This window comes from Urocitellus parryii, chromosome 10, assembly GCF_045843805.1.
Source record: "Urocitellus parryii isolate mUroPar1 chromosome 10, mUroPar1.hap1, whole genome shotgun sequence".
In the NCBI taxonomy this organism is placed as follows: domain Eukaryota; kingdom Metazoa; phylum Chordata; class Mammalia; order Rodentia; family Sciuridae; genus Urocitellus; species Urocitellus parryii.
In genome coordinates, this window is record NC_135540.1 from 92,127,290 (window position 1) to 92,199,378 (window position 72,089).

General features: G+C 33.4%; 1 protein-coding gene and 1 pseudogene across 1 annotated transcript; both read left to right on the forward strand.

Moving 5' to 3' along the window:
* The first annotated feature begins 5,578 nt into the window (after window positions 1-5,578).
* Window positions 5,579-21,512, forward strand: LOC144257187 (UDP-glucuronosyltransferase 2B9-like; annotated as a pseudogene).
* Window positions 21,513-26,858: 5,346 nt separating this feature from the next.
* LOC144257212 (UDP-glucuronosyltransferase 2B17-like) lies at window positions 26,859-46,724 on the forward strand. The gene is made up of 6 exons (XM_077803199.1): window positions 26,859-27,603; window positions 28,915-29,063; window positions 38,573-38,704; window positions 40,542-40,629; window positions 41,534-41,753; window positions 46,413-46,724. Exons 1-6 carry the CDS (start codon window positions 26,880-26,882, stop codon window positions 46,690-46,692), a joined length of 1,593 nt encoding a protein of 530 aa, XP_077659325.1. The 5' UTR covers window positions 26,859-26,879; the 3' UTR covers window positions 46,693-46,724.
* Window positions 46,725-72,089: the final 25,365 nt, after the last annotated feature.

The window sequence follows — 72,089 nt, forward strand, 5'->3', positions numbered from 1 at the left end:
TCCCTTTAGTTCAATTAGATTTCTCACTTAGAAATCATCTTGTCATTTTGCCTAATGAATTCCTTCTCAGTTGTGTGACAGTGTTTCCTTTACATATCAGGAAGCTCTTAATTGTGATTTCTAGCACGTCCACAGTCCTTTTGCTACAGGTTTACAATACATTCCCTGGAATGCAAATTATTAGTCTCGTGTTTAAAACTATCCATCAATTTAAAAAAATGATTAAAAAAGAATTCAATTTCATATTTCAAACTACTTCCAGTTTTTTTTGAAATTATTTACTTTTTTTACTTATTGATTTTTTAAAAAATAAATGACAGTGGAATGCATTACAATTCTTATTACACTTATACAGCACAATTTTTCTTATCTCTAGTTATATACAAAGTATGCTAACACTAATTTGTGTCTTCATACATGTACTTTGGATAATGATCTCTATCAAATTTCACCATCCTTGCTAATCCCCTGCCCCCTCCCTTTCCTTCCCACCCCTCTACCCTATTTAGAACTCATCTATTCCTTCCATGCTCCCCCTCCTTATCCCACTATGAGTCAGCCTCCTTATATCAGAGAAAACATTTGGCATTTGTCTTTTGGGGATTGACTAACTTCACTTAGGATTACTTTCCCCAATACCATGCATTTACCTGCAAATGCCATGATTTCATTCTCTTTTATTGCTGAGTAAATTTCCATTGTGTATATATGCCACACTATTTTTATCCATTCATCCATTGAAGGGCATCTAGGTTGGCTCCACAGTTTAGCTATTGTGAATTGTGCTGCTATAAATATCGATGTGCCTGTGTCCCTGTAGTATGCTGTTTTTAAGTTCTTTGGGTATAGTCCGAGGAGAGGGATACTTGGGTCAAATAGTGGTTCCCTTCCCAGATTTCCAAGGAATCTCCATACTGCTTTCCATACTGGCTGTACCAGTTTATAGTCCCACCAGCAATGTATGAGTGTGCCATTTTCCCCACATCCATGCCAATACTTATTGTTGGTTGTCTTCATAATAGCTGCCATTCTGACTGGAGTGAGACGATATCTTAGAGTAGTTTTGATTTGTATTTCTCTGATTGCTAGAGATGATGAGCTTTTTTTCATATATTTGTTGATTGATTGTAAATCCTCTTCTGAGAAGTGACTTTTCATGGTCTTGGCCCATTTGTTGATTGAGTTGTTCATTTTTTAGGTGGTTAGCTTTTTGAATTCTTTATATATCCTAGAGATTAGTGCTGTATCTGATATGTGAGGTGTAAAGATTTTCTCCCAAAATGTCTATTCACCTCACAGATTATTTCTTTTGTTGAGAAGAAATTCTTAGTTTGATTCCATCTCATTTATTGATTCTTGGTTTTAATTCTTGTGCTATAGGGGTCTCATTAAGGAAGATGGGGCCTAATTCTACATGATAAACTTTAGGGCCTACTTTTTCTTCTATTAGATGCAGGGTCTGTGTTGTAATTTCTAGGTCCTTGATCCTTTTTGAGTTGAGTTTTGTTAATGGTGAGAGATAGGATTTTAATTTCAGTTTGTTTAACATGGATTTCTATTTGTTGAAGAGGTTATCTTTTCTCCAATGCATGTTTTTGGCACTTTTTTTGAATATAAAATAATTGTAATTTTATGGGTTGGTCTTTGTGTCCTCTATTCTGTAATATTGGTCTACCAGTCTGTTTGGTGGAAATCCCATGCTCTTTTTGTTACTATTGCTCTGTAGGACAGTCTAAGATCTGGTATAGTGATGCCACCTGCTTCACTCTTCTTGCTAAGAACTGTTTTAGCTATTCTGAGTCTCTTATTTTTCCAGCTAAATTTCATGATTGCTTTTTCTATTTCTATGAGGAATGCTATGGGTTTTTTGATCAGCATTGCATTGAATCTGTGTAATTATTTTGGTAGTATGGTCATTTTTATAATATTAGTTATGCCTATCCAAGAGCAAGGTAGATCTTTTTAACTTCTAAGGTCTTATTTGATTTTTCTCTTGAGGATTCTGTAGTTTTTATTTTATAGAACTTTCACCTCTTTTGTTAATTTGATTCCCCAGTATTTTTTTTTTTGAGGTTATTGTGAATGGGGTAGTTTTCCTCATTTCCTTCTCAGAGGTTTTGTCACTGATATATAGAAATGCCCTTGAATTATGGGTATTGATTTTATATCTTGTCACTTTTCTGAATTCATTTACTAGTTCTAGAAATTTTCTGGTTGAGCTTTTTGGGTCTTCTATGTCTAGAATTATATCATCAGCAAATAGTTCTAATTTAAGTTCTTCTTTCCTATTCATATCCATTTAATTTCTTTGTCTGACTAATTGCTCTGGCCAGTGTTTCAAAAACCATGTTGAATAGAAGTGGTGAAAGAGGGTATTCCTTTCTTGTTCCAGTTTTAAGAGAGAATGCCTTTAATTTTTCTCCATTTAGAATGATATTGGCCTGAGGCTTAGCGTAGGTAGCGTTTACAATTTTGAGATATCTTCCTGTTATCCTTAGTTTTTCTAGGGTTTTGAACATGGAAAGGAGCTGTATATTGTCAAATGCTTTTTCTGCATCTACTGAGATGATCCATGATTCTTATCTTTGAGTCTTTTGATGTGATGAATTATATATTTTGATTTCCGAATGTTGAACCAACCTTGCATGTCTGAGATGAATCCCACATGATCATGGTGCATATCTTTTGATATGTTTTTGTATTTGATTTGTGAGATTTTTTATTGAGAATTTTTGCATCTATGTTTATTAGATATATTAGTCTGAAGGTTTCTTTCTTTAATGTATCTTTGCCTAGTTTGGGGATTAGGGTGATATTGGCAATAATAGAATGAGTTTGGAAGGATTACAGGACCCTAAATGTATAAAATTACAACAGATCCACAACAAAATGCATTACAATGAAAATGCTTAGCATACAGAATAAGCATTACATTTTAAAGGACACAAGAAAAAAGTGTCAGATTACATACAGGGGGAGACCAATTCGGATCTTACATGATTTCTCAACCCACATTCTCAAAGCTGGAAGGTGCTCAGTTAACATATATCAAGCTCTGAAAGAAAATAGATGCCAATCAAGAATTTTATATTCAGCAAAACTAAACTTTAGATTTGAAGATAAAATAAAAACCTTCTAAGATAAGCAATAATTAAAAGAATTCACAACTAGAAAGCCTTAACTACATTCTCAATAAAATGGGAAAGATATTTAAAAAGTGAAAACCAGCAAAAGTAGGAACTACACCAAAAGATAAGCCAATCAAAATTGAACCAAAGCTAAATTGAAACTAGAAATAATCCAAAATAAGTAAAAGTATAAATCATATCTCAATGATAACACTGAATGTTAATGGATTAGTTGATTTTTATAAGTTTGACAAAACAAACAAAGGGAAAGAATAGTCTTATTATGGAATAAATGTGGTTGCAAAAACTGATTATCCACATGTAAATAAAATGCAAATGATTGGGATGTGGCTATAGCTAAGTGGTGTAGCACTTGCCTCCTACATGTGAGGTATGGGCTTCAATCCTCAGCACTATATAAAAATAAATACAAAAATATTGTTTCCAGGGCTGGGATTGAGGCTCAGTGGTAGCTTACTCATCTGGCATGTGTGAGGCACTGGGTTTGAGCCTCAGCACCAAATCAAGATAAATTTTACAAAAAGGTATCGTGTCCATCTATATTTAAAAAATGTTTTTTAAAAGATATTTTTTCCATCTACAACTAAAAAATATTTTAAAATATATTTCCTTCTGCAACCTATGCCATGTAAAAATATTAAATAAGGTAGTTCAGAAATTTACATGAGAGAGGTTTTAGCATATAAGTGAATAACAAAAATATGTAAATATTTATGACCTTGAGGATGGTAACAGATTCTTAGTTAGGGTACAAATGCACGGAAAAATTATAATGGAATAAATGGACTTCATCAAACTTAAACATATCCTACATGAAAGACCCTATCAGTAAAATCAAGAGAAAAATTACTAATATTTACAAATCACATATAAATGTTAATGGAATTATAGAAGGACTATATAAAAAAGGTAGGAACTAACTAATAACAATAACACCAAATCAACAAAAGATCTTAAAAGACATAAAAGATCTTAATAGACATAATTCCAAGAAAAATATGCAAATGGCCAATGGACAACTGAAAAAATAATTTTACAAATACGGAAAGGAAATTCAGAACAAAACCATATTGAGGTATCTCACTATATCACCAATGATGTTGTTATAATAAAAATAATAATACAGTGCTAGCAATGCTTGAGATATTAAAATACTCAATCAATGCTTATTAGATTAGAAAATTGGTTCAGTAAATAGAGTTAAGAGTTATCCAGGTCCTCAATGTTAAATAGAGTTTTTGTAAGACCTAGAAATTTTATTTTAACTTATATGACAAACAGAAATAAAAATATCCAAATAAAACTAGTACATAAACATCAGTAATTAAGATTATTCATAGTTGCCAAAGTTGGGAAAAACTAGTGTGCAAAAAACTTAGGAATGAATTAAAAAATTTGACCAATTATATACCATGAATTGTGATCTGCCTTTGATAGGGAACACACAAATGTTAACAATGGGCACAAGAGGTTAAGGTTATAATTTTATAAAGTAGAACCACTTGTTATGGTACAGGCTATATGGACAATGACCAAATAGACTGCATTTTACCCTAAGACTCCATATCAAGTAAGAAATGATTCTCCCATGGTAAAGTCCTACTTCTCTACCTATTAATAGTTACCTAACATAATATACTTGGTAACACAAAATAGCAATATATAGTAAATACACAATGTAAAATTCTTCTTTTTGGTTTTCATTTTTCTTGGCAATGTACCTTGTCAGAGCTTGATTGCCTATACATTAGTAACAATTCTCTAATTTGTACTGAACTAGGGTCATTTTGATCCACTTCCCTTCTGCTTTCTTACTGCTATGCCAACCTGAAAATCTCATGGGAAATACTAATGCACCCATTGCACTGTCTCACTAACTGCTCAATTCAGCTTCTGTACATACTTGCTTGCAGGTATATCAACCCAGGTATTTTTTTTTGTGGTTTTTGTCTTTAAATATCCTAAAATTCTCAGGCTCGGCGCTGTTTCTTGCAGAGACAATTATGGGTCTTGTGGGAAGCAGTCACTAGCTAGATAGCTGAATAAAGACCCTTCAATTTGAACAAAACTGGGACTTGGTGTGTTTTTTGAGTGACCTGTAACCTGCCAAACAACACACTGAGCTGACTTACACATGATTTATTTTTTATATAAAAAATATTACTGTAGCCCTGTCTGATTTAAATCAAAAGATTATGTTACATTTCTTAGCAAAGAAGCTGTTATCTGCCATAGAAATGCAGACCCAAAATGCCAATAAAAATACAAGTTACCCTGAGGAGAAGGAGAGGTGGAATTTTATGACCCTTACAAAGATCTCTTACAAAACAGGGAGATAAGGATAAATAACCTTTCACTTTAAAATGTGTTTACCAATTAGAACAGGTCAGCATGGTACAAAGTGACCTAGAATTTCCCTGGAAGTTACCATGCACAGTGGGAATTTAAAGATTGGATGGTAGCCTGCTGTTTTTCAAAAGTCAAAGGAATACCTGTGAACACTGTCTGGAAAACTCCCTGGGTCCCCCAAAAAAAACTGGAGAGAAGGAAGGGCATGTCCTTCTCCTGAGAGAACCACTCATACTCTCCGGTCCCTTCAATAAACTTATGCCTGTTACTCTTAGCAATGTGTCTGAAATACCTAATCAGAGGAGAAACCAAGTCATGTTAAATACCAAAAGGGAATCCAAACCAAGTCTTAATAATAACCCTGAATGTTAATGACCTAAAATCACCAATCAAAAGACACGGACTAGCATATTAGATCAAAAAAGAGACCTAACAATATGTTGTCTCCAAGAGACTCTCTTATAATAAAAGACATCCACAGGCTGAAGGTGAAGGGTTGGGAAAAGTCATACCACTCACATGGACTTTGGAAGCAAGCAGGGGTTTTCATCCTCATATCAAATAAATAAGACTCCAAGGTCAAGTTAATAAAAAGGGATATAAAAGGACACTACATACATCAACAAGACTTAACAATTATAAATATATATGCCCCAAACAATGGAGCATCTATGTTCATCAAACAAATTCCTCTCAAGTTCAAGAGTCAAATAGACCACAACACAATAATTTTGGGTAACTTTAACACACCTCTTTCACCACTGGATAGAGCTTCCAAAAAAAAAAAAAAAAAAAAAAGCTGAACAAATAAACTCTATAATACAATCAATAACTTAGACTTAACTGACATATAAAGAATATTTCATCCTTCAACAAGTGAGTACACTTTGTTTTCAGCAGCACATGGGGCCTTCTCTAAAATTGGCCATATATTATGCCACAAAGCGACTCTTAGAAAATATAAAAAAAAAAAAAAAAACAGAGATACTACCCTGCATTCTATAAGATCAAAAATCAGGATGAGAAAGGATTTCCATGGCTGCCTTAGATCACTGACATAACTAATGACCTGTCATAGCATGAAAAGGAATGAAGGCCTGACACATACTACAACATTGATGAACTTTCAAGACATAATTGTAAGTATTGATATCAATCACAAAACCCGTAACAATTATTTAAAAGTGTTGAAATCAATCGTTAAATCCCATATATTATATAACAATTACTTGAAGTGTCTCCATAATAAACATATCTATAGAGAGATGAAATTGATTAGATATTACCTAGCAATGAGGCATATAGGATGATTAGAGATACTAGGAGAGTTTGGATTTAAAACCTTTCCACAATGAATATTAACTGAGGTTTCCAATTCTGAGATTCTTTTCTGAGATTGAACAACTGATATATACATTTAAAATGGTGGTTTGTATACTATATGAATTATATGCAAACAAGTACTTTACTGCAAAAATATTTTAAATGATACCTAAGAAATGTTGTTTCAACTGTATATTTAGTTTAGTTGCAGTCAAGAAATCTATAAGCAAAAGTCAACTCACTTGCCATTGTTCCTTCCATATTCTAAAAATCTGAACATAAGAGAGGTGATCACACATGCAGGATCATAAATTCCTAACTGTAGGAAAGCATCTATAATCATGAAAGAGTCATTAAAATACATAAGCATTAAAATACACCTAACCTTTGATTTTTCAACTTGGAATCCAGATATTCTAAACATTCACTTGTGCATTTACTTTGATGGGTAGGAGTTACCTTTTAACCAAATAATGATTTTTTTTCTCAGATAGCAACAAGAATAGAGGGAATTCAATGTGAAAGGAAGCCTTGCATTTCACCAGGATTTCTATGAAAATGACTGCAGTTCTGCTCCTGTTACTGCTGAGTAGTCACTTTGGTTCTGGAAGTTGTGGAAAGGTGCTGGTGTGGGCAATGGAACACAATCATTGGATCAATATAAAGACAATACTGGAGGAGCTTACACGGAGGGGGCATGAGGTGGCTGTTTTGAAACCTTCGGTTTCCATTTTTGTGGATGGTGACAAATCATCTGCAATTAAATTTGAGAGCTATCCTTCATCATTGTAAAGAGAAGATATAGAGACCTTTTCTTCTCAATCATTAAGAGCATTGATTTATGAGATGCATTAAAAAACATTTTGGAAATATTATTTAATATTTCATGAAATTTTGAGTCAATTTTCTGATTATGTGGAGAACGTATGTAGAGATGCAATTTTGAACAAGAAACTCTAGGCAAAATTACAAGAATCTAGGTTTGATGTCATTCTTTCAAATGCCATTTGTCCCTGTGGTGAGCTACTGGCTGAAATTCTTCAAAAACTATTTGTGTACACTCTCTGCTTCTCTCCTGGTTACATAGTGGAAAAGTGTATTGGGGGATTTCTCTTTTTTTCTTCCTATGTGCCTGTAATATTTTCAGGATTAAGTGATAAAATGACATTCAATGAAATGAAAAATATGCTATATGCATTATTTTGATTTTTGATTTGAATCATTTAATTTGAAGAGATGGAATCAGTTTTACAGTGAAATACTAGGTAAGTGACTTGTACTATAAGGTCCTAACTTTTCTGGACCTTTATAAAGGTGAATGTATAACAATAGAAAATCAGAAAATTTTTTAGTTGTTTCATGTAATAAAATAAAATCATCTATCAAACTCAGAGTTCTTCAGAAAAATATACATTGAAGTGTCAGAAACGTCTGGCCATCATTTGTATAAAACACACTAGAAAATCATATACCCACCATATAGAGCCCAGAGGACTTCTCTAGACAACTGCATACAGTGTATCATTGCACTACTCATTTTATTTATCTTTGAATACTAATTTTAAACTTTACTGTCTTGATGAACCTAGACACAGAGATTGAGGACTTACACTCATATTTCTATTACAAGGATCCATGTAGCACTAAGAAAATTTTTCCCTTTAGTTCAATTAGATTCTTCATTTAGAAACTCTTTTGTCAGTTTGCCTAATAAATTCCTTCTCCATTGTGTGACATTGTTTCCATCCCATACCAGGAGGCTCTTAATTGTGTTTTTTAGCACTTCCAAATTCCTTCACTAAGTGTTTGCATTCATTCTCTTTAAGGCCTACAATGTTCAAGCACAAAAATGTAAATTATTAGTCTTGTGTTTTAAACTATCTGTCAAAGAAAAAAAAAAAGATGGAAATTAAAACTAAACAAAAAAATTCTATTTTATACTGTTAGAATTTCCAGCACTTGTTTCAAAATAATTTTTGTATAATAAATATTTGCAAGCTCCTAACATGAACCCAAAGGAGGTAGTAGGCACAAAGAACAGAATCATATTTAAACTCCTTTCAGTTCATTTGCAGAACAAGGGTTAGAGTTTTCTCTAAATTATACAAACTAAATGAAAGAATGCTGAAATGTTCTTTTATTAGCATGGTATGAATAATGGGTTATATAAGTCTAATGTTTGCTTACATTTCTGTTAGTTACTTTTTTCACTTTAGGTAAAAAACTAAATATTTGTATCTATACTGGCTAGCTTATTTTGGTACAATTAACCTTGTAAATAATTAAGAGATTACAGATAATGTCGACTCCAAAAGCTCATATATATGTAATATATATGAAATATATATATATATATATATATATATATATATATATATAATTATAAGCATCATATATATAATAAATATAAACTATGTATGCATATTTTCCATGAACATAGTGGTTTTATTAAACTACACTTTTGAAAAACAAATTGTTCTAATGAGTTATACATGACAGTAGAATATATTTGGATGTATTGTACACAAATGGAGCACAACTTCTTCCTCTAGCCGAATATGATTCAGAGTCACACCAATACTATAATAATACATGTACACAGGGTAATAATATCTGTCTCATTCCATCAACTTTCCCATCCCCATAGCCACTGCTCTCCCTCATACCTCTCTGCAAAGTACAAAGTTCCTTCATTCTTCCCTTCCTACCATTGAGGATTAGCATTTGCTTATCAGAGAAAACTTTTGGCATTTGTTTTTTTGAGTTTGACTTATTTCCCTTAGCATCCACAATTTACCTGCAAATGCCATAATTTTATTCTTCCTTAAGACTGATTAATATTCCATGTATATACGTACATTATTTTCTTTATTCACTTATCTGCTGAAGGGCATCTAGGTTGGTTCCATAGTTTAGCTATTGTGAGTTGAGCGGCTATGAACATTGATGTGTCTGCGTTATTGTAGTATGCTGATTATAAGACTTTTGCGTATAAACTAAGGAGTGAAATAACTGAGTCAAATGGTGGTTCCATCCCAAAATTTCTGAGGAATCTTCACATTGCTTTCATAAAGTTTGCACCAATTTGTAGTTTCACCAGCAATAAATGGGTGTACATTTTCCCCCATATTCTCAACAACATTTATTGTTGCTTGTATTCTTGATAATCACCATTCTGACTGGGTTGAGATGAAATGTTAGAGTAGTCTTGATTTGCATCTCTAATTGCTAAAGATGATGAACATTTTTTCATATGTTTGTTGATCAATTGTATTTCTTCTTCTGTGAAGTGTCTGTTCAGTTCCTTAGCACATTTATTGATTTTGTTATTTGGGTGTTTTTGGTTTTCAGGTTTTTGAGTTCTTTATATATCCTGGAGATTAGTGCTTCATCTGAGGCACAAAACTACACAAACTTTTAAACATATATTTCTTCATTATTGAAAGTTCTTTCCAACAGAAGGCATGTTCCTGTCTGCACAACAACTTCCCGATGTTCTATAGTTTTAATCTTCTATTTCCTGTTCAGGACGACCCACTATATTGGCAGAGACAATGGCCAAAGCAGATATCTGGCTTATTCACTCCTACTGGGATTTGGAATTTTCTCACCCAACCCTACCAAATGTAGATATTGTTGGAGGACTCCATTGCAGACCTGCCAAACCTCTGCCTAAGGTAAACTTGTTTCAATTTAGTTGCTTCTGTCATCCTTTCATTTTCACCAGGAATAATTCTCTCTCTCTTGCTCATTCAGAATGCTTAATCACATTTACAGAATGACAGAAAATGGAGCAAAGAGACCTATATATTGAAATCTTTCACATCTATACCATCACAAATATGTGAATTTTATCTTTGTTTCACAAGAGGATCTTTCAAGGATAGGGTGATTTAAATGTAAAAATTCATTATTCAACACATAAAAAAAATACCAGTCATTCTCTGAAAGAATATTGACAAGGGACTTGCATGTACCACAGGAAAGTGCTGAATATGCGAAGAAACAAAGTAGCACACTCTCTGTCACAAACACCTTCCATTCCGCATTGAAGTGTAGACTGTGCACAAGAAAGAGAAATTGTGTGGGGATTGTTATGATAAGGAAAGACCAGAAGGGTTTCTTGTCTACCCCAAGTCTATAGGGGGCCTCAAGAATACTCCCTGAGAGATCATGGGTCTCCATAGCATAACTGCTGAACAAGAAGAATAGAAAAAATATATATTGCACATGTAACATGGAGTGCAAATTGTGGATTTTTAATGAGTACTTATTAATTTGTAAGACTTGAATTTGTAGGCTTCCCTGAGTTTATAATTATGAACAGATCTATAAGTTTATAGAATTATATATCTTAAAATGAAGCAAAAATTAATGTATTTTAATGAATATCACACCTTAATAACACAGTTGGAAAGCGAGCATTTTTTACTGCTTCATTATGTGATCATTTAAGAGACTTTTTGGCTAGATCTTTAGTAGCAGCATAAAATCTGATCTTACTCAAAGTTTAAAATTCAATATGGTCACCCCTCATTCCTCAAGCAGTGAAACAAATAGTCTGAACTGCCAAACACTTGGGTAAAATATTTCTCCATTTAGATAGAGGGATAATGACAGCATCAATAGAAAAGTTAAGATAACAGATAAAAGAGGACGAGAAAGAGGACATTTAGCAGACTAATCATAATATTTAAGAAAGGCTGTTGTGGTAATGAAGTTTCATAAATAAGATTCAAATCCACATCAGTGATTGTCAGACCTATATGAATTTTTATAGCTCCAATGTGCGTTCTCACCATACACCATTAGATTCTCAGAGATTTCTATATATTTGGAAGAATAATATATTTGGAAAATATAGCAAAAATCAGAAAAAATGCACATTTTCTAAATTTTTGTATGGTTTAAATAGCTAGAAGAAAGGGTTTGAAATGTTCCCAGGAGAAAAAAAAATAATAAATGCTTAGTGGCACAGATGCTAATTACTTTGATTTGATCATTTAGCTTTATATACATGTGTTGAATTATCACACAAATCTCCAAAACCTGTATGACTATTATGGGAAAGTAAAAATTTTACAAAGTATCACACAAAAATAAAAATGCCTAGCTCTATTTGCTTCACCACTTTGGAAATTATAGAGACAAAAATGTTATGCTGTAATCATATTTATAGCATTTATTTATAAAAACATTGGAAATCATTTAGATATACAACATGGAGGAATGATGTAAAATATATACTTTTTTCATGTTATACAATTACAGTCATTTTATCCAAGAATACTCACCTTCATTTTTAGCCATTATGCAAATATATTTGGAAAATGAGAGATATATATTAAATAAGATTGATATTTTCTTGGAGGATGAATAGGCATATATAATATGTGCCTAAATATCTATAAATATGTGTCATATTATGCACTTAGTTGTAAGAATAGAAAACAAAACACAACAAAAACATGAAAATTTATATGTATTTGTTATCTAAGTATGGAACCGAGGACCTCTTAATTACTAAGCCAATGCTGGAACACTGAAACTATCTCTAGCCCTTAAAACACATAAAAGTTAAATAAATTTAAATTTGAAACAACAAGTAGTTTATTGGTAAGAAAATATCTGTTTATTATATTATTCCAATTTTTATGATAAAATTTTAAAATTGAATTTTAAAGGCTGCTGTAGAATGAGGAGAACCAGTCTTCTCAGTGGTTAGTCTGTAATCTGAGGATATTTTAGTTAATCATATAAGTATGCACAAAATTAAAAAAAATGAATGAATAAATAAATAAATCAAAGACAATATGCATATTTCTCATAATAGGGATGAAGAAGTATTTAAGCAGAGCATCAGTGAGGATAAATAGCAAATAAAATTGGCTATATTATTAAAAGTCATCTGAACACAGGAACTATCTGGATGTATGTGTAAGTCACAGGAATAATGCATTCATCATGAAGAAGACATAATCAAGTTAAAATTATAATTTTAAACAATGTTGAAGACAATATGGGACCTGTAACAAAAATGAAGTTATTTCATATTGTTCCTTAAGATGTTTTTTTTTTCAAACAAAGCCTAACCAGTAATTAGAAAATGAAATATACCATGTGGTTTTTGAGAATGTGACTATCATTTCACAGATAAAAACAGATTTTCTTAGATTTTGATAAAATTCCTCTTTACCTGTAGACCCTAGGATAATTTAAGGTTCCTAGACCTGATAAGAAATACCTTATTTTTCAATGCAGATAGGAGGGAACCCTAATATTCATGATTATTTTGTCACCAAAATATACCTTGTGTTTATTAACAAAACCAAATACATATGTTAGAGCCCCATGTCAAAATTACAAAAATGCATGGTTCCTTTCTCTAATTAGTGTTTCAGTGGTTAATTTTAGTTTGAAATGGGCTAGTATGTAATTAATATATACCACATAACAGTATATATCAAGTTATCAAGACAAATATTTTCAAATACTCTTGTTGGGAAGATACAATGACACCAGCAAAATCAGGTATCATCTCAAGGTATTTCCTTGTTAACCCTATGTGACTGTTTAATACATACAGAAAGAAAATATAAGCTAATAAAATACTTAATGCTGGTTGTTCAGAAACACAGTTTTTTTCATTAAATGAATGTCAATGCAATCTTTTTTACCAAAGATTTATTCAAGTCATGTGAACATGAAGCCTGTTTGAGTTTCTTTACTTCTCTGTATTCTAAATATTTGGTAAATCTAGATTCTATACATGTTGATTTAACTCTAAGTCAATGTGAATAGAAATCTGTACAAGGATTTTATAAATTTAATAATGAATACCATCTTGTACTTAGGAAATATTATATAAACATAACACATCCTTACATAAATAAACAAACAGAATAACATATCTTTACAGACCCTATAAACTGCATTCTAAAATTTTGGCCATAAATCAGGTAATACTCTAATACAAAACTCAATGATTCAACTGTTTTTGATAAAAATACAACAATTTGAAATGACCTGCACAATACAAAGTTTTTTTTAACTAATGCTTATGAAGAAGGATTTTAACATTTTCTTTTCTCCTCACATAGAGAGTCTCTCTTATGGAGGCTGAATAGGCTGAGGAGACAGATATCTTGTGGTGCTCAGAATGTCTTCTAAGCATACCTGAGTGTACAATATAGTAATTTTAATCCTTTCTTCTATTTTAAAGTTTTTCTCATTAGTTAAATAAAAATAAAATTATTAAAATGCATTTTGACACATCATACATAAAAGGAGTGTAGCTTCTTATTATCACCTATCACATAATCACACATGTACACAGGGCAATAATATTTGATTCATTCTATTATTCTTCCTACCCACATACAGCCTCCTTTCCCATCAATTCTCTATTTCTAATCCAAAGAAACTCTATTTTTCTCTACAATCCACCCTGTAATGTGAATTAGCAACCACATATCAGAGAAAACATCCACTTTGGTTTTTCAGATTGATTTATTTCACTTATCATGTTATTCTCTAGCTCCATACATATATGTGCAAATTCTATAATTTCATTTTTCTTTAGTGTTGAGTAACATTCAGTGTGTGTATATATACTATATTTTCTTTGTCTATTCATCTATTGAAGGGCATCTAGGTTAGTTCCATAGTTTGGCTATTGTGAATTGAGCTGCACTGATATGGCTTTATCACAGTAGTATGCTGATTTTACGTTCTTTGGGTATATGCCTAGGAAAAGCATAGCTGGGTTAAATGGCAATTGCATTCTAATTATTGTGAGGAATCTCCATATTGCTTTCCATAATGGTTGCACCAATTTGCACTCCCACCAGCAATGTACCTGTTACCCCATGTCTTTGCCAATATTTATTATTGTTATTCTGATAGTTTTCATTTTTATTAAACCAAGATTAAATTATTTTATTTCCAATAATATTTATTTTCTGTTAAATCTCCACTAGTTGACTTAGGGGATCCTGAGTTGCTTGAGAGCTCTCAATTGGGTCAGAAGAACAAGTGACTAGAGGAACAGTGAGGCTGAAGCAGGAACTAAAAAGTGTGGCTTAGGGCACAGAGTGAGAGAACTACTAGGATCTTGAAAGGAAGCACATCAAAGGGAGTGAAGACACTAGGGGAACTATGAAGGTGTTAAAAACAATAAGAGGAGGGAGGGAGTGGTGATAAAAAGAAAGAGAAAGGTCTTATGGAAGCCAATTTGGGTGATTATAAGTTTTGAAGATGAACTTGCACACACATAACCACAGCAGCACTATTGCCAAAAGTGAAGTCTTGGAAGCAAAATAAGTGTCTAAGAAGGATATACAGATAGGCTATTTGTAATATATGTATATCTTATGTAACTTACATTCCTGGGACATTATTTACCCTATAATACATAGGAAATAGTGGAACTGTGTCAAAACCCAGGTGAAACTTACTTACACGACACTGTAAAAAAAATCCAGTAAAGGGGGGCTGAGGCTGTAGCTCAGTGGTAGAGTGAAGCCCTGGGGTTTGATCATCAGCACCACATACAAATGAATAAGTAGAATAAAGATTTTTTTTTTTAAATCCAGTAAAGGGGCTAGGGTTGTGGCTCAGTGGTGGAGCTCTTTCCTTGCACATGTGATTCACTGGGTTCAATCCTCAGCACCACATGTAAATAAATAAAGTATTGTGTCCATCTACAACTAAAAACAACAACAACAATATGTTTAAGAAACAACAACAACAAAAAAACCTTCCATATATATCACGTATCTAGACTACACAAATTTAGAGAAACAGAAAGTAGAAATATTGGTAATAAAAGATCAGAATGAGAAAAAATAATTGTGTCCAATTTATATAATTTCTTGGTTTTTGCAAAGTAATAGTATTCTAGAAATGTTGGCATTAGGATATGTATATGTGTAGCATTACTGAACTATGTACCTCAAAAAAGGTTAAAATTATATATTTACGTTATGTATACATGAACTTAAATTTTTTAAAAGCCACTAATTTAGTATCTCCTGAAAATATTTTTTCTCTCCTTATTTGAATAAATCTTTGCGTAGTTGTTAGATTTGGGATAGAGCAAATTCTTTCCTTCAAAGGAAATGGAAGACTTTGTCCAGAGCTCAGGAGAGAATGGTGTTGTCATTTTTTTCAATTGGGTCAATGATTGGAAACTTGATGAAAGAAAGGGCCAGATGATTGCATCAACTCTTGCCAGATTCCTGAAAAGGTTACAAATGGTATAGAACCGTGGAAAGAGTCTGTTTAACTCTGTAAAGGGTCTTATAAATGATTTTCCTTGCAAAAGATGCACACTTGTGATATGTATAATTTGTCTCAGTATTCATTTTTAAAACCAAATATATATAGCAACTGTTAAAATAGTGCAGAGATTATTTCTGATTTTAAAAAGTCAGCATTAACATTACGCTAAAGCACAAATATATTCATAGGTTCAGTGTGAATATAATATTATATTAGTATGACAGATATACCAAAATACCAAATTCTGCCCTGCCTTGTCCTCTTTTTTTGTGCAGGACCCCTGAGAACAATGTAGATACCAAAGAAGTTAAGTTTGAATGAGCACCAACACAATGACAATAAGTAGGTCTTAAAAAGTCAAAATGCATCACAGATTGCCATCTTCCTACATAATCTTGGTCTCCATTCTTCTCCTAAATGATAAAAAGGGCCTATTCCTGGAGATGTCCTTGGTTCTATTCAGAGAAGGAAAACCAAGATAACTACCAAACCAACCAGACTTAGAGAAAAAGAAAAATCAACCTGCCCTAGTGACTTGCTCTGCTCCTTTCTCAAGATTGAAAATGTCTCAGACAGGAGACAGGAAGGAAACAGGAAGCTGCCCTTACCATGGACTCTCTGCCTTAGAGAAACATGATCACACAAGAGCAAACACTACCACAAAAATTTATTCTCGGGAAATATGTTTGCATAAATTTTCTCACACACCACTCAAAAGGAAAAAAAAGTGGAGCTACACACACCAGCCTCTGTGGGGCCCAGGCCCACAGTGGTCTAGGTCCACCCCTTTTGATACAGGGCAGACACTCACTAAAGCCTAGCCTTTGGTGCACGGCTGACCCCTCTGACCAGCAGACTGCCACAGGAGCCAGATGCAGGCCAGACCACACACATCTGCCCAGGGGGATCCAGGATCTCAGTAGGCACAGTTCGCCACTCCCCCAGGGGGCAGACACTGCCAGAGCCTAGGCTTTCTGGCAAGAATGCCCCTTCCAACCAGCAGATTAGTGGGAGGTTAAGCACAAAGGCTCAGATCCACCCTCAGCTGCCTTTGCAGGGCCCAGGCTTACAGCAAGCCTGGTCCAGCCCCTTCCCAGCAGGGCAGACCTTGACAGAGCCTAGCCTGTGGTTCAGGACTGCCCCTTCTGACCAGCAGACTACCATGAGAGGTCAACCTCAGTGGCCCAGATCTACACACTTCAACTTATACAGTTCCCAGATCCAGGATGCAGTAGCACCCATTGAGGGACACCAGCAGGGTCTGGAAGCCCAACATCAAGGTGAGATACAGACAATCTGTATGGGTACTACAAGAATTATTTCTCAATAAAATTCTGGCAAATTGAATACAAAAATATATCTCAATTAAATTCTGGCAAATGGATTACAAAAATAATCAAGTAGGTTTCATCCCAGGGATGCAAGGTGGATTCACCATATGGAAATCAAAAATGTAATTCATCACATTAATAGACTTAAAGATAAGAATCATATGATCATCTCAATAGATGCAGGAAAAAGCATTTCACAAAATACAACACTCCTTTATGTTCAAAACACAAGAAAAATTAGAGATAACAGGAACATGTCTCAACATCATAAAGGCTTTCTATGCTAAGTCTCAGGCCAACATCATTCTAAATGGAGAAAAATTAAAGGCATTCCCTCTAAAAACTGGAACAAGACAGGAGTGCCCTCTTTCACCACTTCTATTTAATGTAGTTCTTGAAACATTGGTGAGAGAAATTAGACAAATGAAACAAATTGAATGTATACATATAGGAAAAGAAGAATGCAAATTGGCACTATTTGCTGATGATATGATTCTACACCTGGAAGACCCTAAGAGTTCCACAAGAAAACTTCTAGAAATAGTAATGAATTTGGAAAAGTGGCAGGATATAAAATCAATACCAATAAATCAAAGGCATTTTTGTATATCAGTGACAAATACTCAGAAAGGGAAATGAGAAAAACTATCCCATTCTCAATAGCCTCAAAAAAAAAATGAAATACTTGGGAATCAACTTAATGAAAGAGGTGAAAGATCTATATAATGAAGATTACAGAATTCTAAAGAAAAAAATCAAAAAAGACCTTAGAAGTTGGAAAGATCTACCTTGCTATGGGATAGGCAGAATTAATATTATCAAAATGACCATACTTCCAAAAGCACCATACATATTTAATGCAATTGCAATTAAAATTCCAAAGATGTTCCTCATAGAAATAAAAACAGCAATCTGAAATTCATCTGGAAAAATAAGAGACCCAGAATAGCTAAAGCAGTCCTTAGCAGAAAGAGTGAAGCTAGTGGCATTGCTAGAGCAGAGCTTAAACTATACTACAGAGCAATAGTAACAAAAACAGCATGGTATTGGCACCAAAACAGACTGGTAGACCAATGGTACAGAATAGAGGACACAGAGACTAACCCACAAGACTACAATTATCTTATATTAGACAAAGTTGCCAGGAACATGCATTGGAGAAAAGATAGCCTCTTCAACAAATGGTGCTGGGAAAACTGAAAATTCATATGCAACAAAATGAAACTAAACCCATATCTCTCACCATGCACAAAACTCAACTCAAAATGGATCAAGGACTTAGGAATACAACCAGGGACCCTGTGTCTAATAGAAGAAAAATGAGGCCTCAATCTTTATCATGTAGGATTAGGCCCCAACTTCCTTAATAAGATTCCCTGGGCACAAGAATTAAAATCAAGAATGAATAAATGAGATGGACTCAAACTAAAAGGTTTCTTCTCAGCAAAATAAACAATCTGTGAGGTGAATAGAGAGCCTACATCTTGGTGGCAAATCTTTACCCCTCACACATCAGATAGAGCACTAGTCACTAGGGTATATAAAGAACTCAAAAAGCTAGACACCAAAAACAAAACAAACAAAACAAACAAACAAACAAACAAACAACCCAAATAACCCAATCAATAAATGGGCCAAGGACCTGAATACACACTTCTCAGAAGATGATGTACTATCAATAGACATACATAGGAAAAAATGTTCAGCATCACTAGCAATTAGAGAAATGTAAATCAAAACCACTCTAAGATTTCATCTCACTCCAGTCAGAATAGCAGCTATTATGAAGAAAAACAACAATAAGTGTTGGCAAGGATGTGGGGAAAAAGGTACATTCATACACTGCTGGTGGGACTGCAAATTGGTGCAGCCAATATGAAAAGCAGTATGGAGATTTCTTGGAATTGGGAATGGAACCACCATTTGATTCAGTTATCCCTCTCCTCTGTCTATACCCAAAGGACTTAAAAACAGCATACTACAGGGACACAGCCACATCAATGTTTATAGCAACAGAATTCACAATAGCTAAATTGTGGAACCAAGCTAGATGCCCTTCAATAGATAAATGGTTAAAAAAAATGTGGGATATATGCACAATGGAGTATTACTCAGCAATAAAAGAGAATAAAATCATGGCATTTGCAGGTAAATGGATGGAGTTAGAGAAGATAAGGCTAAGTGAAGTAAGCCAATCCCCAAAATCCAAATGCCAAATGTTTTCTTTTAGATTAGAAATCTGATTCATAGTAGAATAGGGAGAGGGAACATGGGAGGAATATATGAACTCTAGATGGGGAAGAGGGGTGGAAAGGAAAGGAAGTAACTAATGATGGTTCAATGTGATGATCATTATTATTCAAAGTACATGTATGAAGAAACCAGTTGGTGTCAGTATACTATGTATACAACAAGAGATATGAAAAATTGAACTTTATATATGTAATAAGAATTGTAATGCATTCCACTGTTATATATAAATATAAATATAAATTTAAAAATAAGTTTTAAAAATAATAATAAACATAAGAATAAAAACAAAAGAAAAAAGTGTAACATTAAATTTAAAAGTTGATAAGCACTAAAATATAGATTAATAAATGGGGGAGCCCATGAGAAATTTTTAATGATTTTTGTATTACAACAGGATTATTATAACTATCGATATTTAAATACATGTATATCATATTGATAAAACCATTACCTTGTCAAATATTTATGAACCCTGGAGGTCGTATAGCAGGAAACATTGTTAAATATAAAAATATGTACATAAAAATGACCTTTATTTAAATCACCATTTAAGTCGTTCACATAATCATATCTTTTTTCTATTGTTCATTTCATTATCTGTTGTATCAGAAACATTAGGCTATGAAATTTTATAATCTCTTCCATATTTTAACCTGCTATATTTTGAAATTGTCTCAGTGAATAAGAGGTCTGCTCTACCTTAACAGATTTTATGGAGATTTGATGGTAAGAAACCAGATACATTAAGACTCAACATTGGACTGTATAAGTGGACTCCCAAAGGTGACCTCCTTGGTAAGATTTGGGAAATGAATCATGAAAATATATTTTAAAAAACTTAATCATAAAGATAATAGTTGAGTCATTCATAATTGTATTAGAAATATTAATGAAAAGTCATTAATTACCTAAGTTCTTTATATTTACTCTCTTCAGGGAAAATGGAGATTGATCAACTCTTCACATTCTATTATACATGGCATAATAAAGTATCTATATTTCAGTTGTAATTACCTCTCTCAGTGATTTTTTTTATCAATTTCTGCATTGTATCTTTTTCTTCTATTTCTGTAATTTTACACCTATACTTTGACATACAACAGAGCTATTTGAAATGCCATTAAAAATGATCCCTCTCCTTTCTCACAATGTTCTCTGCATTTTCCATTATAAAAAAAAAAAAACATCTTTGATTATAATTGTGAACTGTACTTCAATTCATGATGAAGTGTCGTCAGTCCTTCTTCTGATTCCAGCACCACAACTACCCTACTGTCTGCTGCCTTGGACAATGCATAGCTGACTCAAAGGTGTCACAATTTCTTTAATTGTACACATTCTCATACTTCCACTTTTAAACTACACATGATATTGCTACTACCCAGAGTGTTCTCTTTCTTTTTATTTACATGGCAACCTTGCTTCCAATTTCAAGTGTCAATTCACATACTTCCATGTAGCCTTCATAATTTCAGTGCAGTTTCATGGTTACAATAATCTGCTATCTAGAAAATAATTCATCTCAATGGCTAGTGTTGTGCATTTCTTATCGTATTTATGACTCAAAATTGGCAGAGTGTCTTAATTTCTTCTAATCATAGGTCATCCAAAAACCAGGGCTTTTTAAACTCCTGGTGGAACCAATGGCATCTATGAGGCCATCTATCATGGGATCCCTATGGTTGGCATTCCATTGTTTGTGGATTAACCTGATAATATTTCTCACATGAAGATCAAGGGAGCAGCTATTAGATTGGATTTTAACACAATGACAAGTAGTGATTTGCTCAAAGCATTGAATATAGTCATCAAAGTCCCTTTGTGAGTATAACAAATTTTTTCACTCAGATATATGTATAGACAGATTCCCTTGACAGTGAAAATAGATTTTCTCCTATTTTTAGTCTAATTTTCAAATATGAATTGATTTATACAACGTGATGTGTGCTTTTACTAAATCAGGACTTTTAAAAATGAAAATCAATCTGATGCAGTGACTATATGACTTCTTATTATTCAATCAATGTGATGCTAAAAATATATATTCTGTGTAGATAAATGTAAACAGAACACATGGAAAAGTAAACGAATTTGAAGGAATATTAGATAATATTTCAAAACCTTATATTTCTGAAACTATTAATCTCTTAATATATTGTAACCATTATTATGCAGAGTAGAAAACTTGATACATGGATAATACATGTAATGGCAAATCCAGTTCATTTACATTTACTTCATTTAAATACTTATTTATAACTTCTATAATAACCAACTTTTAAACTCCTCTTTTCTATATCTTTATTAGATACACATGAAGAGTTGTACCCTACAGTCACCTGGCTTGGCACAAAACAATTGGACTTCTTCCTGCTAACTAACTGCGGTTTAGTACTTATTGTCCAACATCTCTATTCCCACACCCTCCTAACCTACCTAGCTTCTGCTTAGCATAATGCTAAACCTATTTCTATGAAATCAACTTTTGTTAATTTTACACATGAAGGAGACACACAGAACTCTCTCTTATGGTCTAGTTTATATTATTTTACATGATGTTCACCAGTTCCTTTCTAACTCCTGCAAGCATAGGATTTCATTCCATTTTTATGGATGAATAATAATTCACTGCATATATATTTCACTTTTGTTATCTAAAACTGAATATGTTACTTGATTTCATATCCTGGCTAATGTTGGGAGAGCTGCAATAACATGGGGGTACAGGTATCTTTTTGATATAGTACTGATGTCTTTTTCTTTAATCCTTTTTATTCCTTACTGGAAAAGTTGAGCTCCAGGGGAGATGTATTTTTAGTTTCTCAAGAAACTTCTTTCCAGGGTGGTTGTTCTAATTTACATTCTGGTAGTGGTCTGTAAAAGTGCCTCTTACTCTGCACCCTTGCCAACATTTTTCATTTTTTTTTAACTATAGCCCTTGTTATATATATTTGATTATTTCTTGTGGTTATTTTCATTTGCATTTATTTCAGGATTAGTGATGGGCAGGATCTTTGCATATACTTGTTGCCCATTTCTCTTTTATGAAAAATGGAAATATAGATTATTTATTCATTTTTAAGCATTTTTTCCTCTAGAGATTATAGAATTCCTCATAATATCAATATGATTTCTCAAAATCTCAGACTTCTTCAACTTTATTTTGGAGAATTGTGTACATTTAACTGTCTTGGAGAAAGCACTCAATAATTACAATTGTGTAAAATGTCTAACAGTTCCCCTTGGTTCTGAGAGGCCATATTGCTGCTGTCTTTTAGTAGATATCCAACCTCAGCATCACTTCTCTCCTGAGCATCTGGAAAGATGTTTGCCTTCTTCCAGCTAAGTCACTTTGCAGTAGAATGTCTCTGGCATTAGAAACATAATGATTCCTCTCTGCTTTCTACAGTTAAGCTATGGTGTCATTAGTTCATTATTATTTCCTCTTAATCCTTCATATGAATTCACCCGGTGGCCCACTCTCATAATCATACTTTAGAAGTAAATACTAGGTCTCAATTTTATGTTGTGGTAATATAGAAGAGGAAGAGGAAAAAATGCTGAATTTTGCTCTCTCCTCAAACAGAACACAGTGTTACCTATATTTGTTACAGTTATGTTATGAAATGTAATGAGTTTTTGTAGACAGTTTGCAATTATGTTACTGTTCTATAACCTGTAATTATGAAGAGTTTGTCTAATTTTTCTCTTTGTTCAGTAGCTGATTGTCTCCTCATACCCATAACACTAGTATGGGATCTAAATCATTTGGAATGACTGAAAAAAATCATCACACTTTTCCTTCAGAATGCAGCATGTTGTCGATCATAATAATCTTTAACACTGAAAGCAATACAAAAATTATATAAATTGTTGAAAAATGGGTAAATCAACCCTCAAGTAATTCAACATCACAGAAAAATTTCATGATTGAAATCATTCAAATTGAGGAATAGTTAGTATTTAGTAAGCTTTTTCACCATTGTGAATAAAAGATCAAACAGAATATTGTAGAACTTGGGAACCTCCAGGCATGGGCCAATGAGAACTGCTTCTAGTTCTATAGTTCTATTGTTGGAGAATTTTGTTGTTCACTTAAAGAGAAAGTGGCAGTGGCTATTTGTGTGTATGGAGGGGGCAGGAGTATGGTTAGAGAGTAGGAAGAAAATAAAGATAAGGAAAAAGATCAAGAATAATGCAATATCAATTATTAGTATTACCAGCAATTGCTATTAATTCATAGAAACATTTAAATTGGCATCAATAGTTGTGAGCTTTTCTTCTAAATTTTTTAAAGAGAAATTATTCCCCCAAATATCTTGTTTTTCTGTTAGATTCTTAGATAACTTCAGAATATAATAAAGAAGAGACACTTGTCAAAATTCATCAAGAATCTTAAAAATAGTCATTGGTTTAATAAGATATTCATAATAATATAGCAAAAATGATCAAGGTGTACAGAATACTATCTTTGGCAGTTATCTATCAAATGAACACTGGATATAATGTGATCATCTTATTTTGCTAAATTACTTAAAACCTTATCTGCATAAAGCATTATTACAAAATATTTTATTCAAGAAGTTATAGTTTGCCTAAGTCAGCCTCATTATGAGTCTAGTTGGAAACTGAGGAAAAAGAAGAAATATAATAGATTAGATGAAAAAGTAGAAAGTGAATCATTTCATTTTTTATACTTTTCCACAATTTTCTGAATTTTGTCAAATTGAGCTGGTACTATTTTCATAAGTGTATCACAGAATGAGAACAAATCCATGTTTGCAATTAGTTCACCAACTGAGGTTGTATTACTCTACCTTTTTTGTGTAATATCATCCACTGCATGAATAGCTTTGGACCACAAACCTGTGAGACAAAGATTGAACATAAGTTAATGCTGCTATATTTTACTGGAATTACACAGAGTACCTTGATGCCCCATTCAAGTCAAAGAAATAACACACAATGGTCTCCCTACAGAAAATAATTATACTTTTGAAGAATGCTCTGGACAAAGTACAGTCTGCATGGTCAATATTTAGAAAAAATTTAGCTTGTTTGTCTCTTCTCTAAAAATTGTTTTAAATATAAGCTTTCTATATTAGAGAATATACATTTTATGTTCAAAAGTTGCTCATTATTATACAGTGAGAAAAGAACAAATCATGCATATAAAATGCAATGAAGAAAAGAAAAGCAAGTATATGGTTTTAAAAATACAAGTAGTGAAATATTGTCTCCTCCACATCTTCTTCCTTTTGTGGGGAGAAGAGTTTATAGTTTGAATATTAAATGTGTCCCAAAAGATTGGTCCCTGGCTCAAGGCACCACTGGGAGGTGATAGAATTTTTAGATTGTCAGGCCCAGTGGAAGAAAGTTAGGTCATTTGGCATATGCCCTTGAAAGGAATACTGGGATCTAAGACCCTTCTCTTCCTCTCTGTATGTCTCTTTTTTAATTCCTAGCCACTTTCTCTGCCATACTCTCCTACCAAGATGTACCCCCTCAAAATCAGCCCAAAGCAGTGGTGCCAACAGACTGTGAAATGTCCCAAAATGTGAGACAAGGTAATATTTACTTCCTTATCAGTTCATTATCTCAGGAATTTTATTAGAGAACCAATGCAAAGTTGACTTATACACAACAGAGATTAAATTAAATGATATGGGATTGCTGTTATTTTAGATACTAATTTAGCAGTTGGTATGTATTGATGATCTCAAATAAGAATAATTTTCAAAGAATCCCAAGAAAACATGTCTTTACCAGGAGCTTTCTAAAAGGTGAGGTGATTTGATATAAAGGTTGACCAGATCTACACTAGAGAAATGCTGGCTGAACCTCTTTGATTGTGGTATAAGTGCTCCATGTGGGACACAGAAAGGTGACAAGAAAAACTACTCACACCCAGTTACATATAGCACATTCTACCAAAGTATCAACTGGATATCAGGGCAAAAGTTGCCACATACAAATAATAACCTAAGAAATACAATAATTTAAATGTGTAGTTATACATGTATACTCCTAGATTCTAAACAAGACTCTTGGAACAGTTTCATTGAAATTCTAAAGAATATCACCATGATCATAAAAATCTTAACCTTATTGAAGGAGTGATTTAAGGGGTGATGATTGGAAAAGTTCAACAAATTTTAAGATAAGCTACATAGGAATACAGAGATGAGAGAAATTGAATAAAGTTTCATCTGTAACTTCCTTTTAGTACTCCTAAATTCAAAAACATAATAACTACAATAAAATTATTCTTCAGATAACTTGAATGCAACACATTGCTTAGTAAAACAATAATGATAAATATCTAAAGATGAGTTAAGTTCCTAGGTATTTTATTTTTTTAAATTTTTTATTTGTATATGGACATGATGACTTTATTTTATTTATTTTTATGTGGTCCTGAAGATTGAACCCAGTGCTTCACACATGGCAGTGAAGTGCTCTATAACTAAGCCACAAATCCTGCCCCAGTTCCTATGTATTGTCTGCTTCCAAGAACAAAATATAAACACAGTAACATTAGATTAGATTAGAAAATTTTACACTACTGTTAAAAAAATTAACAATAACTCTTAAAAACAGTAAGGTACACTCATTCAAGTATCTGCCTCACTGAAATCATATTTTCAGTAGGGGAGTCCTGTGATTTGAACATAGCTTGTGACCACCCATGTTTGTGTTGAGGTTTGTACAATATTGAGAGGTGTGATTATTTTAGTCAACTTTTTCATCACTGTGACTAAAATTCCTAAGAACAACTTAGAGGAGAAAAAGTTTGTTTGGGGCTTAAGGTTTCAGAGGTCTCAGTCCATTGATGGCTAACTCCATTGCTCTGGGCCTAAGGTGAAGTAGCACATCCTGAGGGAAGTCCCAGCAAAGAAAAACCACTCAGCTCATGTCAGCATCTGGAAGGAGAGAGGGAGAGAGAGAAACAAAGAGAGAGAGGCACCACAGGACAGATGAACCCTTCTAGGGCATACAAAGTTTTATAACCTTGAGGTACTCTACCTTGTGTTTGTTCTCCTAAGTTCAACATGATCAGCCTGTACAATTGTACTTTGAAGTTCAGGAGTTATACTTTAACTTTGGATTGATTTATCCTGAGACATATAAGCCTGAGAAATTGAAGAAAAGAAGAGCTGCTAATGTAAAGGAAGCATTACATTGCACCAATATGTCTGTGAAAAGGAAGTCAGTCCTTCTGCTGATACAACTGATGTGTTACTTTAGCTCTGGAAGCTGTGGAAAAGTGCTGGTCTGGCCCACAGAATACAGCCATTGGATCAACATAAAGACAATCCTGGATGAACTTCTCCAGAGAGGTCATGAGGTGACTGTTCTGACATCAACAGCTTCCATTCTTATTAATCCCAACACAACATCTGCTATTAATTTTGAAGTTTACCCTGCACCATCAAGTGAACAACATTTGGAAGAATTTTTCTCCAATTGGATCCATGAATGGATTTATGATGCTCCAAAAAATGACTTTTGGGGATTTCATCTATTACCGCAAAAACTTTTCAAGGAATATTCTGATACAATTGAACAACTCTGCAGAAATGTAATTTTAAACAAGAAAATTATGATGAAACTACATGAGTCAAAATTTGATGTGGTTCTTGCAGATGCAGTTGGTCCCTGTGGTGAGCTGCTGGCTGAGCTACTTAAAGTACCATTTGTATACACTCTCCGCTGTACTCCTGGCTATACATATGAAAAGTACAGTGGTGGACTTACATTCCCTCCTTCCTATGTGCCCATTGTTATGTCTCAATTAAGTGCTCAAATGACATTCATGGATCGGATTAAAAACATAATGTATATGCTTTATTTTGATTTTTGGTTCCAAACATTTGATGTGAAGAAATGGAATCAGTTTTACAGTGAAGTTCTAGGTAAGGTGTTTCTTTGATTAGTACTGTGAAACCTAAATTTCCTGTGACTTTGAACCTGATCTTGCATGAATATAAAGTCAGAAGAATTTTCTTTTCTGTAAGTAAAAGAATGGAATGAAAATATAAGATGAACAAATAGTTTCACCAATAAAAAAGGGCAGTTATATTATAGGGCCAATTAGAAACCAGTAGCAATTACTTACTCAAAATGTTTCAGGAAATAATAACCTGCAAATTTAATCATGGAAGATTTCTCTGAGCAATTACATATGCATTTTACTATTGTTTTCATCTTTAAGGACACTCATTATTAATCTCACTAAATGTTTTAATGATGATAGGTATAGAGATTAATAACATACACATGTATTACTAGCACAACCATGTATGTACCATGGAGGAAATTGTTTACTTTTGAATAGCTTTGTTTCCTCAGTTAGAAATTAAAAAAATATATTTATTTGCATTCCTGTGAAGATTACTTCACCATTACCAGTGTCTCTATCTCAGGCACAGAAAGTTATACATTGTGATACCTTATATTTCATATTCCTTGATAAAAACAAACTAATCATGTTTTAAGCCCTAAAACCTTGGTGTAGAGTAAAACCACACCTTATTAGTCTATATTTTTTAAACTGCATATACCATTTAAGACGATATGAACTAAATTAAGCATGAGAACCAATCTCTATTTTAATATTTGTGTAAACTTTCTGGCTGTAACTTTCAAAAATGTATATTTTTTACAAAGTGAATACTATTAATCTCTCAATATGAGGCAAATGCAGTAGAGGTCATTAGGAATTCAGGCATACTCAGTGAATCACTACAGTTCACTTGAAGAATGAAGGATAAAGGGAATGGTTTGCTCAATTGTAAAAACTGACTGACTACTCCTAGAAAAGATATGTCTACATTTATGGGAGCCCTGATTGTTCATGGATCTCACAAAAATTCTAAAAAATTAGGTTTCTTTTGTTGTTTTAGAGAAAAAATAAAATGCATTTTTACTTCTAATGAGGCTTAGGTTAAAAATTTAATTGTGATTGTAAATATACTAATTAAATACTAGAAAGTACCCACACAACTAGTTTATGTATGTATTAACACATATAAAATGCATTAAATATATTATGCAAAAATGTGCTCTAAAAAACATACCCATTGTAGTATGCAAACACACGAACACACACATACACAAGTGCATTTGAACATCTTGCCTACACAAATCCAACTCATTTCAAGGCAATATATCAAGCATTCAAGGTGCATGTCTCTCATTTTCTTTTCATCTCTTTCTTCATTCAGGGAGACCCACTACAATATATGAGACAATGGGGAAAGCTGATTTTTGGCTCATTCGAACCTATTGGGATTTAGAATTTCCTCGTCCATTCTTACCAAATTTTGACTTTGTTGGAGGACTCCACTGTAAACCTGCCAAACCCCTCCCTAAGGTGAATCTTCTCCTGTTTTCTTTGTTCTGTTAATTAACATTTTTGGTAGAAATGACTCTGCATTTTTAATTCAGAGTGTTTAACTCAGTGATATGAAAAGCAAGATAAAGAGTTCTGCAAATTATAGAACCAGGCATTTCTATGCCATCACATGTAATGGCGTTTCATTATTGTCATAGAAGAAAGTAGGATATTGGGTATCCTTTGAGAATAATCAGTAAAAATGTCATTCATTATGTAATAAATAATAAAGAATCAATAATTTATTCTAATAAATACAAAGAATATTTATTAAGTGGCTGTCATATACCAGAGATAAGTGTTGGATATAGAGAGTTATAAAGTTGACACAGTTTCTGCATCAACCAGATCTTATATTCCGTCTGGGTACAGAGACTGTAACAAGTAATAAATTTGTGTGTGTTATCATAAGGAAATTATACAATACTAATGAAACCTAAACCAAAGATCATTTAAAAAAATCCTAAAAGTCTCGATAACAAAGGTGAATACTAAAGAATTCACAGGATAGGAAAAGGGGTTGAGGGGGAGAGGAAGACACAAAAGGAAAGAACATACAATAGTAAGGGAAACTCCCAAGAACTTCAAGAGTAGTTCAGCAGGAGAAGGCCCAGCAAAGAGCAGATTTTGCTAGAGAGGTAAGTGAAAGCCAGATAATTAGTAGGAGTTTAAAATATCTGTGAAGTACATTGGGTAGCCAATGAAAAGAGTTAAGCATAAGAGAAATGTGAATAAAGTTTCCATTTTGAAAAATTTCAAAATGCAGTCACCAAGCAGGATTTTAGAGGGAAAGACAATGCAGAGGAACCACTCAGAAAGTTGTTGCAAGACTGCAGATAACAAATGATGTAAACATGGATGAGGTTGTTCTTACATGTGACTGTGCTTATTTATCTATTAATATTCAAACTTCATATTGTGTAACCTGGAAAAAGTAGATAATACTGATACACAATATCCTTGGTACAAACATAGGATCCATAGCAATATTCGCTATTGTAATTATTCCTTTTTTGTTTCTATAAAACTATTTTTTCTTCTGAAAAACTGAACATTGTTATCTACTTTTGAAGACCCTAACTATACCAAAAAGGTTGGAATAACCCTTAGAAATAGTAGTATTTGGGTATTTTTACATTTAATTCATTTTAGCATCCCCTAAACACTGTTGTGTACATGATTTGGATCATATTCAAATTGAGAGATAGAAACTCACAATATGGCTGATACAAACTACCATAGATTTTCTCTTGTAATTGTAGACCGCCCAGGTATAGTATGATAGCTCTATTACCAATAATATTAATTAGGTAATATGTGCCAGGCACAGTGGATACAATTTCATATATAACAGAAAGTAGAAACTAGGTAAATCAATACTGTATTTTCAACCAAAGACCTACAGAATAGATAATCCATCAATTTGCTTAAAGGTAAATGTCTGAGTTTTGGCAATCAAATGATTAAGTGGAATTGCTGAAATTATATTGTAAGTGTTCAAGTTCTTCACAACCTTTTAGCTTTAAAGTAATTGCTTTTCTCAGTGATATAAATGTGTGGCCTCTACTTGTCTTCACTCCAGCATTTGAACAAACTCACCTGAGAACTCAGACTATTACATCTTAGACCATGATAGGGATGTTTAGCTTGAGAGAGCTTTCTGCCATATGCCAACCTTAGAGGACACCTCAGGAAAACTACCTTGGAAAAGTTAAGTCTCAACATCACAGCACAGCTTCCCAACAGAATGAACATAGGAAATATATACTGCAAACATAATGATTACCTAAGTTTTCTTGTCATTTATTTTTGACCACAGCCCTTTAGTTTACAATTACAAAATCATTCTGTCAACAAATAGGATAATATTTCATAGGAGGAAACAGAAGGGTCTAAAACATTTTAAATAAATACCATGCTTAGAAGAAAACATTACTTGCCATACTGTTATGTGATCTCTTAAGCATTTCTTTTTCCCTACCTTCTTAAAGGCACCAACATATTGAGATCTTATCTCAAGCCTTGTATTCAATAGAATTATTTTGTTGTTTGTGATAAGTTCCATACAATATAAACAGAAAACAAAAGTTAGTGAAAGTTCTGACTAAAAACTGAGACAGAGTTATTGTAAATTTTAAGCCATTAACCTCTGATCTTCAGAGATTTCCCCATTCACAGTAGGAGAAAGAGACCTTGTCAATAAAAGGGGAAAGGCAGCAGAAGAGGAGGAGGAGGAAGAGAAGGTAGATAGCAGTGTGATCATGATAAGGAATAATAGTAGCTGGTTTTATTTAATAGAATAAACAAGATTAGAATACAGGCCAGTATTAGAAACACTGTCTGATGGATCTTTATTATATAAAGTAATGCTCCCCCAAATTACTTACTTTTCCATTAATAATTATATTCTCAGACAATTTCAGTATTGTTTAAATACAGAAATTTGTCAAAATGACAAAGATTCAAATGTATCAATACTCAACAATGCAAATACCCTGGATTTCACAGTATACCAATTGTAATTATACAAACAAAAAATCAAATGAATGTAATCTGTGTTTATGGTAGTTACTTATAGAATACATATTGCAAAAAAATGTCTTAACATTAATTAATTAACACATTATGTGATGTCATAGTTTGAGTAATGATTTTAAAACTTATTCTGGTACATACCACACCATCAGAATCACTTTATTTACTTACATGTTTATTTTTATCTCTCTTTTTGTACTATGGATTGAAATCATGTGCACTCAACTACTGAGACATATCCCCAGCCCTATTTTACATTTTATTGAGAGACATTATCTCACTGAATTGATTAGTGCTGTGCTTCTCTGTTGCTGAGGCTGGTTTTGAACTGGAGATCCTCCTGTCTTAACCTCCTGACCTGCTGGGATTACTGGTGTATACCAACTTGCCCAGTACAATTACTTTAAAAATAAATGCTTAACTACATTAAGTCATCACACAAGTTTAGTTGGAGACTAAAAGGCAAAATACTGATTATAATAATATCATTATTTTTGTGAGAAGAAAAGATTCAGAAAAGAATTTTGATCTTCCATTTACATTATATATGTGCATGTATCTACTCATGTACTTACATGAACAGAAAAAAAAAGACCACAATAAAAAATTCAAATTTTGTACCAACAGTATCTCTAAATAAACCAAAAATTATTTTGGCAAATTTACTTAAACCGTTACATACTTTTAGCATGCTCTTCCAAATTTTTGCATGATTAATGGTTTTTTCCTTTAAAAATAATGTTGCAGAAAGACTGGGACCTGTCTATGTCAGAGATTAATTGGTTTAAAAAAGGGTATATTTATAAAACAGTAATAGTGAGAAAATGTTTGTACAATATGAGATGAAGAACATTTTGAGCAGGGAGAAAATATATTGAATATATTCCTACAATTTGCTCTAGGTTACTGGAATCACAAAATAACTGGATGTGTCACAAGTTCCTAGGAGTAGTGCAATGTCTCCTATATGTGAATGAGCTACTCAACAAGTTGGCCTGTTCTATTAAATGGCCAGAGGAAGTCCCACTGTGGTGCAAGAGCTCCATGGTTCATAATAGGTGAAAAATAAGGGTTCTTTACAGCCACTGATGCACACTTCATTCTCATACAACTTCAATATCATTACAAATTTCAGGGAAAAAGAGGAGACATATAAATAACCCAAAGATATGATTACTCAAGTACATGTATCATTCCAATGCAGTGAAAATGCTGATTTGGGATCAGCATAGTTCTGGACATGTATAGGATTATTAGGATCCATTGAATTATGTAAAAGAAATTCCAAACCATAATATTAATCTTCTGAATGCTAGTGTTTGTTAATCTCCAGTTTTTATGAGCTATTATAGAGGAAAACTTAGGAAACTCTCAAAATTATAAAGTCAGGAATGAAACACTGTAGACATAGGAAACAAAAAAAATGTACAAAAATCCTGTGCACAGGTTACTTTACTTCTGGGCTCACAAGGACAGAAATAAGTACTAATAATTCCAAACTAAAAAATCATCCAGATTAAAATCCTGGAATAAAATCAAGTGAAGTACTATAACAATAAGAATTATAACCAAGTACTAACTATAGAGTTTAAGAAAAAAAATTAACATTAGTAATGAATAAAATTTTGTATTAAGAGTCTACATATAATAATTTCTAACATCATTTCTTGAATTACTATTTAATAGCTCTATGTCATTTCTTTTTTTTTTAAAGAGAGAGTGAGAGAGGAGAGAGAGAGAGAGAGAGAGAATTTTTAATATTTATTTTTTAGTTCTCCAGCGGACACAACATCTTTGTTGGTATGTGGTGCTGAGGATCAAACCCGAGTCGCACGCATGTCAGGCGAGCACGCTACCACTTGAGCCATATCCCCAGCCCAATGTCATTTCTTACATACACACACACACACACACACACACACTCACACACACTTATTTCTACAAGTAAGCCTAATTTTGCCTTCTGTGTCATAACACACATCTCTTTCCAAAGAAAGTGAGTGACTGGATCAATTTAAAAATATCCATAACTCTCAAATTCTAATAATACATGCTTTTCTCTTCTTAGTTTACATACAAATAATTTCTCTGCTTTTCCTACATTTTTATTAGTTCATTTCATTGTACATAATGATGAGATCTGATGTTACATATTTATACATATACACAATATAACAGTATAATTTGACCAATAAAACTTCCCAGGAATTTCCCTTCCCTTCCCACCTCTCTCCCATTGGTTCCTTTCTCCACTGATCTCCCTTTGATTTCCATGAGATCCACCCTTATTTTTTCCATTTTTCCTCTCTAGCTTACAAACATGAGAGAATATATACAACCTATGACTTTCTGAGTTTGATTTATTCAATGTAATAGACTCTGATTCCATTCATATTTTTTGTAAAATGACATAATTTTATTTGTTATTTTGGCTGAATAAAACTTCATTGTGTATATATATTACATTTTCTTTATTCAGTCATATATTGGCAAATACCTAGGCTTTTTCCATGTGTATTATGAGTTGTTTTGCTATAAAATGTGTATGCATGTATCACTGTTATAAGATGACTTTATTTCTTTAGGATAAATACTGAGAAATGGTATACCTGGGTGATATGATATTTACATGCTTACTCTTTTGAAAACTATAAATACTGATTTCCATAGTGGTTGTACTCATTTACAATTCCTCCAATGGTGTAAATTTTTTTTTCTCCATATCCTCTCCATCATTTATTATTCTTTTTATTCTCGATGACTACTCTTCTGACTGGTGAAAGATAAAATCTCAGTGTAGTTTACAATTCCCTTGTTTCTAATGATGTTGAACATTTTTTGTGTTTATATTTTTGTTGCCTATTTATATTTATTCTTCTGAGAAGCATCTTTAAATTCATTTTCTCTTTGATTATTTGGGTTGTTTGATTTTTTTGGTGTAAAGATTTTGGAATTCTTTATGTATTCTAAATATTAATCATTTTGCCAGAAGGTTTTTTGCAAAGATTTTCTTCCATTTCATAAGTTCTCTTCTTCACAATTCTAAATGTTTTCTTTGCTGTTCAGAACTTTTTAATTTGATGCCTTCCAATTTATCTACTCTTGGAATTATTTCCTGACCTTCAGGGGTTCTATTTGAGAAAATTATTGCCTGTACCTATATGCTGGAGTGTTAACCCTACATTTTCTCCTAGGAGTTGTATAGTATTGGTTCTAATTTCTAGGTTTTTGACCCATTTTGAGTTGATTTTTGTGCAGGGTAAGAGACAAGAGTATAGTTTTATTTTTCTGCAGTTTTCCCAGCATGATTTATTTAAAAGCCAATCTTTTCTCCAATGTGTTTTTGGCATGTGTGTGGTTTTCTCTGTGTTTTCCATTCTATACTACTGGTCAATATGTCTGTTTTCATGTCAGTACCATGCATTTTTTTGTTACCATAGCTCTGTAGTATAATTTGACATCAGATATTTTGATGCCTCCAGCATTAATTTTTGGGTTTAGAATTGCTTTGACTATTAAGGGTCTTTTATTCTTCCAGATGAATTTTAGGATTATCTTTTCTAGTTCTGTAAAGAATGTCATTGATATTTTCATTAGGATTACATTGAACCTGTATATTGCTTTGGATAGTTGATGATTTTAATAACATTAATTCTACCTATCCATGAACATGGAGGGTCTTTTCATCTTATTTTATGTCTTCTATAATTTCAATCTTCAATTTTAGAGGTCTTTTAACTCTTTTGTTAGTTTTATTCCTAGGTATTTGTTGTTGTTGTTATTGTTGTTGTTTGTTGTTTGTTTTGAGGCTATTGTGAATAAAATAATTCTCGTGATTTTTTTTCTACAGATTCATTGTTGGTATATAAGAAAGCTATAGATTTTTGTATGTTGATTTTGTACTCAGCTACTTTGTCAAATTTGTTTATTAGCAATATCAGTCTTTTGGTGGAGTCATTTGGCTCTTCTCTATATAGGATCATATCATCTACAAACTAATAATTTGAATTATTTGTTTCCTGTTTTCTCACTTATATTTATTTATCTTTCCTTGTTGCTATTCTACTGGTTTTGGAATAGGTGTGTTCTTCTTTTTCAAGAGCCTTGAAATGAAAAATTAGGTTTTTATATGGGATCTTTATGATTTTATTATACAGGAACTCATAGCTATAAACTTTTGTCTTAGAAATTCCTTCATTCTGCCCCAAAGGTTGTATTACTATTCTCATTTGAGTTTAAGAATTTTTAAATTTCTCCCTTAATTTCTTCTATAATTCATTTTTATACAATAGAGATTGTCCAATCTCCATATGTTCATATAGATTTTGTATGGTTCTGTCATGTTGATTTCTGATTTCATCCAATTATGATCTGGTAGAATATAATAAGTAACACCACTTGTTTTTTATTTGATGAGAGTTGTTTTGTGGCCTTAAATAGTCTATTTTGGAGAAGGTTTTCTTGAGGTGCTGAGAAGAAAGTGTATTCAGATGCTGTTGAATGAAATGCTCTATGGATATCTGTAAGTTCATTTGATTTATAATATTTTTCAGGTCCAAAGAATCCTTATTGATTCTATATCTGGATGACCTATCAAAAGATGAGAGAATTGTGTTGAAATTACCAAGAATTATTTTATTCTGGTCTATCTGATGTTTCAATTTGACTAGTGTCTGTTATGTAATTATTTGGATCCATGTTTATGACTTAAATATTTATAATTGTTATATCTTCTTGTAGGATTATTTATTTTACCAGTATGAAGTGACCAGCTTTGTCTCTTCTGATTAATTTTGGTTTGAAGTCTGTTTTTCAGATATAAAAGTAGATAATCTTGCTTATTTTTTATTCCATTTGTATTATGTATCAATTTTTATCTTGTTGCATTCAGCTATGCCTGTCTTTACCTGTAAGGTGTGTCTTTTATGAACAACATATCATTGGATTTTGTTTTATGATCCATTCTCCCAGACTATATACATATAATAATTAAAGAATTGAGATGATTTATTTTCAATGTCATTACAAAGAGATGTTTATTAATTCCTGTCATTTTGATTCATTTATATTTAATGTGGTCCTATTTCTCATTTGTTTAGCTACTCTTCCAATAAGATTTGTTCATTTTTGAACTTCAGGGTTTTTTTTTATTTCTTCTATATGGACTCTTTTGTTAAATAATTATTACCATCATGGTTGCTTATTTTATTTACTTTATTACTGTCTAAATATTCAAAGCTGGCCACTTTTTCTTTTATATTTGATGTTCTGTTTTCAGTATTGTCTACTGTACTATAAAGATTTTAAAATGACCTTTTATTTGATTTATTTTATCTTTGACTTTCAAGATTTATGTTTGGTTCTTTTTCAATATTTATATCTTGTTGAATTTTTCATTTATATTCTGTAATGATTTTTTTAATTCATTCAATTGTTTTCCTATGTTCTCTTGGAATTCATTGATCATTTTTATAATTCATTGATCATTTTAAAATATGATAATTTCATTCATTATATTTTATAATAATTTACTTTTTGAATTGTTTACCTGATTTTTTAAAAAAATTTCAATATCTTTGGCATCAGTTTTGGAAAATTAGGAACTTTTAAGTGATTCCATGGTACCTTATTTTAACATAATTCTTATACTCTTTGTTGGATTTTATGCATATGTTAGGAGGGATTTCTCTTCCATGCTTTTAAAAAAATAGCTTCAGATGGACACAATAACTTTATTTTATTTATTTTTTTATGGTAATATGAATCAAACCCAGTGCCTCATGTGTGCTAGGCAAGCACTCTATCACTGAGTCACAAAACCAGCCCTCTTCTACTTTTTTAAGGCATAATATTTACTTTCCAAAGTGTCCTGGAGTGATCTAGATTAAGACTCCTTATAAGTATGATATTCACAACTTTTGAATTAATTCCATAATTCCTGTGCAGTGGATTTCCATAGGTGGAAACCATGAACTCATCCTCAGCTATTTCTATTTGAGGCCTTATCATTAGTTTGAGATTTATATCTACTATTCTCTGTATTAAAGTATAGTTAGTGATTGAATGCCATTAATTTTCATGTGGAGCAAGATAAACTATATTCTGTTTGAATTTATTGCAGCTTATCTCTGTAGGGAGTCTGAATCTCAGAAGCCTCCTAAGAATTATACTCATTTCACAGAGGAACTCATTTCCGCACACTCTGCTGTTCACCTGCACATTTTTCCTAGGCTCAGTTCCTTAGTATTTCGCTAAGTACCTGTTCAGATTCTCACTCACTTCAGGTGGTCACAAGAGCCACCAGCTCAAAAGAAAAGCAAGTTGTGCTGCCCCTTTGATTTTCTGACTTGAATCCCCTGGAGTAAAATCTTATCTATGCCTGTTTCACTCCCATTTAGCTAGGTACACTCTAGGCCACACAGTAGGCAGTACAGCAGTGTTTGCTCAGATCTCTCAGTTCTGGTAACAGACACAGGAGCAAGGCCACCTCAAGATGAATCCACCTTGTCTCTCCCCAGGCAGTAAATACATAGCAATTTTCAATCACAAATGTTCAGTGGAGCCTCTGGATCAGCTAAGTTCATGTTGTTTCTCTGATCTCAGGTTTCTTTCATACTAAATATGTCCACTCTGATTCTCTCTTCATTTTTCATTTCTCTGTGGTAGACAGCACCATTACTACTGCTGTAGCTGCTCGCACAAATAGTTTGGTATCAATGTAGTCTTCTTTGTTTAATGAACCCAAACTTCTGAGTTTCTGAGACACTCTCACTGTCCAGTATTGAATTTTAGTGAAATCTTTCTTTCACCCACCTCACTAAGAAGCAGTATTCTCACTGCTTATATTTTGATCCTTGGAGCAACTAGGAAGGCAGCCTTCCTCTAATCTGACATCTTGTATCCCCTCCCTCTTCATTTTTTTTTTTTTGATGGAGCAAATGTTTCATTCACAGGAAATGGAAGAATTTGTACAGAGTTCTGGAGAAAATGGTATTGTGGTATTTTCTCTGGGGTCGATGGTTGCTAACATGCCAGAAGAGAAAGCCAATATAATTGCATTTGCCCTTGCACAGATTCCACAAAAGGTAAGCAAAAGTGCCCTCCTAGTGGCCAAATGTATAAAAAGTCTGTTAAACTTTATAAAGGGTTTGCTTAATGAAGCATCCTTTGTGAAACATAACCTATTGTGATATCTCTAATTCATCTCAAAAATCATGTTTTAAACAGAAATATGTGTGGTTATTCTAAACAGTAGAGAGTGTTTAATATTAATATGTTAAAATTAACATTGTGATAATAAAAAATATATTTTACATGTCCATTGTGATATTTTAATTGTAAGGGTATCACAGACATTTACACAGGTACCACATTCTTCTCTGTTACTTCTTCCTTTTCATTGCAGGATCCCTGAGAGCACTGTATAGACAGCAAATGTTATCAGAAAGGTATAAAAAGTTAACTCATAACTGGACCACCATAATAATGCTAAGCAGGTATTGAAGAAGGCTGAATTTTATCATGATTTTAGTTATCCCATGCAATCCCTTACTCCTTGGTTACCCTCATTTAAGAATAGTATTCTTGCCATAATATTCTACTTCATCTTTGGCCAAGAAAAATGAAGTCTGCTAAATATGGACTGAATTTCTGAAACTGTAAGCCCAAAATATGTCTCCTCCCCATTAAAAAAAGTATAAATTTACTTAAGAAACTGTTCCTGGAGTTTTGAGGAGAAAGGCTATCCAAACCATTGGGCCACATTCCCACTCAGTCACATGTATTTATAGATAAAGAAAAAAACAATTTGCACTAGTGGACAAGATCCTGACAATGTCTGACAATTAGAGAAAGTGTAGAGATTAGTTCTGCCTTTGAAGTGGACCCAGTGCATTATAAAATGTACCCCAAAGGACTTTGCTTCTAAAAAATCAGACTAATACCTTTTAAGAAGAAAGAAGAGAGTATAAGTAAGAGTCAAGCAGAAGCAAGCCTGGCATGGGCTGAAATTCAAAAGTTCCCACCTCCACAAAATGCTTTAATACCAAATTTCTAAAATAATCACTCTTGTAGTCTTTGAGTGTTTTCCATCTGCTTTGCACTTTCCTATCTGATATAGGCTTTTCCTAATTGCCCAATTACTTTTCCTTCTGTAGACCTAAATTTACTTTGCTGCTCCCATTGCATTTAGAAGATAAGCACTTAGAAATTATACTCCAGTTCATGAAGATTGCTTTTAATTTCCAGAGTCAGCTCCTTATTTTGTTCCTAGACATAAAAATATCTTGGATATATATATAATACTACCACCAAGATTTGTACTGCATCATTGAATGATAACACACAGTTTTAAAACATTTAGCAATCTTACAATTTTGAACTTTATTTCAGTATCCATGTAATTATTTGTAAGTTGCAAATAATTTCTTCCTTTTAATACTTAAAGAATTTCCAAATTCACCAATATTAATAGAAGTGTGGGTCAAGGTCCGTAAGTACCAATAAAAAATTTCTTATAGGTAGTGTTTAATAAATTGAAGTCTAAAACAAGTTACGTGTAATTCTTAGTTAGTATTCATTTATTTCTAATAGTAGCTGACTGCATTGGTTTGCTTTTGTGTACTAAAAACAATGCAAACTGATATAAGCATCTTAAACAATATATGTACTGTCTAACCTATGTCACTCACAAGAAATAAACATTATGATATTAAGTTGGAAAATGAAATCTAGGATAAAATGCATAAAACAAATAATTATGGATTTTTAGTTTGTATTTTTGTAATTCTCATTACATAAAATTGTACTTATTTCCGTCTGTGTTAAATGTTGAACTAGACAATCTCTTAAATTTTTAGTATGCAAACATGCTATAACATTAAACTTTAAATCATAGAATAAGGCATATTCTTTACCAAACAGGTCATCTGGAGATATCAAGGCAAGAAGCCAGATAAATTAGGACCCAACACTCGAATATACAACTGGATACCCCAGAATGACCTTCTTGGTAAGACTCTGAGATAAGTCCTAAAAGCATGAGTACCATCAATCTGGATGCTAAAAATTCAACAGGAAACATTTTATTCAATACTTGTTACTTAAAAAAAAAATCAAACACAATGTTCAACTTCTTTTTAATTATTCTCCAGGCCCAGGGGTGGTTTGAAAAAAAAAAAAAAAAAAACAAAGCAAAAATCTGTAATTTTAATGTACACCATCATTATATACAGAATCCAAGTTATCTTTATTTCTTGTGCATTTACCTCTGCAAGAATTTATCACTCAGTTCCTGGATTGTCTCTCTGTGTTTTTGTATGTCTTTCACTTATTGTTTCTTCTCCTGCAGGTGTGTTTCAAATACCTTTCAAGATGGCAACCAGGATTTTTTTTTTTATGAACAGTGACTCTTTATTTTCCTGGAAATTAATGCACAATCTTCATTATGAAGTGCAAGCACATTTTGTAATGAAACGTAGTCTCTCTTTTCTCTGAATTCAGTACCATCACCATCCTATTCCCTGCTGCTTTTGACATGCTACATAGCAAACTTAGTGACTTCAGTTTTTTAATGAGATAATATGCTAACATGTTCTTCATGACCTTATTTTCTATAAGTGCATGTTGATTCTTTCACTAAAAAATATTCTATTTTTTCTACCTATTAATGTTGTATTCAATATTCAAGTCTCAACTTATGTACCCTCTCTTTCATGTAGTTTTCGGTTAGCACTCTAGTGGACTTAGGTGCTTGTTCCTCTGTGATATGAAAAAAATAATTAATGCAGGGTCATGTTTACAATAATTTGTCACCTAAAATACACTCTGATCCCTTTAATGCCTTATAATACACATTTCTCCTTTTCTTTCTAAGATTTAAATTAATAATTTTTCTGGCATTAAATCAATCCTAGGTCATCCAAAAACAAAAGCTTTTATAACTCATGGTGGAGCCAATGGTGTTTATGAGGGGATTTACCATGGGATCCCTATGGTGGGCATTCCTTTGTTTGCGGATCAACCTGATAACATTGCTTATGTGAAGGCCAAGGGAGCAGCTATTCGATTGGAATACAGAACACTGTCAACTGCAGATCTTCTCAAGGCCTTGAGGATGGTCATTAATGACCCTTTGTGAGTACAACAAATTTGACATTGGGTACTATTCATAGAAGAATTGTCTTTTCATCAATGAGTATAAATTGCAGCACATTTTCAGGAGGGTAATTTTTTAATTAATTAATTTATATATGACAGTGGAATTCATTACAATTCTTATTACACATATAGAGCACAACTTTTTATATCTCTGGTTGTATACATAGTGTATTTACACCAATTCATGTCTTCATACCTGTACTTTGGATAATAATGATCATCACAATCCCCCATCATGAATAACCCCATGCCCCCTCCCTTCCCCTCCAACCATTGCCCTATCTAGTGTTCATCTATTCTGCCCATGCTCTTGCTCCCTATCCCATAATAAATCAGCCCTCTTATATCAAAGAAAACATTCAGCATTTGGTATTTTAATTGGCAAACTTTCCTTAGCATTATCTTCTCTAACTCCTTCCATTTAACTGCAAATGTCATAATTTTATTCTCTTTTATTGCTGAGTAATATTCCATTGTGTATATATGTCACACTTTTTATCCTTTCATCTATAGAAGGGCATCTAGGTTGGTTCCACAGTGTAGCTATTGGGAATTGTGCTGCTATAAACCTTGATGTGGCTGTGGAGGAGGGTAATTTTGAAAAAATCTAAAGATTCAACCCATATTAAATCTATTTTCAATCAGTTTAACCATTACTGTTTCAGAGTTGTATACAACTTCAAATATCATAAGAATTTCAAAATTGCATTGATCTTGTAGATTACATAGGAAAATGATTACTGCACCATTTCTACACATACATAAATTATTTGCCATATATAGCCATTTGTAATGAGGATTTAATTTTTAAATATGACAGGAACTACACAAGAAAAGATAAACTTATAGAGATATGACAGTATCTTAAATCAATACCTAAAATTTCTGCAACCATAAATTATTTTACTCAAAAATTATTTCATAAGTATCAATATTTTCACAGATTTCAATGGTGTATAACACACAATATACCATTTATATCTGAATTAAAAAGTGTGAATAAAATTCAAATACATTTGATGTTTCCATAGTTATTAAACTCTTAAATATTGTAATTTTTGGAAATTTCATCACATCAAAAGAAATGTGACAATGCATTGAAGTCATTTCTTATTACCTCCTAGACTAGGAAAACTCCATTTATTTTTTGTTTCTATAGATCATCCTATTCTAAATATTTCACATAAAAAGATAATAAAATTATTGTCTTTTTCAATGGTTTCTTTCACTAGTGCTGTTAGTTTCATCATGCTTTCCCAAGGGTCAGTCTTTATTGTTTTTTATTGTTGAATAACATTGTGTGGTTGGAAATATTCAAAGTAATTTATCAATTCATCAGTTTATAAAGGTTTCTGTTTCCAATTTTGATTATTATGAATAACGTACACAATTTGTATGAAAATAAGTATTTGTGTCTTCTGGTAATTTCTAGTTATAGAACTGTTAGGCCATATAATAATTTTTATGTATTCAGATCTGCCAAACTATTTTCCAAAGTAGTTGCAAAAATTTTTACAGCATACAAGCAATATAAGAGAGTTCCAATTTCTCCATATCATTGTTAGCATTTATTATCACCTTTTCTTTTATTGTAGTCATCCTAATGAATAGGATTGTAGCTCACTGTGGTCTTGACTTGCATTCCATGATAGCTAAAGAGCATCATTTTATGTGCTTTTTGGTCATTCACATACCTTCATGAGAGAAATGTCAGTTCCAACCCTTTGCTCATTTTTAACCAGGTTATTTATGTTTTAATTATTGATTTTAATATTTCTCCATGTTTTATGGACATAAGACTCATCAGATATTTGATTTTCAAATATCTTTCTAACATTCCATATGTTTGATTTTTTTAACTTTGTGATAATCTTAGAAGCACAACAAAATTTTCTTCATGATATTTCATAAAAAAAACTTCAATAATTACCCTTTTCCATACCGCAAAATGAAATTATATGGAGTATATATTTTCTAGGTATAATGACTATCTTCAATTCAACTCTCATTTCTCTTAATGATGGAATTATTGCTTAAGGAAGGTATCACTTAAAGGACAAATTCAAAACTACATTTCCAAGAAAAAATAGTAGCACAATAAATAATAAAAATACTCTGAGAGAATAAAGAATGGAAAAACGAGACATAAAATGATATATAAATGGAAAAAATACAGATTAAAACATCAGACTTAAATATGAATGTATCAGTTTTACATTATGTCCTAAAAGACTTTTCATTACCCTAACAATCTCTCCTCCTTCTTCCCTGTTCCCTTTCTTCTTGTATAATAGTCTTCCTATTACTTTTATATCACCTACCCTGCCAGATTCCACATGTGAGGGGAAACATGCAATATTTTGTATTTCTGATTTTTACTTATTTCACTTATTACTGAAATGTGTAATTCCATTTTGTGTTCATTCTTGTACAGGGTCAGAGTTAGGGATCAAGCTACAATCTTCTACATATGGCTATCCAGTTTCACCAGCACCATATTTAGAAAAGGCTCTCTTTTCTCCAATGTGCATTTTTGGCACCTTTCTCAAGAATCAGATGGTTCATGACTTTCCATCTTCCAGTATCTTCTTCCTTCAATATTCTGTAAATTTCATTGTAGAAAACTTACACTTCCTTTATTACATATATTCCTAGTGATTTTTCTTTGAAGGTATTGTTAAAAAATATTTTTCTGATTTCTTTCTCACTGAGTTTGCTGTTGATATATTTACAAAGCTATTTTGTTTTGTGTGGCGATTTGTATATTGTCACTTTTCTGAGTTTATATTTCATTATCAGATTTAAGTCTTCTAATGGATTCTTAACAATCTTCTAAGTGGCAGAACATATGACCTGCAAATCCTGTATCATGATCCAATTAGTGGGCACATTGGTGTCCTTACTTCACCATCCCTGCAAGTTAATTGTGATATTTCCTGGTGATCACTTAGGATATGGTGTGTTTTTCTTGTACTTTGGGGCTTATTATAGAAAATGTAATGTATTTTATATTAATAGGAAATACATTTAAAACACCATAAAATAATAGAAGAAATACCTAGGGCTACTATTCTAATAAGACCAAGAAAAGTACCTCTGAGGAGTGACTTGTTGGCCAAGAACTTAGCCATGAGAAATAAGCAAGAGTTATGGTGTTGCATGAAAGGATACTCAAGGAAAAGCCAGACGAGATTAAGAGTATGAAGGTGCCAAGGGGAGAACACATTTGGTGACACTGGAGAACAGAGAGAACACACATGTGCTCAAAACCACTAAACACTAGGAATGGATCTACAATATAATTCACGTATCCCATTTCTCAGTATATATTCAAAAGATCTAAAATCAGTATACTATAGGAATTCAACTACATTGATGTTTATAGTAGCACAGTTCACTGTAGCCAAGCTATGAAAACAATGTAGGTTCCCTTCAACAGAGGAATGAATAAAGAAATTGTAGTGTATACACATAATGGATTATTGGTCCTAAAAAATGAAATTATTCACTTTCCAGTAGATACATAGAACTGGAGACTATCATGCTAAGTGAAATAAGACAGGCTCAAAAAGTCAAACGTCAAAAGTTTTCTCTTATATGTGCAAGATAATCCAAAATAGTGGGGTGCAAGAAAGGATAAAAAAAGAGAGAATTTTATCAAAAGAGAGGAAAGATCGATAGAGTGAACAAAGAAGATTGAGGAAAAATAAGGAGGAACAAGAAAAGGGAAGAAGAGTAAAAAAAAATATCTGGCTAAAGTTCATGTGTACATTTTTGGATATATCACAGTGAATTCCAATATTATTTATACACAAAAAACACGAATTAAAAAAAGTATATATAAATTGCAGAAAGATCAGTAGAGCAGAGAGATTGAAGCAAGGGTAGGGAGGGTATGGGAAGAGAGGAGTGCTAGAGGCTAAATTAGAGCAAATTATATTCCTTGCTTTTGTGATTACGTTAAAATGTGTCCTAGTGTTACATATAACTAAAAAAAAGTCAATTCAAATAAAATTTAAAAAAACACATGTGTCTAGACAGAATGAGGGAGGAAAAATAATATCAGAAATCATGGCAAGTGTCTAACCCATCAGAATCCACAAGTACAAGAAGAGATTTGTATTTTATTCTACTTATGATGAGAAGTCACATGAACATTTTGAGCAGGATACTTCATAATTAGATGTGTACGTTTTAATAATACCAGCTTGGCTACTGAGTGGAAAGTACAGTAGAGGGTAGAAAAGAAAAGGAAAAACAGAGAGAATAGTTAGGAAGCACTGCACACCATGATATGATTCTTCTTTAAAAGCTTCAAGGTGATCTCTTGCAAATTATATGCCTTCTCTCTCACTTATTGGATTCAGAATGGTTCATATCTCTTTCCTTTCATGAAAAGAATTTGACTCACCTTCTTGAAATTCCATGGGCACTTTTGAAATATTTTACATCAGAACATAAGTTAAAATCAGACATTATATGGTGACAAAAGAAAAAAACAAATCATATGCAGGGCAAGTCTCTGATAATTATTTGAAATCATCCATATGGCACTTGTGGAAAACTTTCATTGACTTCATGTGCTTAGACAGATTAACTTATTTCAATGTTGATCCTTTTATGTTTCACCTTTAGATATAAAGAGAATGCTATGAAGTTATCAAGAATTCAGCATGATCAGCCAGTGAAGCCTCTGGACCGAGCTGTCTTCTGGATTGAGTTTGTCATGCGCCACAAAGGAGCTAAACACCTCCGGGTGGCTGCCCATGACCTCTCCTGGTTCCAGTACTACTCTTTGGATGTGCTTGGGTTCCTGCTTGCCTGTGTGGCAACTGTGATGTTCATCATCACTAAATGCTGTCTGTTTTGTTGCAAGATGTTTTCTAAAACTGGAAAGAAGAAAAAAAGGGAGTAAATTTATCTAGGCCTGGCTCCTCCCATTGCTCCCATTAGAGGAGGCTATATGGCCAGGTTCCTATCTATCCTAACAACTTTTCACAAATCACTTTGTCAAGTAAAATTTTGTCTCCATGAAATTCACTCCCTGTGTAAGAGACAGAAATATTTCAGTTCAAGGAAAAGTTATTTGAGAAAATAAAATTAAACCATATGGGTTTATATTGCCATTTGATTCTGTTTTGTAGCTTTTACCCCTTTGAACACAGAGTTCACCAATTAGAGTGTTGTGATTTGCCTTTCCATTGGTTTCCAGGAAACTGGAAGTGATGCTTACTTTTCATTGTACATTCATCCCCAGCATCCCTCTTTCTTGAAAGATGAAGGAAACAAAGTCATTTGTCAGTGGCTTTAGAAATGTAGTGATGCCTACCTGCTTTCTCTTATCAAATAGAAGTATGTGGGAAATATTTAGTTTCATGAGCTCATTCCCTTTTGCTCTTTGCCCTTTAAAAATGTTCACCTAGATGTTCTCATTTTTATTCCTTTTTTGGGTGGATATATAAAATATCAGTTTTTTTGATTTTTGATTGACCAGAGCAGATGGATCTGACTCTAACAAAGAAATAGCCTGCATTTGCTTTAGTTATACCAGTATAGACAAAAGGGGTTCAGTAGGTGTAAGATTTCAGTGTAGCAGGGGATCCTGTGGTAAACAGGTTGTTTCATGCTTAGCAGGTCACGGCCATCTCTGCCCAACTCTGGGGAGCTGCTGTTTGATTAAGACTCTGAGCTAAGGCAGAGAACCAGGATGATTAGGGGTTTGGGAATTTCACACAGGAGTTCCCAGAAAAGCAGCTTCCCAGCCTTATGTTGGCTCAAACAAACCCGTAATTCATATACGGCTTCCAAAATCTTACAAAATTATGAATTCATGGTGTTAATAGAGCTGGGAACTTCTGAGACACTGAGGCAGTGCGAAGATCCCCTTCAAACCCTGAGTCTTGTGATCAGTTCAAAATAATTCCAGACATGTCACTCAGAGTAAGAGGAATGAGTTTACTGAAGGGATATAGCAAAAGACAAAGAGGACACTCTCAAAGGAGAGAATGGTTCCTCTCAGAGAGGAGAAGGGAAATGAGCCTCTCATGCACTTGGGTTTCATTGGGGATCCCAGAGAAGTTTCCAGTAAGTTTCGCCCAGGTCCACCTTTGGATGTTGACTTAGAGACGGGTGACATCAGACTTTGAAGTACTGACTGTCATTAAAACTCTAGGTCACCTTGGCCCATGCTGACTAGTTCCAATTGGATTTTGTTGTTATTTTAGAACCTAGGACTGAACTCACTGCTCTTGACCACTGAGCCCATATCCCTAGGCCTATTTTGTATCTTATTTACAGACAGAGTCTCACTGAGTTACCTAGGGCCTTGCTAAGCTTCGTAGCCTGGGTTTGAAGTCATGAACCTCCTGCCTCTGCCTCCTGAATCCCTGGGATTATAGGTGTGCACCATTATACTCAGCTTCTAATTGGATTCTTACCCACACATTACAGATTTTACATTTAGGAAGAACTATTGTTATCTTCCAGAGTTTCAGGATCTTAAGACAAATGTCTCTTGGGTTCCTCCCATTAACAATTATCTTGAGTCTGCATTTTTCCTGCAGTTAACAGGTAATTTGCTGAGAAATGTGACATATCCTGTCCACTTATGCCAAGCAGGGCTGGAGGTCAATTGCATCTTAGAAAATAAAACATGTTTGGGGTCATGTGAGCCCATTTTAGAGAATCATTCTCTCAACTTTATGTTCCCATCATACTCATATGTTTGTTTCCTAATGAGAAGAATTATTTTTAAAACTATCACTTAAAAAACTCAAAGTACCAAAGAAAAATGTACATTGAAGTGTCAGAAAGCTTTAGCCATTCCTTGTATAAGACACACCAGGAATGCATATACCCAATACATGGAACTCTGAGGACTTCCTTAGGCAACTTCATAGAGTATTCTATTGCAATGTTCATTTTCTTTATTTTTGAAAACTAATTTTAAACTTCAGGAAATGTCATGATGAATATAAGCACACAGATTGAGGACTTACACACATATTTGTAATACAACTCTCTACGTAGCACTGAGAAAATTGTTTCCCTTTAGATCAATTAGATTCTTAATGTAGAAAAAAAAAATTGTCATTTTACCTGATGAATTCCTTCTCATTTGGGTGACAATGTTTTTATCCCTGATTAGGAGGCCTATAATTGTGGTTTCTAGCACTTCCATATTTCTTCACTAAGGGTTTGCAATTCATTCTATTTAAGGCATATAATGTTGATGCATAGAAATGCAAATTAGTCTTCTGTTTAAATTGTCAAGTAGAAAAAATGAGTGAAAGGATTTCTATTATATATTCTTAACTAATTCCATCTCTTCTAAATTTATCTTATATAATAAATATTTGCAGCTCCTAACATGATCCCAAAGGAGTAGTAGATATAAAGAACAAAAATCATATTCAAACTCCTTTCAGTTCACTTGCAGAAACAAAGATCAGAGTTCTTCCTATGAATTGTACAAAAGAGATGGAAGCATGCTGGAAAGTTCCTTCCATTAGTCTCATACATTCAATGAATTTATAACTCAAAATATTTGTTTACATTTGTGTCTGTTATCATTACATATTTAGAGGCTAAGGAAATGCATGTTTACCTTTATACTGGCTTACTATGATGATATTTAAGATTTGGAATAAAGAAATGATTACACATAGTGTGTTCCCCACATTTTCTCACATTGTGTCATATATATTTTTATATGACACAATTTACAGATATGTAAATACAAGCAACATATGTAATAAACAGACATATACATATTTTACATGCATACATAGTAAATAAACACATGGGTTTATTAAACTACTTGCACTTTTAAACAGATTTGCCTTCATTATTGAAAGTCCTTTCAGACACCAGGCATATGTGTATTTACATGACAATTTCCCAATAGCTGTAGGACTACAACTTTAATCTTCCTTTTCCTGTTCAATATGACCCACTACATTCTCAGAGACAGTGGCCAAGCAGATATCTGGCTCATTCACACCTACTGGGATTCAGAGTTTTCTTTCCCAACCCTACAAAATGTTCATTTTGTTGGAGGACTCCCCTGCAGACCAGCCAAACCTCTGCCCAAAGTAAACCTGTTTCCATTTATTTGTTTCTATCTTTCCTACATCTTCATCAGGTATGATTCTCTCTTTCTTGCTCAAAATGACTCACTCACAGTGACAGAATTACCTGGAGTGGAGCAAAGGTACCTATAAGTTGGAATTCTTGCATGTCTATACCACCATGTGTATGTGAATTTCATTTTTGTTACAGAATAGGGACTTTTGATGGGATTTTTGAGGATAAGGTCAAATAAATGAAGATCTTCTTACCACATAAGAAAATACCAGTCATTCTGTGACAGAATATTGAGAAGGGACTAACATGTACCACAGGAAAATGCTGAATATGCAGAAAAACAATGTAGCATCGTCTCTGTCCCAAAAACCCTTTCATTCTGCATTGAAAGATAGACTATGAGCAAGAAAGAGAAATTGTGTGAAAATTGTTATAACATAAGAAGACCAGAAGTGTTTCATGTCTACCCCAATGGTATAGGTGTTCTCAGGAAAACTCTCTGAGAGGACAGAGTCTCCATACCACAGTTGCCTGAAAGAAAGAACAACAACAACAAAAAAATGTACATTGCACACGTATCAAGGAATACAAATTGCACGTTTTTAATGAGTACCTATTAATTTGTACCACTTGTATTAGTAGGCTGCCCTGAGTTTATAATTATAAGCAGATCTATAAGCATTTTCTTTAAAAGAATCAAAGAATTGATGTATATTTATATTTAATGAATATCACATCTTCATGACATAATTTGAAAGCAAGCATTTTCTACTACATCATTCCTTGATCTTTCAAAAGATACTTTTGCCCAAAGTAAACCTTTCTTAGTAGACAGAAAATATGATTTTATTCAAAGATTAGAACCAAATATGATAATTCTCCATTCCACAAGCAGAGAAATGAATATTCTGCAAAGTCCAACCCTTGGCTAAATGATTTCTCCATTCACATTAAGGGATAATGACAGTGTCAATAGATAGTTAAGAGAATAGGCAAAAGAAGAAAAGAAAAAGGATAATTAGCAGACTAATCATGACCAATATGAAAGGCTATTATGGTAGTTAAGTTTTGGAAACAAGATTCACATCCAAATTGGTGATTGTCATATCTATGTGAATTCTCATTGCTCCAAAGAGCTTCCTTGTCATTCGCTATTATATTCCCAGAAATTTCTGTAATTTACAGTGATCAGATATTTGGAAAATATAGCAAATATCTGAAAAATACACATTATCTTATTTATGGTATATTTTAAAATAGGTAGATGCAAAGTTTTGGAAAGTTCCCAACATGAAGAATTCATAAATGCCTGATTTGATACAGGCACTATCATTACACATTATATACATGTATTGTACTATCACACAAATGTCCTCATATTATATATCTGCTATGAAAAAATCAAAATTTTACAAATTGTAGTAAAGGAGAAAAAATAAAATGCATTTTTGCCATTTACTTTACAATAAAATTGATAAAGTATGTAGAGACAAATAATTAAGGTGTATATAATATTTATAGTAATTATTGATAAGTGTAGTTATAGTAGTTACTGATAAGACAAACCCTGAAAGAGAATTACATACATAATATAGAAGAATGATGTTATTACAATCACTTTATAGTTATTACAATCATTTTATCAAATAATACTGAACTCCACTGTCAGTCATTATGCAAATACATTTGGAAAATGAGGGTAAATGGTAAGTAATATTATTTTCTTGGAGGATGAAAAAGTATACATAATAGGATTAGAGTTCTCTAAATATGTGCCTTATATATGCACTTAGTTGTATGAATAGAAAAGAAAACAGAACAAAAACAGTCATATTTATATGTGTTTGTAATCTAGGATGGAACAAGGTCCTCCTGCACATTAAGCAAATGTTGATACACTGAGCCATATTTCCAGTCCTTAAAAATAATTAAGTCAATTTAAATTTTGAAGAATAAGGAGATTATTAGTAACTAATTTCCTTTTTCATAATATTTCAATATTTATAATAAACTTTTCAACTTTACAACAGACTTACAGAATGAGGATGTCTTGTCATTATCAGTGGTTTATCAATAATAGAAAGATTTTTTACTTAATCATGTAAGTAATACATAAATTAAATAAATGAATTAATAAATAATAAGAAAATATTTTTCACAACATGGATGTAGGAGGACTTAGCAGAGCATCAGTGAGATTAAACAGTGAATAAAATTGCCTACAGTAATAAAGGTCTTCTGAATCGTATAGAATATCTGATGTATTGTATGTGTCACAGGAATACTGCTTTCATCAAGAGCAGATGACATCAAGCTAAAATTATAATTTTGGGCAATGCTCTATATATCTATAGGGCCTATAAGCCAAACATTAAATTATTTCAAACTTTTCCTTTAAAACTTTTTTCAAACAAATTTTAAGCAATGGTTAGTAAGCAAAATATACTACTTGGTTTGGGAGTATATAGACATTATTTCACAGATGAAAACAGAAAACAATAAATTGACAATAAAAACAATAAGAAACATAAGAAAATAATTTTTACAAATTTCCAATAATTTTTGGATCCCCATTTCATTATTCTTTTATAGAATATAAATATAGCAAGAATCAGAAATCACCTGTTAGGATAATTCTAAGACAATTCCAGGAAACATGCTCCTTTTCTTCAGGAGTTTTCTAAAGATTAAAGTGAGTTAATGAACTGTGTGCCTAGATCTCTACTGGAGAAAAGCCTGGTGGAGCTCCCACCAGTGTGCAAGTTTTTCCTGGCAGACACAGTAAGGTGATAACAAGAATCTGTCAGGGCCAGTTCTACGCAGCACAGTCTACTGAAATCTCAGTTTTACAATGTGAATTCAAGGCAAACATGCCATAACTAAACAAGTAAAGAAATATGTTCATCAAACATTTCGCCACAAATTTGTATGGAGAATCAATATACCTATAACTATTTATTAGAAATTCTAAATAGTAATGCCAGAAACCTAAACTCCAGTGATTCTTAAACTCCCAAGTATAGCAAGGTTTTAAGATGGAATTTATTATATTATTATTAAATTTAAATTATAGGGAATTTTAGGAAACAGAGAAAGGTAAGTAAAAATTCATCTGAATTGTACCTAACTTTACTTATACAGAAAGAAAGGACCAAGAAATGACCATATTGCATCATATAATCCTCACCATCATATTATTGTGTACAATAGAACTTGCACAAAAACAGGTTAGTAATAAATTTTTTTTTAGTAAAACCAGCACAAATTTTAAAAAGCCTTCACATAACGGCCCTTTTTTTAGAAAAAAAAATTCAAAAACCAAAAGCACAAAAATACAAAAAACAAACCAGAAGATATGCAAAGAGTATTCAGTGAAATTTGGCTTTTTAAAAATTTCCAGATAATTTTCTTGAAATAAACACGTGATTTAGCAAAAGTATAAGCAAGTACAAATAAAGATGGAATAAGATCCTATAGCATACTATAATACAAGAATATATATTAATACTTTATAACACATGAGTAGAAACTATCATATCATTTCTTGGCAATATCACCTACATACAAGGTATCCTAGATATCCACCTCAATACACTTACATAAAAAGTTTTCATGACAATCTTATCAAGTTTAAAGGCAGTAAGGAAGAAAAAATTCAGGATCATTTCAGTAGTTCTAAGAATCATTGTAATGGAATTTTGCAAGAGAGGAGAGGCATTGTGCTTGTCTCTGAAAACAACAACAGAAAGGATTTATAATCAATATGCATGGTGGAGACCCATTGAAAAAATATTAGTAAGAACAAACATTGGAAGTCAAGGAGATTCTTGGGAAAACAAAGTAACTATGTTCTGCTTTTTAATTTTTTTTATTTATTCTTTTTAGTTATACATGACAGTAGAATCTATTTTGACATATCATGCATATATGGAGTATAATTTTTCATTCTTGTGGTTGAACATGGAGCACATAGGAAAGATATGTCTGATTCATTCTACTATTTTCCCATTTCCCTCCCCACTCTTTTTTCCCCAAGATCACCCTGTCCGATCTAATAAACCCCACCTCTTCACCCACCATCTGTAACCCCACCAACTGTGAGTTGCAACTGCATATCACAGAGAATATTGTGTCTTTGCTTTGGAGGGATTGGCTTATTTCACTTAGCATAATAGTCTCCAGTTGCATCCATTTACCAGAAAATGACATAATTCCATTCTTCTTTATGACTGTGTAATATTCCATTGTGTATATGTACCACATTTTCTTTATCCATTCATCTGATGAAGGGCACATAGGTTGGTTTCATAATTAGCTATTGTGAATTGAGGTATTATAAACATTGATGTGGCTTCATAAATATAGTGTGCTAATTTTAGATCCTTTGAGTATATGCTGAAAAGTGGAAAAACAAGGTCAAATCGTGATTCCATTCCAAGTTTTCTGAGCTCCATACTGCTTTCCATATTGGTTGTACCAACTTGCAGTTCCACCAGCAATGTATGAGTGTACTTTTCTCCCCACATCCTTGCCAACATTTCTTATTACTTGCATTCTTGATAATTGCCATTCTGACTGGAGTGAGATGAAATCTCACTCTAGTTTTAATTTGCAAGTATCTAATTGCTAGTGATGTTGAATATTTTTTCATATATTTGTTGACTGATCATATTTTTTTGAATGTACTTTCTGTTTGGTTCCTTTGCCAATTTATTTATTGGATTAGTTGTGTTTTTAGTGTTCCATTTTTTTAGTTCTTTCTATGTCCTGGAGATCAATGCTCTATCTCAGGTACTAGTGGCAAAGATTTTTCCTCTTTCCATAGGCTCTCTGTTCATGTTTTTGTTTCCTTTGCAGTGAAGACACTTTTTAGTTTTATATTGTCCCATTTCCTGATTCTTTATTATTTTTCTTATGTTTTAAAAGTCTCATAACAAATTTCCACTGAACACAGAACACTGCTCAGACGACATGTCCAGAATGGTAGAAGACAAGGAAAATGATTCCATATCCACAGTTACCAGAGAGAAAAGGTTTAGAATTCTTGTTAGACTTATTGTTCAGGATTCTAGCTAAAAGTGGACATTCCAAAAAATACCCAAGATCTAAACAGTCAGGATCTAGAAGAGAACAGTGATCAAAAGATTCTGACCAGACTTTTTCAAGGACAGAATCTACATCAATCCTTCTTGTAGTCAATGAGGGAAAAATCATTTCTTTCTCTGAACAATCTAAATTGATTTACTCATCTCATCACTCTCTGTTGATTTCTCAACCAGCTCTGTTCTAGGTTGAGACTGATAGCATATAATATTTGCTGAATGATGTTAACAGTGAGATATTTAATGAAAAATTTTCCATTAAAACAAAACAAAAAGTTTAATCATTGGTTCTTTGGTGTCTCATTTGTGAGGGAAGTCAATTGAGATCTCTAGTCTTCAGTCCAAATCACCATTAATTGATGGAGTGAGGATGGGAATGGCCATCTGACAAATTTTCTGGTGTACAATTTGAGTTTTTGGTGATGGTTTAGATATCAATGTCATAGTCACAGTTATTTCTCAGAGCAAAACATGAAACCATTCAACTTAAGTAGTTGTGATATCTTTAGAGAGCCCAATAAGTGTCTGCAAAGTCAGGATATAGTTCTCTATGGACAAAGTCAAGAGGTCTGGAGCAAATATGAACAGTTTTATTTGGCAGTTATATTCACATATGGAAAGGAACTAGAATTTAAAATTCATTGAGGGTGGACACATGAAACTGTTAAATTTATATGTAAAAGCATCACAAAGTGATGTGCTATAACATTCCATTTTAATAAAATGTACCTACAATCCTTAAGCTCATTTAAAATCAGTGATAATCTAAATAATGATATTCTTGACAAAATGTGTCTCACTTCTTTGAATTTATAGGATTATTTGCATCAGTACATAAAGAATGGAAATTGACTAGATATTACTTTGTAAGTTTGCCTTGTTAATTCTTTTTGCTAGGAGTATAAGATGAAAATTCTAATCTCCTCTTAAGGCGGGGAAATCAAGTCAATTGTCAGAATACACCTTTAATCATTTTACATTTGGGTAAATTTCTCTTTTTTTTTTTTTGCAGTCCCCAAGATATTTTTAGGTTCACGAACCTGGTGAAAAATACCTTGTGTATAAATGCAGATAGGAGAGAATCCTCATGGCTCTCTTTTCATAAAATAATATCTTGGTTTATTAACAAAACCAAATACATTAAGTTAAACTCATGTCAAAATTGCATAAATGCATAGTTACCTTCGTTAATGAGTGTTTCAGTGGTTAATTTTGTTTAAATGGCTAGATATGTAATTATCAGATAGAAGGTAATGCTACATACCATGTTATCAAGTTGAGATGAAGATTTTTAAAAACTGTTTTGAGGAAGAAATACTATGACATCAGCAAAACTAGGTATCATCTCAAGATTCATCTTGTTAACCCTATGTAGCCAGTTAATATGTAAAGGGTACAGCAAAATGTTGGAAGGAGAGACCACCCAAGAGTCTGACTCCATGCAATTGGCAAAAGGGGATTTATTAGGGATCCATTCCAGGGAGCTGGGACTCTGTGCTCAGTCCAGAGCCCAGAGCAAAGGTCAAGCAGAGCTTAAGTACACTTTTTGGAGAGGGGGGGGGAGGGGGGCTTTGCATACATCAGAACAAATCATCATGAGGCGCGGGGAAATTGAACAACAACTCTGAAATGTGATTGGCACAATCATTGGCGGGAACAGGTGGGGGGGTGATTGGTCATTCCTAAGCCGGTTACACATTCAAACTGATTGGTTTGGGCCCTGTGAAGAACTGCACAGGGCCCTAGGCTAAATGGCCAGTATGGTGTTGTCTTAACTATTTCAGGAATCTGGGTGTAACAGAGGAATTTAATAATACCTAATCTTTTACATTCAAGCTTTCCAGCTTAGAAACTTTACCCTTTCAAATACATACAGAACAAAAATTTAACCTTGTAACATACTTAATACTGATTGTTAAGAAACACAACTTTGTTTATTAAACCAATGTCAAACTGATCTTTTTTACCAAATATTTTATTCAAATCATGTGAATATGAAGTATGTTTGGATTTCTTTTTTCCTCTTTACTTTTAGATGTTTGGTTAAATCTAATATCTACATATCCTGATTTAACTCTAAGTTAATGTGAATATAAATCTCATGAATTTCATAAATTTCATAAGAAGGGCATTTTAGCTTAGGAAATATCACATATAAGTAACACATACTATTATGTATTATGTATAAATAAATACACTACATAAACATGAACAGACACCTTCAGAGATCCTATGGACTTCATTCTAAAATTTCAGCCAGGGATTAGGCAACAGTATATACAAAACTTCATGCTTTACTCCTGTAATGGTTAGTTTGAATTGTCAATTTAATTGGATTAAAAGACACTGAGTATTAATAGGCTAATGTGTGTGTCTGGGTGTGTCTAGGAATGATTGGCATGTGGAATAGCCAACTAAAATGGAAACCTTTCCTAAGTATGGGCAGCACCATCTAATAGGATGATGGGTTGGATAGAATAAAAGTTAGAAGAACCAGGAAGCAGCAGCAGATGCAAGCTTGATTCTTCTTGAATGGGTTCTTGATTGCTCCTGCAATCATCTGAGGATATCAGACTCTCACTTCTTCACTCTTCCAAAGCACTGTCTGCCAGTGGTTCTCCAGAGGCCTTCAGTCTTGGACTAGGGTAGCACCATTGATTCCTTGTGTTCTGGAGCTTCAGCTTTTTGGACTGACCAGCTACTTACTCTTCCAGCTTTCCAGCCTGCAAACTGTAATTCTGAACCATCCAGCTTCTGGTCATGTAAGCTAACCTAATATGTCCCCTTCATATAATTATACTTCCTGTTGATTTTGTTTCTCTAAAGAACCTGGACTAATACAATCATCATATAATATTTCATGCAAACTGTGTTTTTGATAAAAATGTAAGAAGATGAAATGACCTATTCAATATGCAGTAAGATTTTGAACTCATATTTGTGAAGAAGGCTTTCAATGTTTTATTTTCTGGAGTCTATCTTATGGAGGCTGAATGTTGTTAGGCTGAGGAGAGAGATCTTTGGCCCTCTAGTGGATAACATATTTGTTTTATTTCTAATTAGCCTTTTTTTCCCATTCAAACTCAAGTAGTTGCCTCTAGGGGATCCTCAGTCTCTTAAATGCTCTCAGTTGAGTCAAAGGAATAGTGACTGGAAGAACCTGGAAGCTGAAGAGGGAATTATAAAAGGTGGCCAGGGGCACAGAGTGAAAGAACTAGTATGACCTCAAAAGGCAACAAATAAAAGGGTGTGAAGGAGCTGAAGGGAACTAGGAAGGTAGAAAAAGAGCAAGAAGAGAAAATAGTGATGGAAAGGAAGAGGTTTTAGGGAAGCCAGTGTGGGTGATCATAGGTTTTGAAGAGAAACTTGCACACATATGACCTTAGTCTCAGTAGTAAAGTGTTAGATAAAAACTAAGTATCTAATATGGATTTATAGATAGGCTGTTTGTCATATACATATATCTTCTATAACTTATGTTCCTGGGACTTTGCTTACCTATGAATCTTAGGAAATAGTAGCATGGTGCCTAAATGGAGATGAAATTTCAATATACTACACTGTTAAAAAATCGATTAAAAAGACAAAACATTCCATGTATACTCAGTATCTAGATGACCAAAACTTAGAAAAACAGAAAGTAGAAATATGATAGTCAAGATAGAGCCTGGAGAAAAGGGAATTGTGTCCAATTTATATAATTTCTTGGTTTTGCAAAGTAGTAGTGTTCTGTGATTGTTGGCATTAGGATGTAAATATATGTAGCATTACTGAACTATGTACCTCACAAAATTTGTATATTTAAGTTATGTGATTTGACTTTAATTTACAAAAGAATCACTATTCTAATATGTCCTGAAAATATTTATTTTTTCTTTCCCTAAGTGTTTAAACCAATCATTAGTCTTTTCTCTGCTCTTGGATTTGTGATGGTGCAAATTCTCTCCTTCATAGGAAATAGAAGACTCTGTCTAGAGCTAGGAGAGATTCAGTTGTGGTGTTTTCACTGGGGCCAATGGTTGGAAACATGACCAAAGAAAAAGCCAACGTGAATGCATGAAACTTTGACTAGATTCCACAAAGGTTAGATAAGATGACTTAATGGTACAGAACTATGGAAAGAGTCTATTGAACTGTCAGTAGGGTCTGATAACAGAAATTTCCTTGCAAAAGGGAAATTCTTGTGATATCTTTAATTTGTCTCAGCATTCACTTTCACTACCAGATAAACATGAATGCTGCTAAAATAATGCTGAATTTATTTGTGATTTAAAAAATTGGCATTAACACTGTGCTAAGAAAGAAATATATTTAACAGGTTCAGTGTGAAATTGATATTGTATTGGCCATATACACAGGAAATTCCCAAATTATGCCCTTCTATGTCCTCTTATACCATGCAGGACACCTGAGGACAGTGTACATATGAATGAAGTTACATTTTAATAAGCACTAGCATAGTGATGACAAGTAAGTATTAAACAGAGAAATCTCATCCCACATATTGTTATGACTGTTTGCCAGTGAGGAGTCCTTGCTTCCCAGAATGCTGAAGTAAAACACCAGAGAAGCAGACCAAGGCAAGGTTAGAGTCCATAGTAGAAGCTTTATTAAAGGACAATAGAAAAGACTTCTCCCTGGAGGAAGAAGAAGACCTAAGAGGTGGAATCAGTGGAAGGGGGAGGTCTTTCTTCTTTTATAGCTAAGGTCTTCTTTCAGCTTTCCCACATTCCTGTCACATTCCTGTCCTTTGTTCTCAGTTATCTTGCAGTGATGGAATGTAGGTGGGAAGGACCAAAGGGTGGGGACAGGTGGGCTGAAAGAGTGATCTGGGCAGGAAGGGCTTTTGGATTAGCATCTCCATGGCTCTGGGCCTTGGGGACATTTTCATTTCCCACAAGTGCTACCCTGGTTTCCTGGATTCCATTCTCAATAATGGCCTCCATTTTATTCATGTATTTACCTAACTACACTAACTACCTTGTCCATTCATCTCCTAAAGGATGAAAGAGAGCTATTCCTGGTGTTGTCTATTTACCATTCAAAATGGAAAGGCTGAGTAACTAACAAACCAACTAGACTTGGAGAAAAAGAAGAATTAACCTGCCCTGGTGACTGGCCATGCTATTTTCTCAGGATTGAAGATCACTGAGTTAGGTTGGAGATAGAAAGCTGCCCGTATCATGGACTCTGTGGCTTAGAAAAAAAATGTGATTCCACAGGGAAAAACAATATAATAATTTATTTTAAGAAAGGAAATCTGAGTAAACTTTCTCAAATATCACTCAAAAGGAAAAAAGTGAAATATTCAGTTAAAAATTTTACTACTGTAAAATTCAGATTTGTAAAGAATAACAAATGTGGGAGGTTATTAGAAATGTTTATGTAGCTTATTGTCCTAAAATTATAATAACTATATCTATCTATCTATCTATCTATCTATTCATATTGATAAAACAATTAAACATAGCAGCATACCAAACATTGCTAAATATAAATATTCTTACATAAAACACTCTCTTCTATTTAATTACTATTTCAGTTGTTCACATTATTATTCTTTATTATTTCTTGTTTTCATATCTCATTTCATTATCTGTCATATGAGTAGCATTCAGCTATAGAATTTCTTAATCTCTTCCAAACATTAATATGCCTCAAGGTGACCTTCTTGGTAAGAGTGAGAAAATGAATCATGAAAATATGAAGAAAAGTCAATCTGAACCATAATAGTTAAGTGTATTTTTTAACCCCTAATTTTATGTATTTTTCTCTTGTCAAAGAAAAACAGATACTGAACAACTATTTGCATTTTATTATATGTGGCATAATAAATTATCTCTATTTCAGTTGTAATTCCCTTTCATAGTTTTTTAGTAAATTCCTGCATTGTCTCTGTCTCCAATTTCTCCAATTTTAGACTTATCCTTTGAACTACTGCAGGACTATTTGAAATGCCATAAAAATAAAATCCTGTTCCTTTACTAAATGTTCTCTGCATTTGCCCGTTCTTAATCATGAACTGTACTTCATTTCATGATGAAGTGTAGTCAGTCCTACCTCTGATTCCAGAACCACAACCACCTTGCTCCCTGCTGCCTTGGACAATGCATAGCAGATTCAAATTGTCATTATTCTTTTAATAGGAAACATTCACATCCCTCAGTGCCAATGACTACACTTGGTATTATTACTATCAGAATGTGCTCTTTCTTTTTCTCCACATGGCAGCCTTTCTTCATCTTTCAAGTCTCAAGTCACACACTTCCATGTAGACTTCACTTATCTCATCAATGGACTTAGGTGCTTCTTGCTCTGAGATTTAAAAGCAAGAGCAGAGGCTAAGCTTTCTCTCCACAAAATGCTCATGCTTGCTACAAGTAAGTCTTGCTACAAGTAAGTCTTGCTACAAGAAAGTCTTCTAGAACTCTGGAAACCCATTCTTGAACACAGACCAACATGAATCATCTCAGAGAATGCAGAGCAGACTTGTCAGGTGAAGGCACAGGAAGAGCCCATGAAATGACTGGGGTACAGGAAGCAGAGACAGACCACTTGGTCTTTCCCAGCTGTGTACAATTGCTCTAGTTATTTAACTTCTCTGCACCTCATGTCTTTATTTCTAAAGCCAAGTCACCATAGTATCAATCTTTTATGGCCATTGTAGAGTTCAAATTATAAATTGTTTAAATATTCTAAAAAAATAAAAAATAAAAGCAATTTTAGTACATTTTTCATGGTTATAATACTCTGCTATCTAAAAAATAATTAATTTTCCATGGTTTATGTTCTCATCTTATTTCTGACTTAAAATTGATAGTTTGCTTTAATTTATTCTAATCCAAGGTCATCCCAAAACCAAAGCTTTTATAACTCATGGTGGAACTAATGGAATCTCTAAGGCGATCTATCATGGCATCCCTATGGTTGGAATTCCATTGTTTGGGGATCAAACTGATAATATTTCTCATATGAAAATCAAAGCAGCAGCTGTTGCATTGGATTTTCACACAATAACAAGTACTGATTTGTTTGAAGCATGAAATATAGTCATCAAAGACCCATTGTGATTATACCAAATTTTTTCATTTAGGTGTATGTATAGATAGACTCCCTTGATAGTGAAAATAATTTTTTTTTCTTATTTTTAGTCCATTTTTCAATAATTAAAATAATTTAGACAATGTGATATGTGCTTTTGCTAAATCAGTTCTTTTAAATTTGAAAATCAAACTGATAACATGGACTGCATGACTAGTTATCATAAAATCCATGTGATGCTAAAAAATATTTCCTGTGTAGCTAAATGTAAACAATTTTTTTAGTAATACAACAAATACACAGAAAAGCTAAATGAATTTAAGGGGATTTTAAATAATATTTCAAAACCTCAATTTTTTAAATTAATAATCTTTTATATATTGTATACACTATTATGAAGTGTGAAATTATTTGATAATATATGTAATAGCCAATCCAGTTAATTTTTATTTCTATCCTTTAAATAGTAATACTTTCTATTTCAATGAAACTTTAAACTCTTCTTTTCTACCTTTTTGTAAGATATATATGAAGAGTTGTACCCTATAGTCACCTGACTGAGCACTTCCAGAACTTATTTCTTCTATCTAATTTCGATTTGGTACCTGTTGCCCATCATCACTAAGTGCTGTCTGTTTTGTTGCCAGAAGTTTGCTAAAACAGGAAAGAAGAAAAAAGGGGAGAAGTTTATTAGATCTGACCTGGGAGTCCTGAATATGGGCTTCTTCCAGTTTAATCCAACAATAAGTGGATACAATACAAGATTCCGTGTTGTCTGTGAGGAAGGAAATTTTCAAAACATAATTGAATATTAAAGTTTCTTTTCCACAGGTTTCATTCCTGAAAAAGGGGTATAAACATTTTAGGTTAAAGAAAAATTAAACATTGTTGAAGATTAAACTATATGAATCTATATAGAATTTTAACATACTGATTTATTAATCATACCAAAAAAATTGATTAGCTTAATTTTGATTATGCATGAGACAAAATCAGTCATGGTACCAATATGGTTTCTCAAATTCTCAGCCTGCTTTAACTCATTTTGGTGCATAATTTTGTACATTTAACTTTCTTAAAGAAAGCATTCAATAATTACAATTGTGTAAAAAGTCTACTCTTCCCTTTGGGCTTAAGAGACCAGTATTGCTGGTGTCTTTTATTATAATACAATCTCACCATCAATTCTCTCCTGAAGTATGCAGAGAGTCATTTCCCTTCTTCCACTTAAATCACTTCCCCAAAATTAAAAACATAATGATTCCTATCTGCTTTTCAAAGTACAATTGAGCTATTAAAGAAAATATTTGGTTTCATTAGCTCATTATTATTTAATCTTTTTTAAAAAAAAATTTTTTAAAGAGACAGTGAGAGAGGAGAGAATGAGAGAGGAGAGAGAGAGAGAGAGAGAAAGAGAGAGAGAGAGAGAGAGAGAGAGAGAGAGAGAGAGAATTTTTAATATTTGTTCTTTGTTGGTATGTGGTGCTGAGGATCGAACCCGGGCTGCACGCATGCCAGGCGAGCGCGCTACCCCTTGAGCCACATCCCCAACCCTTATTATTTAATCTTAACCCTTCAAATAAAATGTCCTGGTTTCCCACTCTCATAATCATACTTTGAAAACAAATGCAAATTTTCAATTTCAGGTTTGGTAATATGGAACAGAAACAGAAAGAAACTTGCTGAATTTGGCTCTCTCCTCAAATAGAACACAATGTTATCTATATTTGTTTCAGTTATGTAGTAAACTGTACGTATGTATACATGTACATATGTATATGTGTATATATGTGTATGTATGTGTGTGTGTGTATATATATATATATATACATTTTAGCCTTAGTTCTTCATATGTGAATGGGAACATATGTTGAACCATAGCTTTGCTATTGTGCATAGTACTATAATACCAACAGTTATTTGGGAATCTCTTTTATATAATGACTTCAAATCCTTTTGATACATGCCTAGAATTGGAATACCTGAAGAATATGATAGTTCTATTTTTAGTTTTAGAATGAAACTCCATCCAGTTTTCCATAGAGGCTGTTGAATGTTTCATTCCACCAACAGCACATGAGGGTTTTTTCTTCTTTACACCCTTTTCGGCTTTTGTTATTTTGTTGTTCTTGTTGTCTTGATAGCTGCCATTCTGACTGCTGCATGTCCTTATGGCAAAATATGTTTAGACCATTTGTTGTTGATTTGAACTTCTTTTTAGAAGCATCTGTTCAGATCTTATGCACATTTGTTGTTTCTATGACCAGTTCTTTTGTTGAACATTTTTTGGCTTGTTTATATATTCTGTATATTAATTTTTCATCAGATGAATAGCTAAAACAGATTTTGTACTATTTAAAGGTGGATCCTTTGCTCTCAATTTTTTCAGTTGTTGTGCAGAAGCTTTCAAATTTGATGTAATCTAATTTGCCATTTCTTACATTTACTTCCCAAGCTTTGTAGTTCTATTCAGAAAAATTGTTGCCTGTATTCCTATATTATGAAATGTTTCCACAATATTTTCCTCTAAGCTCCAAATTTTCATGTCAAACATTAAATAACTTGATCAACTTTTTGATCATGTTCTACAGATTGAGAGAAGGAAATCCATAATTAATTGTCTACAAGTAGATATTCAGTTTTACCAGTTTCCCAATTTTTGAATCTGCCTTTGCTCCAATGTATATTTTTGGAACCTTTGCCAGGAATCTGTTGATTTTAGATGTGCAAGTTTATTTCTGCATGTTCAATTATATTCCATTGACTACAGTCTTTTTTATACCAATATTATGCTATTTTGTTAATATGGCTCTCTAGTACATTTTTGATAAATTCAGCTTTGGCTCTTTTTCTCAGGATTTCTTTGGCCATACAGTCTTTCATATGCCTTATTTACTTCTGTGAAGAATATCATTGGCATGTTGATGGAGATTTCATTGAATCTTTGGGTGTCTTTTGGTTATATGGCCATTTTACCAATATTGGTTCTCCCAGTTAAGAAACATGGGCATTCTTTCCAATCTCTGCCAACTTCTTCAATTTTTCTGTTTCTTTGTTTTACAACTTTATTTCAGAGGCCTTTCACAGACTTTATTAGGTTAATTCCCAGATTTATTTTATTTTGAAGTTCTTGTGAATACGACTGCTCTGATTTCTTTCTCAATGAGTTCAACACAGGTGTATTTAAAAAGCTACTGGTTTTGTATGTTCATTTTATATTTACATACACTTCTAAGTTTCTTATTTCTAAGAGTCTTATTGAAATGAGAAGTGTCTTCTAAGTATAGAATCAAATGATGTTAAGGAGAAATAATTTCACTTGTACCTTTCCTATTTGTATACCCTTTCCTATTCCCAATAGCCTGAGTGACATGCCTCAATACTAAAGTACTCTTCTGAATAAGAATGGTGACAGTGGACAGCCATGGTGTGTTCCTAATTTATAGAAAATACTTTCAGTTTTTCCTGATTCAGTATCTTGCTGGCTATGGATTAAACACACCTAGCTTGTATTATGTTGAGATATAAGCATTCTATACCAACTTCCTACATGATTGTTTTAGGAAGAGATATCAAACTATGAAGGTTTTTTTTGTATGAAGATGATCATTTGATTTTTGTCCTTGGTTGTACTATGTGCTGTGTTACTTTTATTGACTTGCATTTACTGAAGCATTCTTTTATTCCTTGATATGAAATGAAGCCAAGTTGATCATGATACATGATATTTTACTATGTTATTACAGAATTGGATTGATGAGCATTTTATTGAGGATCGTACATTCTATATTCAGGGAAGATTTTGGTTTATAATTTTCTCTGTATCATTATCAATTTTGATAGCAGCAAAATACAGAACTTTCAGAATGAGTTTGGAAAGATTCCTTCCCTATTTTTTATGTGGAATGACCTCTTCAAATCTGGAAAAATTAGTAACACATATGTTCATTTTTAGGGATTTCTTTGTTGGCAAACATTGTGGCTACTTTAGTCTTACTGCTCACTGTTGAGTACGCAGGATTTGTAAGGCTTTGTCTCAAGAATGCTTGGTCATATGTGTGTCAATATGTCCATTTATTTTACAATTTATAATTGATTGCGATATAGTTTTTCAAATTATTCCCTAATGATCATCTGATATTCAGTGGTTTGGGGTACAATATCCACCCTTTTGCATCTGATTTTACTCATGTAGCTCTTTCTCTTTCTTTGATCTCTTTATCAAATAATTCAGCTCTTGCCGCAGTCTGGCTGGGCACAAATCACGAGCCACTAAAGCAGGAACAAATTTTATTTTTTCTACTGCAAGAAAAAACCTCACACACGCTCCTGGGGAATCCTCCCGAAAAGCCACGAGGCTCCTCCAGCAACCCCCAGCCGGAAATAACTCTCCGGGAAAAACCTCCTCCTGCACTTCGCCAACCAATGGGAACTCCCGGGGAATCCCCGTGAGAACTAAAAATAGCGCGAGAACTCAAAATTAGCGCTAGAACTCAAAAGTAGCGGCAGAGGCGGATATTAACGCCTTGCCTGTCAATCAATACTGTTGGCAAAATGCCAGGGGCCATACAGACTCGGCTGTGGCTCTCAGCATCTCCCCCCTTCTGTTTAATTAAACAACAAGTAATGTGGCTTAGGGACCGTGCCTGTTAGGTAGTCCAATTCAACATATGGTCCTTACCCGTCATCGGATGAACTGACCTCTAGGCGTCAGCCTCCTGTCTTAGGTTGGTACCACTGCAATCGGATCATACCCGTCACTGACTACCGGTCCAGCATACAGCCATACTTGTGGATAGGCCTTTGCACCAGTGGGGGGGTGAGGTTCTTTGCCTCACCTCTGTTGGCCCCCAAACTTGTCCTTGGTGCCAATGGGGGGGTGAGGTTCTTTGCCTCACCTCTGTTGGCCCCCAAATTTTAGACCATCACTAGTAGAAGGGAGGAGGATGAAAAATGCCATGACACCAAGCCAATTGAGGGCTCCTTTGAAAAATTGTACCACCGGTGACACCATCAGCAAAGATGCCAGCATTACCACAATTCGCTGCACCAACAGATAGTTCACAATGCATACAAGTGATACATAGTCCAGGCAAGTTCTGCAAGCAGTTCAAAGTAGAGGAATCTGTCAATATGTCCATTTCCTCCCAAAGTAAATCTACTCCTTGATTGAGCATTACTTGTTGAGTTATTATTCACTGATGCATCAGTTTATACAGTTTGTTGTGATAGCTACTGAAGAAGCTGTAGTATGGTTTTATCTTTGTCTTCACCGGCACTGGGATGAAGATAGGAATTCTGGCAATGATGCTAGGAAAAAAATTATGTAACATTCCAACAGGCATTAAGAAAACAATTTTTTGAACAATTTACATTATCCTGAACAGAATTATTAAATATAATGAGAAGGAAAGGTGAAAGCAAACAGATCTGTTAACCTCCTTATTTGTTCACATATAAAAACAATTTTCAACAGCTGTTTACCCAATCTAAATTAAACCATTAAAATCACGTGAATAAAAAAATTCGGATCCATTTATTCATGAGCGCTCCTCATATAAGATATATGGACATACACACATACAGACATACAACACAAAACAGAAGTGTGCGCACATAACATACAACATATAAGACAATAATAAAGGCCTTGTAGCTTTACCTAGGTGAAATCTCCATTGCAATGTTTAGAAACTCCACAGTCAAAAAATAAAACACAGTCAAAAAACAAAACTGATCAGAAAAACATTAACCTAGGTTTGTATGAGCTCAAAAAATAAAGTAGAACTTTATGATGTGGGAAAAATGCAATAATAAAATAGATATTGAAAAAAGGCACCGTGGTTAATCACTGTCGCAGATGTAAGAATAGCCAAGCTGGAGCTCTGGATATCAGCTGTTATGGATTTCAGTCAAATCATCTTCTTTTTCTGTAGAAATTGTTTTGGTTAACCTCTCTGGAATCCAAATCGGCTGCTGTTCTCCCTGTGGGAACACACAAACGGAACCCCGACTCCAGACAATAACTGGGTCGGGACCTTTCCATTGTCCTGTTAGAATATCTTTCCAAAGTACCTTAGGCTTATGTACATTTTTCGGATACATATGTCTTTCCGCAGCACTAAGTCCTGATGAATCCAAATTTAGAAAGTTTAGAGTAAAAAGGGTTATTTTAAGTTTATCTTTGGGGGATATATACCCCTTTCCAATTCCCTCTTTTTGCTTTAATAAGTACGTTTTAATAGTTTGATGAGCTCTTTCAACTATGCCTTGTCCCTGTGGATTGTATGGGATTCCTGTTATATGAGTAATACCAAAAGATGAGCAAAATTGTTTAAAAGAGTTAGAAGTGTAACCAGGACCATTATCAGTTTTTAACTGTTTAGGAACACCCACAGTGGCAAAATTTTGTAAGCAATGAGCTATAACATCTTTAGTTTTTTCTCCGGAATGAAGGGAGCCCATCAAAAATCCGGAAGAAGTATCAACTGTAACATGTAAATATTTTAATTTTCCAAATTCTGGCAAGTGTGTGACGTCCATCTGCCAAATATGGTTAGGTATCAGTCCTCTAGGATTGACTCCAAGATTAACTTGTGGTAAAAAGGTCACACAATTTTGACATTGTTTTATTATATGCCTGGCTTGTTCCTTAGTTATTTTAAAACGCTTTTGTAAAGTATTAGCATTAACGTGAAACCTTTTATGAAAATTTGTAGCTTCTTCTACAGTAGAAAAAATATGTATATCATGTGTAGTTTTATCTGCTAAATCATTGCCCAAACTAAGGGCTCCAGGCAATCCTGTATGTGCCCTGATATGTCCTATAAAGAATGGATCTTTTCTATCCCAGATTAGACTTTGTATAGTGGAAAACAAAGAGAAAACAGTAGAGGAAGGGGAAATCCTACCAGCATCTTCAAGGGATATTATAGCATTAACTATATACTGACTATCAGAAAATAAATTAAATACAGAATCTTTAAACATCACAAAAGCTTGTAAAACTGCATTAAGCTCTACCTTTTGAGCTGATTGTTTGGGAACTAAAAATGTAAAAGTTTGATCAGGGGTAACTACTGCAGCTGTACCATTATTAGACCCATCAGTGAATATATTTGGAGCATTCACGATAGGTGTTTTTCTTGTCATTTTAGGAAAAACTACAGGATGCTTAGACCAAAAAGACAACAAAGGATTAGATGGTAAATGATTATCAAATGAAACATTTGATTTACACATGATTATTGCCCATGTATTTAACTCATTAGCTAACTCATCAATTTGCTCCATAGTATATGGAGTAATAATTTTATTGGGAGAAATTCCAAACACTCCCTTTGCTGCTTTTATTCCTTTCAGTATTAATTGTCCTACAGCCTCAGGATACCTAGTAAGAATAGTGTTAGGAGAGTAAGATAAATGTATCCACAATAATGGACCTTCTTGCCAAAATACTCCTGTAGGAATATTTTTTGTTGGTATTACAATGAATAATAAAGGCAAACTTATATCAATTCTGTCCAAATGCATATTTTCCATATATGTTTCAATAATTTTTAATGCCTTTCTTGCTTCAGGAGTTAATATGCGGGGTGAATTTGGATCTGATGGACCTTTTAGGATATCAAATAAAGGTCCCAACTCTCCTGTTGGTATGCCTAGATAAGGCCTTATCCAATTTATATCTCCCAACAACTTTTGAAAGTCATTAAGCGATTTGAGTTGATCTACTCGTATTTGAATTTTAGGTGGACGGACCATGGTTGAGGATAATAGAACTCCTAAATAATTAATTGGAAAATTTAATTGTACTTTATCTATTGCTATCTCTAGATTATAATTTTTTAACAAATTTGTAAGTGTGGCATAACATTCCAACAATGTGTTTTTATCTTTGTGTGCTAACAATACATCATCCATATAGTGAAATATTTGTAGTTCAGGATTTTGATTTCTAAGTGGCTGGATTGCTTTATTAACATAAATTTGACACATAGTTGGGCTGTTAGCCATCCCTTGAGGGAGCACTTTCCATTCATATCTCTGATCAGGACCTTCATGATTCAGTGCAGGGATAGTAAATGCAAAATGTGGACTATCCTCAGGATGAATTGGAATTGAAAAGAAACAATCTTTAATATCTATAGCTAAAACATACCAGGTTTTTGGTAAAGCAGACAATTGAGGAATCCCTGATTGAGCAGGTCCCATAATAACCATCTCATTATTAATGGCTCTTAAATCTTGTAATAATCTCCATTTACCAGATTTCTTTTTAATGACAAAAATGGGAGTATTATAGGGAGATACAGAAGGTTGTATATGTCCCTCTGCTAATTGTTGTTTGACCAGGTCATGGGCTGCTTGTATCTTTTCTTTAGTCAGGGGCCACTGAGAAACCCATACCGGTCTATCTGATTTCCAAGTGATTTTTATTGCCTCAGTGACCCCTTCTGAAAACCCAGTCCATGTCTATTTATTCTTTGATCTATTTGTATTGGTGCTGCTATACCTTGTTCTTGTTTTTCTAATCTTTTTCCTTTCCTAAAACCTTGTCTAGCCATAATAGTGGGTGCATTTTGATTGATATTATTTGTTAATGTCAAACCTAATTGATCTAAGACATCTCGTCCCCATAAATTTACGGGAAGATGATCCAATACATATGGCTGTATAGTTCCTTCACATCCTTCAGGATCCTTCCAATCTAAGACCATTGCACTTCTATGGGGATTAGTTGCCACTCCTAGGCCTCGAAGCGTTTGAGTGGCTTGTTGTAATGGCCAATGTTTTGGCCATTCTTGACGAGATATGATGCTAAGGTCTGCACCTGTATCCAGTAGCCCATTAAATTCATGTCCTTGAATATTTAGTTTTAGCATTGGGCGAGAATCTAAATTCAAAGACAGCATAGCCCAATCTACACCTGTGGAGCCTAAACCCCTGGAACCTCTTTCCATAGTAGTACTGGAAAATTTATCATGTAGGCTGGATATTATTAATAACTGTGCTATTCTATCTCCTGGTGAAATTACTGATATACCCTTTGGAGAACTAGCTATAATTTTTATTTCACCTTCATAATCGGGATCAATTACCCCGGGACTTATCATAAGTCCTTTTAGCGTAGAAGAACTACGTCCTAACAATAAGCCTACTGTTCCTTGGGGAAGAGGTCCTTTTACTCCTGTGGGAATGATTTGAACTCCCATCTCTGGAGTTAGTACTGCTCTGGCGGAGGCGCAGATGTCCAACCCTGCGCTCCCTCTGGTTCGTCTGATGAGAGATCGGATGGATAATGTGTCCTGGGTACTACCCTGATGGGGTTGCTGGGTTCCTCCATGGTTTTTCTGGGTTCCTCCAGTGCCCCGTACATTTGTGGTCGTGGGCCCCGGAGCATTGGGCCCCCCTGTCCGTTTTTTGGCAATGGAGCCTGATGCCTTTCTCCACGATATTGTGGGTAACCACCTGGTCCTTGTCCATTTTTTGATAATGGAGTACCCTCTATGGTGGTTTGAGAACGGCATTCATTAGCCCAGTGTCTCCCTCTACGGCATCGTGGGCAAATATCTGGTGTTCTATTCCTTTGATACCTAACTTTGTTATACCTTCCTCCTATGGGGCAACTCCTTTTAAAATGTCCTGTTTGTTCACAATTGTAGCATGTTTTTGGCCTGGCATCTAAAGCCTGTTGTACTGCTGCCAAGACTTGTCCTTGTTCATTAATGTCTCTACATAATTTAATATATGTGTTTAAATCTTCATGTCTCCATGGTCTAATGACCTCTCTGCAGCAACGATTTGCTTGGTCATAAGCCAGTTGTTTTATAAATGGCATTGCTTGTTCTGTGTCACCAAAAATTTTGGAGGCTGTTTGAATAAGCCTATCTACAAAGTCAGCGTAAGGTTCATTAGGTCTCTGTATTACCTTAGATAGCTGACCTTGTAAATCTCCATGTCCTTGTAAAGTCTTCCATGCCCTAACTGCATCTGCAGCAATCTGTGCATATACAGCAGGATCATATTGAATTTGTTGCCGCTGACCCTCATAAGGTCCTTTTCCTAGCAACTTCTCTAGACT

Coding starts and splice junctions, on each gene's coding strand:
- LOC144257212 (XM_077803199.1), top strand. CDS start 26,880: ATGTCTGTGAAAAGGAAGTCAGTCCTTCTGCTGATACAACTGATGTGT. Junction 38,705..40,541: donor TTGCACAGATTCCACAAAAG/GTAAGCAAAAGT, acceptor TTTACCAAACAG/GTCATCTGGAGATATCAAGG. Junction 41,754..46,412: donor ATGGTCATTAATGACCCTTT/GTGAGTACAACA, acceptor TTTCACCTTTAG/ATATAAAGAGAATGCTATGA.